Here is a 72,089-nt window from a genome sequence, read left to right as displayed (position 1 = left end):
TTGGTGTATGCCACACGTTGGATCATGTCAAAGGCTCTCAGTGAGTTGTTGCGTATCGTCAGACGAACATTGTGCAGAAGCCGCCGAGAACTCGCCGCCGCTGACCGCCGTAGTGAACGGGTAAATACCATTCAGCTACCGGGGGCGGACAGCAGAACACTGCGACATCCCCAGACATCCAGAACTGCTACTGAGTGGCTCCAGGAATATTTTTCTGATTTGAAACATTTCCCCTGGCCACCAAAAAATGTTCAAATGTGTGTGAAATCTTATGGGACTCGACTGCTAAGTTCATCAGTCCCTAAGCTTACACACTACTTAACCTAAATCATCCTAAGGACAAACACACACACACCCATGCCCGAGGGAGGACTCGAACCTCCGCCGGGACCAGTCCATGACTGCAGCGCCCTAGACCGCTCGGCTAATCCTGCGCGGCCCCTGGCCACCAAACTCCCCAGACATGAACATTATTGAACATATCTGGGATGACTTGGAACGCGCTGCTCAGAAGAAGTCTCTAGCCCCTCGTACCCTTACGGATTTACGGACAGCCCTGCAGGATTCAAGGTGTCAGTTCCCTCCAGCACTACTTCAGACATCAGTCGAGTCCATGCCACGGCGTGTTGCGGCACTTCTGCGTGCTCGCGGGGCCCTACACGATATTAGGGAGGTATACCAGTTTCTTTGGCTCTTCAGTGTATAATTCGTCGTTTACAGTTGTTGTCTTCGGAACGAACTCTTATCCGACTAAGTCCTCAATACCGAAAAAAAAAACAATGAGGATGTTTTTGATGTTCGATTTCCACTGATGTGCCTTTTTAGGGCGACGAAATTCTCTTGTGTTCAGTTGGGTACTCTGAATTTCGTCTAAGGGTCATACCCATAGACGCAAGTTTCATCTCCAGTTTCAATTTTGGACATGAAGTCCGGAAATGAATTGAGACGATCCTTCAATTCCTTGCAAACTGACACACGAATTTCCTTCTTTTGATTACTCAGAATTGTTGGAAAATTTTTTGCACTCACTCTGCCGATTTGGAAATTGTCAAAATAAAGGGTGTATCAAAAAGAATCATCCGATTTAAAAAAAAAAAAAACATCACTGTTATGTTATTTGAGATGTGTGCGTGAACAACGTGCTGTTGGAAACAGCAAACTCTACAATTTTACGTGGATCCCGCTAGGTAGCAGCAGTGTGCGCCCACTTCAGTTCTGGTAAAAATGGTGTCGGGACAACAGAAAGCGTTTTATGTTCTACGTTTTGCGCAGTGCGTGTCATAATAACTGTTCAGCGTCACTTTCGTAATAGGTGTGGTGTGGACCACAGAGTAAATGTCTCTGGAGTCAGCATTGCGTTCTGAGCATGTTGTCAACATTAAACCAGGATAGTCCCGTGTTTTCGGGACTTCGCTGTGCGTGTGTGTTTTTTCCGCAGAGTTTAAAGTTTATAATATCAAGAGTTTTTGTTGTGTTTTCACCGTTTGTTGATAGTGTAATAGCTAAGGTGAATTACTGTTGTTGCTACGGGTGCAAAGAAAAATATGTGAAAGGAGGGATAGTAACTTTTCATGGGTACTGTGTTTAAAAATTTCGAGGCGCATTATAATTAAGGCTTGATTCTGTAGACCTATTTTTTGTACGATTTAATGACTATATAATAGATATTACGGCTCGTACAAAAGCTTACAAACAATCGTTTCCTCTCGTAAATTTGCGAGTGGAACAGGAAAGGGAACGGTTAATTGTTTCAGCAAATACTATCCTCCATGCATTTATCGGTGACTTGTCGATTTAGTATATAGATTTGAAAGACGGAAGACAGATAAATTCAATAGAGTGGGAGTCTGTAATTTTCTTCGTATAATATGTGTGTCCAAACCGTTTTGTTTACTATAAAGTTACAGTAGACCATGTTATGTGTGTCTAGGATATGGAGAATGATTATGTGTGATTTATATTTTAGTTTCCCGAAGGATGAATAACGAGTAAAGATGTGGCTCCAGAAAATAAGGAGTAATTTTGTCCCCACAAAATATTCTGAAGTATGTTCAAAACACTTTGAAGAAGAATGTTTAGACAGAGAAAAATTTGGACGTGCGTCGCTGAAGGTAGATGCTATACCAACTATTTTTAATTTTCCACAGCACCTACTACCGATTTTTGCATTCAGCTTAAATACATTTTCTGCACAAATCAAATACAAAACACAATAGTGTAGCTAATCAAAGTACACATTCATCTTCTTTGGTGTATTTTGCCTTCAATTTATTTTCTTCAACATTTGTTTAAGAAGCGTAAAATATTAGTAAACATGTCCCCAAACTCTTTCAGTTGTGTCAGTTTCCACTGCCCTTAATGGTGTTATATGGGTTGACTGTTACATGACCAACTGTATTTGCTTTACAGTACATTTATTCTCCGATCGCCTTCTCCCCCCCCTCCCCTTCTTACTCAGTCTACTATTTATTTAATAAACTGGGAGCAAGTACGTAAAATGCGTTATATAAACACTTCAAAGTGTCAGCAGTAAGAAAAATTGTGCTTTAGGTCGCAAAAACGAGAAAATAAATACGCAGAAATAGCAGAAAAAAAAGGACGAATTAGCAGGGATATAAACGCTAATGTGTGGCAAATTCGGTGTTTTTGGGACACTTGCAAAAGTACTAACGTACTGTCAAGTCGTTTCGCAAGACTATCACTGCAAAAATGTACGTCAGGCTCTGTGATACTATAAAGTGCCGTATCATACCGAAAACTACCAAAAATCGTGAGCATCTGAACTGTGACACCTATCGCAAAGAAGCAGAGTGCAATATCACTTGCCCTTTAAAGTTACGTAGCTGGTTTATTCCAGATATCAAATGGATACTGTTAAAACGTCTGCGCAACATATATAAATAATCCACAACACGTACGAAAGGAATCTCTCTGTACTAGGGATGTACTGACATTCGAAATATACAGGGCGCTATACGGACAAACACACGACGTCCCGAGAACACGTGACCAGGCCGGCAGTGTATGATGACAACACAAAATCTGTTCTGCTCATTCCAGAGATATTTACTCTATGGTGTGGACCCTCCTACAGCACAGAGCATTAGACGATGGCACGAACAACTCCAAGAAGCAGGTTATTTGTGTAAAGGCAAATCGCCGGTCCGTCCCCGAGTGTCTGACACAGGCGTCGAACGCATCCGCCACAGTTTCACAAGGGGTCCGCAGAAATCCGTTCGCCGTGCAGCTCGACATCTCAGCATGCCCCCGATGTCCGTCTGGTGTGTGTTGCGTCGACGTTTCCACATGGAACCACACAAAATTCAGCTACTGCAAGCTCTTCGTGAAGATGACAAACAACAACGTGTAGAGTTATGCAATGTCATTCTTAACTAGATGGAGGACGACAGTTGTATTTCATGCTCAGTGTTTAGTGACGATGCAACATTCCAGTTAAATGGAAAGGTGAACCGTCATAATGTGAGAATATGGGGTACGGAACAACCACATGAAGTTGTACAACATGAGAGGGACTCTCAAAAATTTAATGCGTTTCGCGCAGATACACGGAAAAAGATGTATAGTCCATTTTTCTTTGCCAAGGTAACTGTTACAGCAAGCACGTACCTCGAAATGCTTGAGAACTTTCTTTTCCCACAGCTGGAGACTGATTCGAGGGACTTCATTTACCAACAGGATGGGGCATTGTCACATTGGCATGTGGAGGTGCGCGAATTTTTAAATCAAAGGATTGCTGAACGTTGGATCGGTCGCACTGCACCAAATAATTCAGCCTTACATTACTGGCCTCCAAGGTCACTGGGCCAGACTATGTGATTATTTCTTGTGGGGGTTTATAAAAGACTGTTCATGTGCCTCTGTTACCAACAAGAATGAATCAACTGGGACATGGCATAACAGCAGGTGTGGAAGCTGTAACTCAAGACATGCTCGCTGCAGTGTGCGAACAATTTGATTGAAACTTCCTGGCAGATTAAAACTGTGTGCCGGACCGAGACTCAAACTCGGGACCTTGCCTTGCGCGGGCAAGTGCTCTACCGACTGAGCTACCCAAGCACGACTCACGCACCGTCCTCGCAGCGCACCTATAGGAGACGCTAAGTTCTTCAGTAAGCTCTCGAATTGTTATTCGCTTTTCCAGAACGAGATTTTCACTCTGCAGCGGAGTATGCGCTGATACACTACTGCCCATTAAAATTGCTACACCACGAAGATGACGTGCAACAAACGCGAAATTTAACCGACAGGAAGTAGATGCTTTTCAGAGCATTCACACAACGTTGGCGCCGGTGGCGACACCTACAACGAGCTGACATGAGGAAAGTTTCCAACCGATTTCTCATACACAAACAGCAGGTAACCGGCGTTGCCTGGTGAAACGTTCTTGTGATGCCTCGTGTAAGCAGGAGAAATGCGTACCATCACGTTTCCGACTTTGATAAATGTCGGATTGTATGTAGCCTATCGCGATTGCGGTTTATCGTATCGCGACATTGCTGCTCGCGTTGGTCGGGATCCAATGACTTTTAGCAGAATATGGAATCGGTGGGTTCAGGAGGGTAATACGGAACGCCGTGCTGGATCCTAACGGCCTCGTATCACTAGCAGTCGAGATGACAGGCATTTTATCTGCATGGCTGTAACGCATCGTGCAGCCACGTCTCGATCCCTGAGTCAACGGATGGGGAGTTTTGCAAGAATACAACTATCTGCACGAACAGTTCGACGACGTTTTCAGCAGTATGGACTATCAGCTCGGAGACCATGGCTGCGGTTACCCTTGACGCTGCATCACAGACAGGAGCGCCTGCGATGGTGTACTCAATGACGAACCTGGGTGCACGAATGGCAAAACGTCATTTTTTCGGATGAATCCAGGTTCTGTTTACAGCATCATGATGGTCGCATCCGTGTTTGGCGACATCGCGGTGAACGCGCATTGGAAGTGTGTATTCATCATCGCCATACTGGCGTTATCACCCGGCTTGATGGTATGGGGTGCCATCGGTTGCACGTCTCGGTCACCTCTTGTTCGCACTGACGGCACTTTGAACAGTGGACGTTACATTTCAGATGTGTTACGACCCGTGGCTCTAGCCTTCATTCGATCCCTGCTAAACCCTACATTTCAGCAGGATAATGCACGACCGCATGTTGCAGGTCCTGTACGGGCCTTTCTGGATACAGAAAATTTTCGACTGCTGCCCTGGCCAGCACATTCTCCAGATCTCTCACCAACTGGAAACATCTGGTCAATGGTGGCCGAGCAACTGGCTCGTCATATACGCCATTCACTGGTCTTGATGAACTGTGGTATCGTGTTGAAGCTGCATGGGCAGCTGTACCTGTACACGCCATCCAAGCTCGCTTTCACTCAATGCCCAGGCGTGTCAAGGCCGTTATTACGGCCAGAGATGGTTTTTCTGGGTACTGATTTCTTAGAATCTATGCACCCAAATTGCGTGAAAATGTAATTACATGTTAGTTGTAGTATAATATATTTGTCCAATGAATACCCGTTTATCGTCTGCATTTCTTTTTGGTGTAACAATTTTAATGGCCAGTAGTGTATAAAACTTCCTGGCAGATTAAAACTGCAGCTTTAATTTCGCCAGTACCTCGTCTCCTACCTTCCAAACTTCACAGAAGCTCTCCTGCAAACATTGCAGAACTAGCACTCCTGGAAGAAACGATATTGCGGAGACATGGCTTAGCCACAGCCTGGGGGATGTTTCCAGAATGAGATTTTCACTTTGCATCGGAGTGTGCGCTGATATGAAACTTCTTGGCAGATTAAAACTGCAGTCGCAATGTACGAAGTGGTGTTGTGATGCTGGTCCTCAATATACCACATCCGAGTTAGCGCTCAGGTGTGGATCTGTCGCGGACTATATATAAGTAGCTATGTTTGGAGACGGATCCACTTCCAAACCCTGTCTGTTGCGCGACATATTGTGGATCCTCATTGGAAAACCGTTTCGGATATTACGCGTAGCGGATCCACATTCAGCGCTAACTCAGGTTTACTACGGGTTCTGAGAACCGTCTGCATATACACAGACATGCAAAAAACGGAGCAAACGCTCCCCGAATGTGGAGGTAACAGTCGAGTACAGTGGTATATTACGCCTCCCGATTAATGCATTGGGCTAGGTGTTGGCAGCTGTGTTAAAGTTACAGGCAATTTTAGAACACAGACCGAGCGGTTACATCGTGATCGCATGGACAGATCTGACATAAAATCGATAGAATTGCGAAAATTGTCTAGGGAATTTGTTATAAATTGATCGAATATACACCGAAATGAGGGAAAATTGAGGAAGTTCTTGTGTATGTTCTGGTTCGCGCCGAACAGTTTGTACATGGGATCAAGTATGCGCCAACAAGAGGAACGCGAGAAAACGTCGACATCGAAACGGAGGGGAATCAGGGAGATAGTCAATTTTTTCCCATAGAGTCAGTATTAGAGAAAGCTTTTGACAATGTTGACTGGAATACTAAAGGTGGCAGGGGTAAAATACAGGGAGCGAAAGGCTATTTACAATTTGTACAGAAACCAGATGACAGTTATAAGAGTCGAGGGGCATGAAAGGGAAGCAGTGGTTGGAAAGGGAGTGAGACAGGGTTGTAGCCTCTCCCCGATGTTTTTTAATCTGTATATTGAGCAAGCAATAAAGGAAACAAAACAAAAATTCGGAGCGGTATTAAAATCCATGGAGAAGAAATAAAAACTTTGAGGTTTGCCGATGACATCGTAATTCTGTAAGAGACAGCAAAGGACTTGGAAGAGCAGTTGAACGGAATGGACAGTGTCTTGAAAGGAGGATATAAGATGAACATCAACACAAGCAAAACCAGGATAATGGAATGTAGTCGAATGAAGTCGGGTGATGCTGAGGGAATTAGATTAGGAAATGAGACACTCAAAGTAGTAAAGGAGTTTTGCTATTTGGGGAGCAAAATAACTAATGATGGTCGAAGTAGAGAGGATATAAAATGTAGACTGGCAATGGCAAGGAAAGCGTTTCTGAAGAAGAGAAATTTGTTAACATCGAGTATAGATTTAAGTGTCAGGAAGTCGTTTCTGAAAGTATTTGTATGGAGTGTAGCCATGTATGGAAGTGAAACGTGGACGATAAATAGTTTGGACAAGAAGATAATAGAAGCTTTCGAAATGTGGTGCTACAGAAGAATGCTGAAGATTAGATGGGTAGATCACATAACTAATGAGGAGGTATTGAATATAATTGGGGAGAAGAGGAGTTTGTGGCACAACTTGACAAGAAGAAGGGACCGGTTGGTAGGACATGTTCTGAGGCATCAGGGGATCACAAGTTTAGCACTGGAGGACAGCGTGGAGGGTAAAAATCGTAGAGGGCGACCAAATAATGAATACACTAAGCAAATTCAGAAGGATGTAGGTTGCAGTGAGTACTGGGAGATGAAGAAGCTTGCACAGGATAGAGTAGCATGGAGAGCTGCATCAAACCAGTCTCGGGACTGAAGACCACAACAAGAACAACAACAGTATTATACTGTATGTCTATTGAGGTATCAATGATAAACGCGCCGGCCGGTGTGGCCGAGCGGTTCTAGGCGCTTCAGTATGGAACCGCGCGACCGCTACGGTGACAGGTTCGAATCCTGCCTCGGGCATGGATGTGTGTGATGTCGTTAGGTTAGTTAGGTTTAAATAGTTCTAAGTTCTAGGGGACTGATGACCTCAGATGTTGTCCCATAGTGCTCAGAGCCATTTGAACCATTTTTGATAAACGCGAGTTGACTACTGTATTTGGTGCTTTTGAGATCGTTTCACCTCTAACCTTACTTACACCTGCGTTATAGGAGAACAGAGAGTGGAGGGATTGATCAGATGAGAAAGAGCTGTAACGAGGTACGATTTAAAGGTTGACTAATTCATTCTAGTGAAGGAGAAGTTGGTGCAGGTCATTTTCTTCCCATTATTCTATCCAGATGCATGAGTCACGTGACATAGCCTGCGTTCTACTCGTATACAGTTACGTGTTCGGTATGTGGTTTAAAACTGTCTATTTGCGATCGTTAACGGTAAACCTCTCGCTCATCAGAGGACTTCCATCTTGACACAGTCCTCTAAACGAATTTTGATCCCCCTGTCGCATCTTGGGTGTAAAATCGAGACTTCAGGGTCATAACTAACTTAGGGGTAAGAGCTTGTGATGCGGTGCAATCCCTGTGTACACATTTGCCCGACTGATGTGCTGTTTACAGAGTTAGTGACGGAATGGCTTGCAATTTTCACATGGCGGACGCTGCTGCTATGTGTTTATCTGTTTCCTTGTGGGATGTATCCCCCGCTACTACCTATCATTTTATATATAGGCCTTATGCAGACATTGTATAATTTCTGAACCATGATCGGATGTGAACAGTGGACACTGTACGTCTCCGCAAAGCTACACTCCTCGAAATGGAAAAAAGAACACATTGACACCGGTGTGTCAGACCCACCATACTTGCTCCGGACACTGCGAGAGGGCTGTACAAGCAATGATCACACGCACGGCACAGCGGACACACCAGGAACCGCGATGTTGGCCATCGAACGGCGCTAGCTGCGCAGCATTTGTGCACCGCCGCCGTCAGTGTCAGCCAGTTTGCCGTGGCATACGGAGCTCCATCGCAGTCTTTAACACTGGTAGCATGCCGCGACAGCGTGGACGTGAACCGTATGTGCAGTTGACGGACTTTGAGCGAGGGCGTATAGTGGGCATGCGGGAGGCCGGGTGGACGTACCGCCGAATTGCTCAACACGTGGGGCGTGAGGTCTCCACAGTACATCGATGTTGTCGCCAGTGGTCGGCGGAAGGTGCACGTGCCCGTCGACCTGGGACCGGACCGCAGCGACGCACGGATGCACGCCAAGACCGTAGGATCCTACGCAGTGCCGTAGGGGACCGCACCGCCACTTCCCAGCAAATTAGGGACACTGTTGCTCCTGGGGTATCGGCGAGGACCATTCGCAACCGTCTCCATGAAGCTGGGCTACGGTCCCGCACACCGTTAGGCCGTCTTCCGCTCACGCCCCAACATCGTGCAGCCCGCCTCCAGTGGTGTCGCGACAGGCGTGAATGGAGGGACGAATGGAGACGTGTCGTCTTCAGCGATGAGAGTCGCTTCTGCCTTGGTGCCAATGATGGTCGTATGCGTGTTTGGCGCCGTGCAGGTGAGCGCCACAATCAGGACTGCATACGACCGAGGCACGCAGGGCCAACACCCGGCATCATGGTGTGGGGAGCGATCTCCTACACTGGCCGTACACCACTGGTGATCGTCGAGGGGACACTGAATAGTGCACGGTACATCCAAACCGTCATCGAACCCATCGTTCTACCATTCCTAGACCGGCAAGGGAACTTGCTGTTCCAACAGGACAATGCACGTCCGCATGTATCCCGTGCCACCCAACGTGCTCTAGTAGGTGTAAGTCAACTACCCTGGCCAGCAAGATCTCCGGATCTGTCCCCCATTGAGCATGTTTGGGACTGGATGAAGCGTCGTCTCACGCGGTCTGCACGTCCAGCACGAACGCTGGTCCAACAGAGGCGCCAGGTGGAAATGGCATGGCAAGCCGTTCCACAGGACTACATCCAGCATCTCTACGATCGTCTCCATGGGAGAATAGCAGTCTGCATTGCTGCGAAAGGTGGATATACACTGTACTAGTGCCGACATTGTGAATGCTCGTTTGCCTGTGCCTATGTGCCTGTGGTTCTGTCAGTGTGATCATGTGATGTATCTGACCCCAGGAATAGGTCAATAAAGTTTCCCCTTCCTGGAACAATGAATTCACGGTGTTCTTATTTCAATTTCCAGGAGTGTATATTGTGCTCGTATCATGCAAAGCGAATGTTTTTGAGCCACGGCAAAATCTGCTGTTTTGAAGAGCGTGCCGCAGCGCGTAGTGTGAAGCAGTCGCCCTCCTTTTCTGCTGGTGGCGCCGCTGTGGCAGTCGCAGCTTTGGTGTCTCCCTCTGGTGGGAAAAGGGAAAGGTTGCCTGTTCATGTGCATTGAAGGGACGCTATGACCTCGACAGTCAGGTTCTATAAAGCCCTCCAAATCCCCGAATGCCATGCGTTCCGCCTCGCCTTCCGCATCCGCCTTCCGTCCCCCACGCGCATCCTCTATGACCTCATCCCCTTCCCCCACCTTCTCCTTTTCCTTGAACACATCTACACACTATGTATTGTCCGCCGCCTTGATCCCCCTCACCCCCTGGTGTCTCCCTTCCTCTCCACCCCCAACCAGTTGCCGCACCTTTACCGTTGTGTCCCACCCTCTCTCCATCTCCGCACCCTCCATCTCCTTTCCCAACGCAACTTCCACCATTTACCCCTCTGCTCTGACATCTACCCTTCCTACCAACTCTAACCCCATCTTCCTGCCTCCTCCTCAGGGCTCCCTCTACTCCCCCTCCCTCCTCCTGGGAGGCTTCCCCCTCCTCTTCCCTCTCTTGTGCTCCCCTTCAGTGTCTCTGCACTCCCTCCTGCCCTGTCTTCCCTCTTCATCTCCCACCCCACGTGTCTCCTGCCTCTTCGTGAACCCACTGACGCCCCTCCTCTCTTCGTCCCGCTGCTTACCCTGCTGCCCCTTGCCCTCCCCTCCTTTTCCATCCTCTCTGCCCTTTCCCTCGGCAGGTCCCACCTGGCAGTTTTATTCTTCGTTGTGTGTGCTCCAAGTGGGTTTTAAGTATGTTTTTCCAGAGTGTTTTTACTACTGTGGCCGACTTTTAACCTGTGCATGTCCATTCAGTGTCTTCTCTGAGCTTTGAAGAATCGTCAACTGTGTTTTTTAACTTTCTGGTGACCTTTTTTTCAACTGTCCTCCATGAACGTCTCTGTGTTAGTCTATTTTTTACCTCCATTTTCTCCCATTATTCTGCTCTAAATTCCCCTTTATCGCCTTATGTATGTAACATTTTATTCTTACTTTAGTTGTCGTGTCACTCGGCTGAAGAGTGGCGGATTGTGCCGCTGACAGCCCTCCTCTGCCCATATGGGGCAGGGGAATCAAATCACAATAAAGAAAAAAAAAGACTTGGCAGTCAGTCAGTCTGTCAGTCGGAGTGAGTTTGAGGACAGTTTGTCAGTCTCGGCGAGTCGGTCAGTTGGTCAGCCGGGTCAGTTTGGGGCAGTCAGTGTCTGTCTGTCGTCCGGAGTGCTAGTATGTTTTAGGCCGCCGCTCTGCTCGAGTTTGTTCAGGCAATGGACATTGGCGATTGAATTGATCGGTAGGTCGGTCTCTCCCCGGAGCAGGGATGTTGGGTAGCCTGAGGGCATGTTTCCTCTGCAGGGGTTGGTCTGACCGAGTGATCGCTTAGTCAATGGTCTGCCGTCTGGAGTGCCAAGATGTCTGTCGTTCGGATCGACCTTTAAGGCCGGTTGGATCGATCGGTTGGTCGGTCGCGCACTGGGACACAAGATGCCTTGTCCGTCTTGAGCGTCGGCGCATGTGAGGTCGCCACGAGGCAGCCGAGTGGGCCGCGCTGTATAGAAAGGGATAGTGGCTTTGTGGCCGACACCAGAGCAACAGGCGTCAAAAAACGACATCGGTCTGGCCGGTGCGAGCTGCGACGCCGTGATACGGGAGATCGGCGCGCCTTCCTGCGTCCGTTGAAGCGGCTGGCAGCGGACGGTTCGGGAGAGCGTTTTGGGGGTGCTGCACCAGGTCTTCGGCAGAAATAGCAGTTTATTAGAAGTTAAGTGACTGGAGATATGTTGTTTCATTTACTTGTTAAATTCTACTTGTTTTCTTGGTCAGTCTCTCGTCCCCAGCTTGCTCGTCTGTCTTTCATCCGCATTTGTTAGGCAGTTAGTGTCTGTCTGTCTGTCGGTCCGCAGTACGTTAATAGCTGCGTCTGTCATGTTTGTCGGATTCGGTGTTAACGAATTTATAGAATCAAGGTGTAAAGGCCGATTTCCTGAAATATGGTTTTATCTTGCCTATCATCTTGCGAGGCGGTATATGTGTAATGTAGAGCATGTTGTACATTTTATGTAAGTCTGAATTTCATGGGTTTCATTTAAATAGTCATTTTTATAAAGTTGCCACCCTTCCACCGTAAGAGTCATTTTAAAAACAAACTGCACTTTCAATGGCAAATAATTTCTCAGTGTGAGTGTTTGCACCATTTCCATCCCTCTTACGGGGTGCATAGTTAATGTGTTTGTGTGAGTTGTTAAAATTTTGTACTTTAAAGTAATCTGGTGTGTTGCAGATTTGCACCAGTGTAGTCTTTTAGAGGTTGTTGTGAGCGGTCGTGACTACGGCCGTGTTGAAAGGGAGTGGCAAGGTTCTCAGCCCGAAGGCTCATACTGTCAATATTGTTCTTTCTGCCTCTAAATAAAATTGTAACTTGATATTTCGAGGGTGCTTTTCTGCTTATAAATTTTAAATCTGTTTTGAAAAGACTTTTATGAATAAAATTCCCATTTGTTAAAGGTAATTTCATTTTCATCGGTTACTCCCTGGCAACTACTTCCACGCTTCAATGTGTTAATGTTCTTGATGAATCCCTAGTAAATAAAGTAAATTCTTTAAGAAAAGATTCTGAAAGAAAATAAATTCACGGTTCAGTTTTACCATTCGATAAGATAGTTCAGCATAGAGAAACCGGGAAGAAGGATGTGTGTCTGATACGTCGGAAAAGTATCCGATATAACATTATAGCCAGTTTTTAAGTGCGAAACGTTGTAGTCTCAGGAGTGCGTGTGTTCATGTTCTCCCTCTTAGCAGTACCTTCCAGGTACAGATCCTAGACTCTAGAACAATAGAGTTGATAGCTTCGTTGATTTACGTAAAAATGCGTTGAGCGCCATCCGTCTGGGGCTTCATCGCGTATAAAAATCAATCCTTCGTTGTTCTTCTTAACTGTCTGCAATTATATGACCACACTTTTGAATCTGTTGCTAAAGTGCGCGTCATTTATGTTGGCGGCCGAGTTTAGGTTCGTTCTGCGCATCTGACGTCACAAAACACAGTCAGCCAATGAACAGAGAACGACGTTGCCAGAGCTCGACTACAGTGCAGAGCACGGACGAGTGCCTTCAGTTTTAGAAACGTTCAGTCATAAATAAAGTAATAGAATAAAAGCAATGTCTTGATAGCAGACTTTCTTTTACAGAAAGTTTGGAAAAAGCATTCTTTATACCAATTGCTTCATATTCTATTAATTAGTTAAACCAAACAAGCAATAAGACTCCTAATTCAGGGGATAGCAAGGAAAGGTGTTTGTATCAATCTCTCGAACCGCTTTTTCGCAATAAAGAACAGCGGTAATTGTTTATTTCCTATTGCACTTCGACGAAGCGTGAGTAGATCATAGTCATACCAACAGAATTTGTCAATATTTTGCGTGATGTGTTAACAATCCTCATGCCATTCCGTAGTCATACGAGCTGCGTTAGCGCAACGGGTAAGGTGTTACGCTCCTACGCTAAAGGTTATGAGTTCAAACCTTGTGCGGTGCTTAATATTTTCATTATTTAAAAACAATATCGAAGTGCCTTACTTTACGAATTATAATCGTTTGAATGCAATTTTTTTAAATTTCTAGTGCTTTGTCTCTTCATTAAACCTTTCGCTGCTGCAGACACGTGCTCGCCGCATTCCGCGCTGTGCGCGATTTTGTCATCACTGCACTGCTCGCCTGTGGAGACACATGGTGTTCCCACTGCTTTGACACTCTTATCATTCTATTCCACAAAAACTATTTGGCCCAAAAATTTGATTTTCACACATCTTCTTGACTGATACCTTCCCCCCATAAATGACTTAATTTTGTTTCGACGTTCAACGCAGTTATTGTGCAGCATTAAATGTAGTAAACCATTTTACGAAATTTTGAAGAGTTTGCAGAGGTAAATATAAAATTTACCCTATAACAATATCTCATTTAAGTACCACATAGGTGTCGTATGTAATATTGAGAAATATTCCGTCTTTCGCGACTGTAATAAAAGTTTTATTTACACCGGACGCGTTTGGCTTTATTTTAAAGCACTTCAATCAATGACAGGTATGGCACATACACAATGGTACTCATGTTCTCTTTCTTGTTTTTGTTCCACAGTTGCAGTTTTACCAATGGTACTGAAATAAATTCCTCTTCTGCAACTGTAATAAACTACTTATTTAGACCAGACGCGTTTCTCTCTTTTGAAGCATCTTCAGTGGACAGTATTTTGTCTCCTCCATTGCCAAGTCACCTTTCGCAGTTTTGTGCTGCGGTAACACAATATTCAACGTTTGTGTTGGCTGATCAGTGTTTTAGCAAATAAATGATGTTTGTGTGTGCCACACACAAAAATTATATTTGACAGAGCTCAGAGCACTTCACTGATAGACGGTATATTCAAGTCCTAATGTTTTTATAAGTCCACAGTTTTGTTTAATGTATTTTGTCTACTTCCTTTTGATTGATTGAAGTGCTTTAAAATAAAGCCAAACGTGCTCAGTGTAAATAAAACTTTTGTTACAGTCGTGAAAGACGGAATATTTCTCAATATTACATACGACACCTATGTGGTATTTAAACGAGATATTGTTATACAGTAAATTTTATATGAAATTTAGGTATCTTGGCCACATTTCATTCTCAACTTTGTGGCAACTAAAATAGACCATACGGAAAGTATACTCTATGGACTTTTACCTCTGCAAACTCTTCAAAATTTAATGCTGCATAATAACTGCGTTGAACATCAAAACAAAATTAAGTCATTTGTGGGGGGAAAAATGGTTCAAATGGCTCTGAGCACTATGGGACTTAACAGCTGTGTTCATCAGTCCCCTAGAACTTAGAACTACTTAAACCTAACTAACCTAACCTAAGGACATCACATACATCCATGCCCGAGGCAGGATTCGAACCTGCGACCGTAGCAGTCGCGCGGCTCCGGACTGCGCGCCTAGAACCGCGAGACCACCGCGGCCGGCTTGTGGGGGGAAGGTATCAGTCAAGAGGATGTGCGAAAATCTAATTTTTGGGCAAAATAGTTTTTGTGGAATCGAATGATAAGAGTGTCAAAGCAGTGGGAACACGATATGTCTGCACAGGCGAGCAGTGCAGTGACAAAATCGCGCACAACGCGGAATTCAGGGAGCACGTCTTTGTAGCAGCGAAAGGGTTAATGCGGCCGTGGTGGCTTCACTTCATGAACTGCGCGCTCCCCCCTAAACGTAAGCTAGCGAACTATGCCATACTATGGCGCTGCTTCTATTGGCGCGTGCGTCGTGTGCAACTGGCTACGCAGCAATCTCCCGCGTCTGGGCGGGCATGCGCGATCCGCCAAGATAAAAGAATTGAACTATATATGTCGATAAGTGGTGCTAAGCTCCTCGACATGGTCGCATCTCGAGAAATCTCTTGCACTTGGACGGGTTAGGACTTGGAAAGCTCAATTCATTCACGAGACGTGGAGTGTAGAGGTCTTCTTTTGGTCGGTTGCAGATTAATTCGCTAACTGTGCTGCAGGGCTGGTTGGTCAATGACAGTGTGAGGATGGTTCAAAAAATGGCTCTGAGCACTATGGGACTCAACATCTTAGGTCATAAGTCCCCTAGAACTTAGAACTACTTAAACCTAACTAACCTAAGGACATCACACACACACCCATGCCCGAGGCAGGATTCGAACCTGCGACCGTAGCAGTCCCGCGGTTCCGGACTGCAGCGCCAGAACCGCTAGACCACCGCGGCCGGCGTGAGGATGGTCTTTTACCCTACGATGGCGAGAATGCTCTGTGACTCCCATACGCTGAGAGATACATTGTAAATTAAACACTATGCTCAAGGTGATAGAAATATGTAGAGCGTTGTCTCGTATACTTCGATGATTTATGTGTTCGAGAATTAATAGTTAATAGACGTACTGCTCAGTCATCTATCGATGTTCGCAATGATATTCGCAACGTGGAGAGGGCATGGTTTAGCTATGATACTGAAATTGGGGAAACATGTTGTCACATCATTGGCCGGTGCTGAACTTAGTGTAAAGTTCTTCGCGCTATCAAGTCTGTTGCTTAATATTACAGTACATGGGCAGTGTCTTTTCTATCACGTCCGTACGTTTGTTACCACATAATGACTGAGTAACATCACTTGCTTGAGCTGGGGAAGAAGTTTTGTGGATGGGTGACAACTTCTGGGGGTTGCTTGCACGTGAACAGCGATCATGTACATGAGTGTAAAATTAGGAATAACTCGAAATGGAATGCGTAGCCATAATCTATTTGGGGAGCAAAATAACTGATGATGGTCGAAGTAGAGAGGATATAAAATGTAGGCTGGCAATGGCAAGGAAAGCGTTTCTGAAGAAGAGAAATTTGTTAACATCCAGTATTGATTTAAGTGTCAGGAAGTCATTTCTGAAAGTATTCGTATGGAGTGTAGCCATGTATGGAAGTGAAACATGGACGATAAATAGTTTGGACAAGAAGAGAATAGAAGCTTTCGAAATGTGGTGCTACAGAAGAATGCTGAAGATTAGATGGGTAGATCGCATAACTAATGAGGAAGTATTGAATAGGATTGGGGAGAAGAGAAGTTTGTGGCACAACTTGACCAGAAGAAGGGATCGGTTGGTAGGACATGTTCTGAGGCATCAAGGGATCACCAATGTAGTATTGGAGGGCAGCGTGGAGGGTAAAAATCGTAGAGGGAGACCAAGAGATGAATACACTAAGCAGATTCAGAAGGATGTAGGTTGCAGTAGGTACTGGGAGATGAAAAAGCTTGCACAGGATAGAGTAGCATGGAGAGCTGCATCAAACCAGTCTCAGGACTGAAGACCACAACAACAAACAACAACAGCCATAATCTATTCCGCCACTGTGACATATCAGTTTAAATGTAGATGTCTTCAGTCACTTTCGGACGGCAGTTTGGAAACTCCCCACAACGCTGCCAAACTCTTCTAGTTTCCTTATATTGTAAGTGTGTTTTATTTCAAAATCATACGGTGTTCTGCTATCCGCCATAAGAATATGATATACACCGTGTGATGTCTAGTTTTCTGTGAGAGGTCGTTGATCAGAGAGTCTTAATGTCAGTTTAGAATCTGTAACAGACCTCGAAGTAGTGGCGGAAAACGAAATGTTTGGCAATGTACAAAAGCGTGTTAGAAAACAGTGTTTGAATCAGGATCAGAGGGAGTGTCTCATACGATAATTCCCTTAGAGTATAGGTGCTGAAAATTAAAGTGGTCTCTGAGGTGTTCGTATATTTAATATGATCACGTACACATAGACAGCTGCAGTTTGAGGTATCGGACTTGGTGAACCGTTAGGAATGCCTGGATGGCTGCACGCTACACTATTCTGGGGAAGTATTGTGAAATCTCTTTCTTCGCGCCGGAGGCCACCGTAGCTATGCGTCATTGCGCCCGCATCGCCGCCTAGGTGAGTAAATAGGATTAGCTTTTATAGTTCGTAATTTTTCTATGTTGGGGTGAGTATAGAATAACGAAGATAGCATATTTGGGATCTGTAGTACTTGTGTCTACACTACGGGCCATTAAAATTGCTACACCAAGAAGAAATGCAGACGATAAACGGGTATTCATTGGACAAATATATTATACTAGAACTGACATGTGATTACATGTTCACACAATTGGGTACATAGATCCAGAGAAATCAGTACCCAGAACAACCACCTCTGGCCGTAATAACGGCCTTGATACGCCTGGACATTGAGTAAAACAGAGCTTGGATGGCGTGTACAGGTACAGCTGCCCATGCAGCTTCAACACGATGCCACAGTTCATCAAGAGTAGTAACTAGCGCATTGTGACGAGCCAGTTGCTCGGCCACCATTGACCAGACATTATACTGCTGTAACCTCCCAACATTAAAAAATATAATTATAACATTGACATTTAGTGTAACCTCCCAACAGAGAAATTCCGTAACCTATCAATAATAAAAATGTGTGACTAATCTCTCAATAAAATTGTGGCTCACTTATAACCTTTTAATAATTGACTGTGAATTTAAACTGGTAAATTTGGACGTCAACAGTGCTGCGTCATGGCCCTGAAAGATCATTCTGAGTAAATTGAAATTCTTACCTCAATAACATCGCCGGATGACGCACGTATATATATATCTGCTCCTATAAGAAATTTTTCTGGCACAGCCCTGTGCAATGCTGCCCAATAGATTTGTCATGTATAAAAAGAAACAACTGATTTTTCTTTACAATATCGGGATGACCATAGATTGGAGAAATTACTAAATTCTTTAAATTGAGATGAATGATTGTCAAAAGTTAATTTTTATAAGAAAGATTATTATTAAGAGATTTTTTTAAAACATTTACATGGGACTTGATTTAACAATAGTACACATGCGCGAGGCTGCTTTCAGCTTATACTACATCGGTCAGGCACCGCCATCGCTCCACACAACTGGCCCAGCCAACTCGATACACACGACTGCTAGCAACAACTTACTCCTACTGCCACACAGTTCCTACTGCAGTCATCACTGCTCTCTGGTCTGAGACTCTCTTATAGCTTACATATCGCAGGCAGCGCGTGAGCAATCCATCGAAATTACATCTGCTCGAGTGCGCTAGCAACAAATTCCTTAATCATGGACCTCTTACACAAAAAACAAGTAATATGTACACTACTGGTCATTAAAATTGCTACACCAAGAAGATATGCAGATGATAAACGGGTATTCATTGGACAAATATATTATACTAGAACTGACATGTGATTATATTTTCACACAATTTGGGAGGATATATCCTGAGAAATCAGTACCCAGAACAACCACCTCTGGCCGTAATAGCGGCCTGGATACGCCTGGGCATTGAGTCAAACAGAGCTTCGATGGCGTCTACAGGTACAGCTACCCACGCAGCTTCAACACGATACCACAGTTCATCAAGAGTAGTGACTGGCGTATTGTGACGAGCCAGTTGCTTGGTCACCATTGACCAGACGTTTTCAGTTGGTGAGAGATCTGGAGAATGTGCTGGCCAGTGCAGCAGTCGAACATTTTCTGTAGCCAGAAAGGCCCGTACAGGACCTGCAACATGCGGTCGTGCATTATCCTGCTGAAATGTAGGGTTTAGCAGGGATCGAATGAAGGCTAGAGCCACGGGTCGTAACACATCTGAAATGTAACGTCCACTGTTCAAAGTGCCGACAATGCGAACAAGAGGTGACCGAAAAGTATAACCAGTGGCACCCCATACCATCATGCCGGGTGATACGCCAGTATGGCGATGACGAATACACGCTTCCAGTGTGCGTTCACCGCGATGTCGCCAAACACGGATGCGACCATCATGATGCTGTAAACAGAACCTGGATTCATCCGAAAAAATGACGTTTTGCCATTCGTGCACCCAGGTCCGTCATTGAGTACACCATCGCAGGCGCTCCTGCCTGTGATGCAGCGTCAAGGGTAACCGCAGCCATGGTCTCTGAGCTGATAGTCCATGCTGCTGCAAACGTCGTCGAACTGTTCGTGCAGATGGTTGTTGTCTTGCAAACGTCCTGATCTGTTGACTCAGGGATCGAGACGTGGCTGCACGATCGGTTACAGCCGTGCGGATAAGATGCCTGTCACCTCGATTGCTATTGATACGAGGCCGTTGGAATCAAACACGGCGTTCCGTATTACCCTCCTGAACCCACCGATTCCATATTCTGCTAACAGTCATTGGATATCGACCAATGTCGCGATACGATAAACCGCAATCGCGATAGGCTAGAATCCGACATTTATCAAAGTCGGAAACGTGATGGTCTGCATTTCTCCTCCTTACACGAGGCATCACAACAACGTTTCACCAGGCAACGCCGGTCACCTGCTGTTTGTGTATGAGAAATCGGTTGGAAACTTTCCTCATGTCAGCACGTTGTAGGTGTCTCCACCGGCGCCAACCTTGTGTGAATGCTCTGAAAAGCTAATCATTTGCATATCACAGCATCTTCTTCCTGTCGGTTAAATTTCGCGTCTGTAGCATGTCATCTTCGTGATGTAGCAATTTTAATGTTCAGTAGTGTAGTTTGGGTACGTACTACATAGCGCGCATTTCCACTGAATGCTCAAAACACGGTCCTGTTGCAGTAACTCAGCTCGATCTGTTTCTCCACGGGTTGCAGAAGGTGTCGGATATGTCTTTCTCCGACTTAAATTGGAACTAGCACTTTTGGAAAGTTGTAGAAATGGGTGCGACTGCAAAATGTGTAGCGTGTGATTAAAAGGAGGTTGTAATTTTATTGTAGCAGACAGCTTCGGGGATGGTGACCTGTTTAGAGATATGAGAGTGCGTGAAATATGATTGACTTGTGGGAGTGAGCCTGTGCAAGTATGTGTTTGAAAGAACGTAATTTCTAATATATAGCGTAAGGCTAGAGATCTTAGAATTTTGTGTATATTTTTCTTCTTAGGACTTTAATCAGCACATCATCTACTTGAAACGTCCTCTTTGAACAATTTATACACGACTGTCCTTAAACTGATACACAATATTTTTTTTTTTAGCGCCACGCAATCTGACTTTCAAAAATCCCTACAAAAGAATGGCCCTGACTAACATTAAACTATACCTTTCACAAATCACTTACCTCACAAAAATCTTCGCTACTCAAGCTACTGCAACACAGCGAGCGCCACTACTGCCAGCTAAATAAAAGATTCAAACTATGGAAGGCACTAACTACTGATAGGGATAGTTAGCAAATGAAAGATATTAGTAGAGAACAAACAATGTATTTACCTTGATATCATCATATATAAATATAGCAGTTCATGACAAATTACAAATCTCCGCCATCTCTCTCCCCACATCCACCACTGCTGGCGGCTCACCTCCAACTGCGCAACGCTACGCGCTGTTCACAGCCAGCTGCCTAACACTACAATGGCGAGTATTACAACAATGCAAAGCAGCCACAGACTGCACACAGCACAGCCAGTGATTTTCATACAGAGGTGGCGTTACCAATAAGAAAACCTAAACAGCCTACTTACATAGCCCCCATGCTCCCCACAAAAAAATTTTAGAAATTTTTTTGGGCATTGGCCAATACATATTTGTTAAAAATTTTTTTCACAATTACAATAACAAAGATATCAAATGCACACACTTATTGATACAATGTTGGTCAAAAGCTAAAATTTTCTCGCAGTCCATAAAGATAGTCCTGATCATTCATCATAATAGTAATTACAGGTTTTTTTTTCACAAAGTCTCATTAGTAAAAGAAATTGCACACAGAAGTAGTGGAATTCCATGCAGTCTTGAAGAAGTAGTGTTGTCCTTCCAACGGAAAGACAGTGCTGACTCTTGACATGCTGACAGGTAATGGGCCACAATGGAGCAAACCCACAGCAGAGTCATTCGAAGTTTTGAAGAATATTGGTAGGTAGGTCATCACAGAGCAGACCCACTGTAGTCCTGGTAGAGATTACGGTATTGGTGGGCCACCAGAGGTGCAGACCCACTGCAGTCCTTGTAGAAATAATGGTATTGATGGATCATCAAAGATGTAGACCCACTGTAGTCCTTGTAGAGATAATGGTATTGGTGGGCCACCAGAGGTGCAGACCCACTGTAGTCCTTGTAGAGATGGCCAGCAGCCATCTGTTGCGATTGTGCAGGTGCACATTCACCATCGAAGAGTCTTGTGGAGAATATAGCAAGTCCATAAACCACCACTTGTGCACTCACAAAGTTTTTGGAATTGTCCTTAGAACCAGCAATGCTGTTATCCAGTCCCTTGCTGAATTAGTAACACACGTGCAAACACTAACAGTCCCAACTTCTCACATATTGTCCATATACTATGACCAACAGAAATGTGTGCAGTGAAATGTAACTAACAAGTTAATAATATCATGAACTGGTGACAATTACAATTTTATAACATAAGAATACAATTACAAAGGTACAAAATACATCATTAAAAACATAATTATACAGATAACATTTGTAGTACAGGCTTTACAAAAGAATAGAAATAGACATATACATCAGTGTTACAGGAATTATGACACAAGTAAATACATAAAGATCACAAGAACTTTTGAAACATCAACTTCACACATGAGCATTAAACAGAACGGATTTAATAATGTATAACATCTTTACAAAGTAAATAACATATTATTAATGCCAATTATATTCGAGGATAACAGTATTCCTCATCATAGTGAATGTAGCTTAATATTAAAAGAAGAAAAAATTCTATGAAACTACACAGAGACAGGAAGAAAACAAATACACAAGGGTACACAAACATATAGTGGGATAACACAAAAGGGAAAGGACAGGGTTTGTTTTACTGCAGTATTTTGCATGGAGATCTCCCTTTGTTCATCATTATTCCCAAAAAGTCCTATCTAAGCCTGCCTTCTGTATTTTGTTCACATCCTCTGTCAATAATAGTTTTTCTCCACTGTACAGTATCCTATTTCTTATAAATTTATAATAGTTAGTTTCTTATATAGTCTACCCCCTCTTAAGCTAACTTAAATCTACTGAGATCAGATTCTAAACTAAGGGACAAGGCAATGCAGCAGCACATAAAACAATTAATATAAACAGCAATAAAAAAACGGAAAATCGCAAAGCAAGCTACAGTAAATCTAAATTACCAAGCAATTCAACATTACAACTAATATGAGGCAATGCGCAGTAACAAGAAAAATAAATGAGTAGTAAAACTGGCTTAGCAGAGTAACACAAAGTCAAATTCAGTAACACTATGCCTGGCAAACAGCAGCTTATATCTAAACATGACATAGCTCAAGCAGAAAAAATAGTACACTAAAGATAACAATGCAGATAAGGGAAATGTATAATCACATCTTAATGTCTAAGTAATTAAAGTGGTGCACCACAACAACTTATTGTAAAAAAAATATTACCATGTACTTGAAAAGAAAATTATGTGTCCAGTTACTGTTACTAGTCCCTTCTTATTGTTCTTTCCTTTCCAAGTGCTCCTTTTTTTAAAGAATGTGGATTACAAAATTATCATTTAATAGATCTGTTGACAGAAAGTGTTCACATTAGCAAATGCATCTAAGTTTATTTTATAAAACTAATGCTGTAACACAGCTGGAAAACAGGTATCAAATGAAATAAGCAATTACGCAAACCAAAGCATACAAATATCATTCAATAGTCATGTGACATTTCATAAGTCAGTAGCTCTCAACTCTCGTAGAAAGACACTTGTCGTTATCAGGTTTGCAGATGTAAGAATAGATAATGGCCTCCCCTTTTTTTTTTCTACCTGTGCCGCTGAAAGGCTAATGGCTTTTTTTTCGGGCGGCTGTCGCCCAGGTGGGTGCCCGCGACGTATTACGTGCAGGTGGTCACTTAACTTTCTTACGGAAATATTTACGACAGCAGTTTCCGCTACAGTGACAGTCTCACATAAAAATATTTCACAGGTCAAGAATTAGCGTTGCAAATCTGTAGAAAGAAAATCCTATAAATATAAGTGTCCAAATAAAATATTCGTCAGCATTGTGATACAGTCACGCATTTACGCACATTTCATAACTCTTAAAGCACGATTATTGGTTTCCAACATACTTCTTATTCCTCATATACGGTAGCATCATCTTAATGATCATAAACATATGTCAACAGCATAGTACACATCGTCGTCGTAATAATAACATCATAACACCTCAGTCAAATCTCAAAAACGTCGTAGCTTTCTGCAATAATTTCAAAACCTAAAAAAAATTCTCTGCTCATTTCAATAGTGTCATCTACCTCAAACGTACTTTAACATCATGCTCCCTTACCAAATACATCATTCAAAGCTCTCATAGTATCACAATGATTCCGAAAAAATATGAGCATTTCACAAACTACAGACAAAATAGAATTTCATAAGTGTGAAGTTGTCCAACTGTGTAATTGTGTAAACATCTGTCACTGATGTAATAAAAAAAGTTTATCTCTCAGTTACATGATCAGATAGCTGTATAATTTGTGTGTTAGAGAAATATGGTACTGATGTGTAAAGTTGTATAAGCAAATACCATATTAGCTAGGGTTCCTTGTGGTTGCCACACACATGGTACACAAAGTAGGCGTGTACCCCCTGAGGATTAATGTAATTATACCCTCAGGTGTTACAGATTACAGCAATGGAATGAAATGTATCACGGAAAACTTTCTTTGTAATTCAAAAATCTTTAAAAATAAATGTTTCAAGTACAAAATTAATCACTCAAACACATGTACTGTAGCGCTAAATGTGCGTCTTGCTGTAAGATAATCTCTGTGAAAGTGTCGTAGTTATTGTCCTCTGAAAGCTAAGTTCTGCAGAAGTCAATGTACTTACCTCATGATAGACAAAAGTGAAATGCTTTATGTATAGATATCTTAGTTATTACGCTTATTGTTGTGATGATGAAAGTACTGTGCTGTAACGTATTGTTGTGCTACGGAAAAGGCAATCTCATTGTAGCTATACCACAAAAGTTACTACTAAAACATGTTTTACTTTGCAGAATAAAACAGAAAAACTGTGCAGATATAAAACAAATACACCGCAAAAGCAACAGTGTAAATTATGTCACACATTAGTAGTGTCGTAATAAAACCGTGTAGTTGTCACTTAAACTAACCACTGTGTCGTCTGGTATCTCACAGAAAGTACATTAAACCCAGAATATATTTTCAAGTAAACCAAAATGTTGCATTAAAATCTCATTAACAGTACCAGTATGTGTCCTAAGTATGTAAGCCTGATAGTCGTTACGTAATCGTGCAACTAACAAGCAAGAATGTACAAATACAACACTGTGTCGTCTGTTCACTATAACAATGCATTCGTAATTTCTGTTTAAAAATGTTCCCTAGGTTCTAGACTGGATATTTAACTTCAAACATTGTTGCATGTTAACAGTTTCTTAAGTCTGACAAAGCATACTAGAAATGTGAAGTGAAAAGTTTTATGGCAAAGACAAAGTTAAAAAGCAGATTATCTTTCAATAAATGGTTTTACATGTGAAATGTGGTGTAAACCTTTACTCTTCCTAGTACGCAGACTTTCAACTTCAAAGCAATTATCATGTTGTTTACATCGGTAAAGAATGCTAAATCTTTTCTCAAGGCTAGCGTCTTTGTTATTTTTCCCTGAGCCAGCGGCCGCACGCAGCTGCCTGCTGTGCGAGTCATTGTCTGTCTCTTTGTTGGCGCGCATCGTTATTGGGATTTGGAGACCTAACTTCTACAAATTCACTGTGACGAGAGGGCTCTGCCCTGTTTAAATCCCGCCAGTTCTGATGCAATTCAGGTCTGTCGTTACGATCATATCGTCTGTCGTCACGTCGGTAGATGCCATAGTTTCTTTCTTGTCGGTCACGTGGTGGAGAATTTCTCCGTGAATCGAAACTGCGCGCTGGACCGTTGCGTCTAAAGTTATTCTGTCTCCCCTGATAATATTTATTTTGGTTCCCATATTGTCTGTTTCTCTGATTGTCTCTGTGATAGTCATTACCGCGGAGAGGTGATCTTTCCCTGTAATTATTACTACTCTGCCAACGGTTGTCGTACGGGTGGTGTCTATTTTGGTCACGATTTGCGTTGTAAGAATAGACCAGTCGTGTCCGGTTATTGTTTCTGTCGTCACGGAATTGTGACGGATGTGACCTGTAATTGTTGTGTCCTTGTTTTCGCGTTCCGCGATTATCAGTGTCAATTTCTAGTTCTTGTAACAGTCCCTGAAAAGCTTCAATGTCGTCTTTGCAACGTCCTGCTAAAATAATATGCCGTAAATGTTCAGGTAATTTGATTAAGCAAATGCGGATGAGTTCTGAGGGGCTGTATGGGTTTGACAGGTACTGATTCTTGTGCAACATGTCTTCAAAATATTTCACAAGACTGGAGAATTCAGATTGTTCGAAATGTTTCATCATTATGATACCATGTTTTACTCGGTCTTGTGTGGCTTGAGACCAATATGCTGAGTGGAAGGCATGGTAAAATTCTCCTTCACTGTGGCAATCGTGAATGACCGATCGCATTCTTACAGCTGGTTCATTCTCTAAGTAGCCACACATAAATTCTAATCTGTGTTCCAACGACCAGTTGGGAGGAAAACAATGAGAGAATTGATGGAGCCATGCTTGTGGATGAATGTTGTTGCCATAATTCTTAAATGTTTTGAATTTACGTGTAGTAATGAACAGCTTATAGTCAAAATCATCATGTCGGCGAGTCGCATATCGGTCATTGTTAGGTCGTGTCGGCCGTTCCATCTCAAAATTCGGTGCACATTGCCAATTTCTTTCATAACTTCCGAAATGCCCTGTGTTATTATTTTGCGGCTTTTCCGTGTTTCTAAGTCCCTCTTCCCGTGTTGGAGCGCGAGTGTCCTCTGAAATACGTAATTCTTGTATTACCTGTGTCAGCTGATCTTGTACTTCCCGGATTTCTCTTTGGTGTTGTGTATTAATTTGATTCTGATTTTGTTTGAATTTTCTTATTTGTTCATACTCTTCTGTGTCAGTGAAGGCTACGGGTCTTGTGTCATTCAGATCATCATCTACCTTTGTAGATAAGTTAGTGACCTGATCCGAAAGTTCGGCTACTTTCTCCGATAGTGTACTTATTTCTTCAGTGTCTTTTTCTGAACCGAGTTTCAGAGTATCTACTGTGTCCTTAAAGTTTTCCTGAGTTTTTGCAAGTTGCGTAACCGAATCGGTAGATGCAACTAAGTCAAATTTAGCTTGCAAGGTCTCATGATTTTCATGAACAATAATTTGCAGTTCTTTTATGGCTGCTTCGTGATTCTGTAATGCATTTTCATGCCGCGAAAAAATAGGTTGAAAATGCTCACAAATTTGTGTTTTTACGTCATTACAGACTTCTTGACATTTCGATTCAATGTTATGTAACTCAGTAGTTAAATCTTCACGTGTTTGTTCAAGTGTTTGTTCCAATGAGTCTAACTTTTTAAGATTTTGTTCCACTGTGTCTAACTTTTGAAGCTTTTGCTGTGTTTGTCTCTGATTTTGTTCCATTGTGTCTAACTGTTGCTGTGTTTGTCTCTGATGTTGTTCCATTGTGTCTAAGTTTTCAAGCTTTTGTCCCATTTGTTGCATTAATTGTAATAACAATGCACTGGTGTCTGAAATATGTTCCTCAGTGCTTTTCGGCAGTGAAGTTGCACCGGCAACCTTCACATTTTGACAAGTGGAAAATGTGTCTTGACTCATTTGAGAAAACGGTGGGAACCCAAAACCTGAGTCTGCAGTATTTGCAATATTGTGTTCTGTCATTCCCGATTCCTGAGGCGAGCTGTTGCCGACCAATCGATCGATAACGCTTCTCTGTTCACTACCTGTTTCACTGTCTACACCATTGTTTGCCGCCCGCTCCATTTCCCTATGCGCAATTACCAAATTACTACTTTGAACATTAGTTAATTCATTACTCTGCGGCGCTAACACACTGCTTTCGTCTTCACTGTCATTTCTCAGTTTACTTTGGAGCCTAGTATTACGTTTTTCACACGCCATTATTGTCACAGTATTTCACACGATAACACAGAAAAGCGCCATTTGAAGAGCAAAATAAAATAACATAGCAATGGAAATAATGTCTACTTAATTGCCAGCGCAGCTGCGAAATACTTGGTGCAAATCTACATGCATGCCACAACTGTTTTACTGTACAACAATGAAAAACTACAACTACAAAGGAAATTCTCTCTATAATTACGCGCTAGCAGTAAACAATAGCTACACTAATTACACAAACTACAAGAAAAAAATCAGAAGATTCCAGTGAGGTATCCTCGGCTAAGGGTCGCCATATGAAACGTCCTCTTTGAACAATTTATACACGACTGTCCTTAAATTGAAACACAATATTTTTTTTTTAGCGCCACGCAATCTGACTTTCAAAAATCCCTACAAAAGAATGGCCCTGACTAACATTAAACTATACCCTTCACAAATCACTTACCTCACAAAAATCTTCGCTACTAAAGCTACTGCAATACAGCGAGCGCCACTACTGCCAGCTAAATAAAAGATTCAAACTATGGAAGGCACTAACTACTGATAGGGATAGTTAGCAAATGAAAGATATTAGTAGAGAACAAACAATGTATTTACCTTGATATCATCATATATAAATATAGCAGTTCATGACAAATTACAAATCTCCGCCATCTCTCTCCCCACATCCACCACTGCTGGCGGCTCACCTCTCACTGCGCAACGCTACGCGCTGTTCACAGCCAGCTGCCTAACACTACAATGGCGAGTATTACAACAATGCAAAGCAGCCACAGACTGCACACAGCACAGCCAGTGATTTTCATACAGAGGTGGCGTTACCAATAAAAAAACCTAAACAGCTACTTACATACTACTACCGTCTGTCATCGCGTGTAACTCAGCAGACATATCGCGGAACCTCTGATACGGTCTCGAGACAGAATGCGTTGCAAAAACTTATGAATTATGTTGTTGGGTGCTGTGTGATGGAGTCGCAAATAGCGTTTGCATACTACGTTCCTTAGCCCAATGACTTTCAAAGTTCATTGAATTTATCGCGAGGTTGCATCATTGGCTGTTAATACACACTTTTCTACGATCAAGGTCATGGTATTTGTCCGGAAAACACCGCCTCATTCAGAGGTAGTGGAGTACTTCGATTCGTAAAGCGGTTATAGGTTTTAACATGGATACTTCGGTGCACCTGAAGAACGAAGAGCGCTTGTGAGAGTAACATGCAGTAGTTGTTGGGACCATGATTTTTTCTTTAACATCTACTGGATGACGTCCATGATACGGTGGTATGACTCGGAGGAAGAATATAAGAGACATGCACACCCATCGTTCACTTTCGGTCAGTATTATTTGGTGTTGTATGCATCCAGTTATTGAGGAGGTAATATTATACTTACGAGGGAACCTCCCCATCGCACCCCCGTCAGATTTAGTTATAAGTTACCACAGTGGATAGGCCTTGAAAAACTAAACACAGATCAGTCGAGAAAACAGGAAGAAGTTGCGTGGAACTGAAAAAAATAAGCAAAATATACACTCCTGGAAATGGAAAAAAGAACACATTGACACCGGTGTGTCAGACCCACCATACTTGCTCCGGACACTGCGAGAGGGCTGTACAAGCAATGATCACACGCACGGCACAGCGGACACACCAGGAACCGCGGTGTTGGCCGTCGAATGGCGCTAGCTGCGCAGCATTTGTGCACCGCCGCCGTCAGTGTTAGCCAGTTTGCCGTGGCATACGGAGCTCCATCGCAGTCTTTAACACTGGTAGCATGCCGCGACAGCGTGGACGTGAACCGTATGTGCAGTTGACGGACTTTGAGCGAGGGCGTATAGTGGGCATGCGGGAGGCCGGGTGGACGTACCGCCGAATTGCTCAACACGTGGGGCGTGAGGTCTCCACAGTACATCGATGTTGTCGCCAGTGGTCGGCGGAAGGTGCACGTGCCCGTCGACCTGGGACCGGACCGCAGCGACGCACGGATGCACGCCAAGACCGTAGGATCCTACGCAGTGCCGTAGGGGACCGCACCGCCACGTCCCAGCAAATTAGGGACACTGTTGCTCCTGGGGTATCGGAGAGAACCATTCGCAACCGTCTCCATGAAGCTGGGCTACGGTCCCGCACACCGTTAGGCCGTCTTCCGCTCACGCCCCAACATCGTGCAGCCCGCCTCCAGTGGTGTCGCGACAGGCGTGAATGGAGGGACGAATGGAGACGTGTCGTCTTCAGCGATGAGAGTCGCTTCTGCCTTGGTGCCAATGATGGTCGTATGCGTGTTTGGCGCCGTGCAGGTGAGCGCCACAATCAGGACTGCATACGACCGAGGCACACAGGGCCAACACCCGGCATCATGATGTGGGGAGCGATCTCCTACACTGGCCGTACACCACTGGTGATCGTCGAGGGGACACTGAATAGTGCACGGTACATCCAAACCGTCATCGAACCCATCGTTCTACCATTCCTAGACCGGCAAGGGAACTCGCTGTTCCAACAGGACAATGCACGTCCGCATGTATCCCGTGCCACCCAGCGTGCTCTAGAAGGTGTAAGTCAACTACCCTGGCCAGCAAGATCTCCGGATCTGTCCCCCATTGAGCATGTTTGGGACTGGATGAAGCGTCGTCTCACGCGGTCTGCACGTCCAGCACGAACGCTGGTCCAACTGAGGCGCCAGGTGGAAATGGCATGGCAAGCCGTTCCACAGGACTACATCCAGCATCTCTACGATCGTCTCCATGGGAGAATAGCAGCCTGCATTGCTGCGAAAGGTGGATATACACTGTACTAGTGCCGACATTGTGCATGCTCTGTTGCCTGTGTCTATGTGCCTGTGGTTCTGTCAGTGTGATCATGTGATGTATCTGACCCAAGGAATGTGTCAATAAAGTTTCCCCTTCCTGGGACAATGAATTTACGGTGTTCTTATTTCAATTTCCAGGAGTGTACAAACTGAGTAGTCCATGTGCGATATAAGCAACATCAAGGAAAGCGTGAGCTCTGGAGCGCAGTGATCTCGTGGTCAGCGTGAGCAGCTGCAAAACGAGATGTCCTTGATTCAAATCTTCCGTCGAGCGAATTTTTTTTTTATTTTCGCAAAGTTATGATCTTTCCGTTCGTTCATTGACGTCTCTGTTCACTGTAATAAGTTTAATGTCTGTGTTTTGCCACCACACCGCAAAACGGTGCGATTAGTAGACGAAAGGACGTTCCTCTCCAATGAGAACCGAAAACATTTCATCTCAAGTTCATAAGTCAACCGATTCCTGCACAGGAAAACACGTGTGATACGAGGGCAGTTCAATAAGTAATGCAACACATTTTTTTTCTGAAACAGGGGTTGTTTTATTCAGCATTGAAATACACCAGGTTATTCCCCAATCTTTTAGCTACACAACACTATTTTTCAACGTAATGTCCATTCAATGCTACGGCCTTACGCCACCTTGAAATGAGGGCCTGTAGCCTGCACGGTACCATTCCACTGGTCGATGTCGGAGCCAACGTCGTACTGCATCAATAACTTCTTCATCATCCGCGTAGTGCCTCCCACGGATTGCGTCCTTCATTGGGCCAAACATATGGAAATCCGACGGTGCGAGATCGGGGCTGTAGGGTGCATGAGGAGGAACAGTCCACTGAAGTTTTGTGAGCTCCTCTCGGGTGCGAAGACTTGTGTGAGGTCTTGCGTTGTCATGAAGAAGGAGAAGTTCGTTCAGATTTTTGTGCCTACAAACACGCTGAAGTCGTTTCTTCAATTTCTGAAGAGTAGCACAATACACTTCAGAGTTGATCGTTTGACCATGGGGAAGGACATCGAACAGAATAACCCCATCAGCGTCCCAGAAAACTGTAACCATGACTTTACCGGCTGAGGGTATGGCTTTAAACTTTTTCTTGGTAGGGGAGTGGGTGTGGCGCCACTCCATTGATTGCCGTTTTGTTTCAGGTTCGAAATGATGAACCCATGTTTCATCGCCTGTAACAATCTTTGACAAGAAATTGTCACCCTCAGCCACACGACGAGCAAGCAATTCCGCACAGATGGTTCTCCTTTGCTCTTTATGGTGTTCGGTTAGACAACGAGGGACCCAGCGGGGACAAACCTTTGAATATCCCAACTGGTGAACAATTGTGACAGCACTACCAACAGAGATGTCAAGTTGAGCACTGAGTTGTTTGATGATGATCCGTCGATCATCTCGAACGAGTGTGTTCGCACGCTCCGCCATTGCAGGAGTCACAGCTGTGCACGGCCGGCCCGCACGCGGGAGATCAGACAGTCTTGCTTGACCTTGCGGCGATGATGACACACGCTTTGCCCAACGACTCACCGTGCTTTTGTCCACTGCCAGATCACCGTAGACATTCTGCAAGCGCCTATGAATATCTGAGATGCCCTGGTTTTCCGTCAAAGGAAACTCGATCACTGCCCGTTGTTTGCAACGCACATCCGTTACAGACGCCATTTTAACAGCTCCGTACAGCGCTGCCACCTGTCGGAAGTCAATGAAACTATACGAGACGAAGCGGGAATGTTTGAAAATATTCCACAAGAAATTTCCGGTTTTTTCAACCCGAAATTGGCCGAGAAAAAAAATGTGTTGCATTACTTATTGAACTGCCCTCGTATATTCTATACGACACTGGTGACAGATAATAACTGTCTGAAAATATAAAGTTAAACTCTTCACTCCAGGGACTTGAACCCAGGACCACTTGTTCCACAGCTGCTCACGCTAACCACGGGGTTCCTGAGCTTACATTTTCCTTGATGTTGCTTATCTTGCACACGGACTACTCAGTTTGTATATTTTGCTTTTTTTTCATAGTTCCACACAACTTCTTCCTGTTTTCTCGATTGATCTGTGTTCAGTTTTTCAAGGCCTATCCACTGTGCCAACGTATAACTAAACCTGAGGGGGGTGCGATGGGGAGGTTCCCTCGTAAGTATTAGTGCTGGGTGTGTGATATGTTCGCATTTGAGCATCAGGTTTATAAAGTATGTGTGTTTGTGTAAAAGAAATATCTATGTGCTGTTGTAGGGAGGGTATGGATTTGACTTGGAGTACTGTGATAGCGAAGGGAAGAGTATGTCTAGTCGTAAGGAAGGTACAAGTATTCCCAGAGCTACAGCAGTCAGCAGAGTGTATTTCCGATACTTCAGTCATTGCCAAATACCGTTCAGTTGAGACTGTGATCGTAAGACTTAGTTGTAAGTATGATGATAGAAGATATATGTGAGGGGTTTTCTGGAATGTGTCCACGTATGCAAAGTCTGTGGTGGTATTGCTTCGCGTTCCCCTGTTAATGGTAGCAGTATTCTGAATGCAGAGGTCTGTTGGAGTGTAGGAATGTATCAGTGTTAAAACTTTGAACATAGCTGCTAAGTTTCAGTGACCGTGTCAGAATTATATTAGGACAAATAAGCCCGCGGTCACAAATATTAGGTCAAAATTGACCAGGTTTCGATGCTACTATGAGCCTCTTCTTCAGAATTAAACTAACTGTTGTAAAACGTATTAGGTATATAATACGTTAATAAAATTAAAGTTTGTACTGACTGGAAAGAGATGCAGTAGTTACAAGTCACATTTAAAAAAAATCTAAGCCGGAAAGGCGACGTCATGAATAGTTGTAAATAAGATGGCGAGCCGCTAAGGGCTGCTCGTACTTGAGTGAACAAACCTTTCCGGCTTAGATCTTTTTTAAAATATGCCTTTTAAGAACTGCATCTCTTTCCAGTCAGTACAAACTTTAATTTTATTAATGTATTATATACCTAATATGTTGTAGAACAGTTTAATTCTGAGGACGACGCTCATAGTAGCGTCGAAACCTGGTCAATTTTGACTTAATATTTGTGACCGAGGGATTGTTTGTTCTAATATAGTATCAGTATTAACTTTACCATCTTCTAGACGACCGAATAGCGAACTAATACTTAGTACGTGCTGGGTGGCTTTCGTGATCACGTGTAACTTTGAGAGGATTGTGCGTTTGCGGTGGAGTGGTATTCCTTCCCACGTAAATTGTTCAGTCGACTGCTTCTGCATATTTGGTACCTTTAGTTAGTTGAGGGAAGATCGATTGTGGTGTGATGGACACACGTTTGCCTCTTCTCTAGGCATGGGGAAAACCTTGGTTGGTTTGTAAACAATATTAATCATCTGGAATCAGTTACATCACCGACTTCGGTATTCGAGAGTGCAAATATCAGTTTACTCTACTTGTTTCTAGTTAGTCAATGGTTTACAGCACGCTGCACATCGCTAAAGTTTGGTGTTTGTGGAGAAATAATTTACAGCGAATATCTTGTGCATTATGTTACGTTAGCTGTGTGCTTGATATCGAGAATATTGTATAATATTATGGCGAAAATACGGGTGTTCTTGTAATCGACAAGTCTGGAGATGTCTGTAGAAATGCGAGCAAGAAAGCAGAAACAGTGACGCGTTTGTGCCGAGGGGAAACGAGCCTGATTTTGCACATCAGTTCTGAGAGTGACTTCGGTTCGCTGTTATGAAGGGGGTGATTTGGTATGGTGGGGGATATTAATTGCGTGTTCACTAGATAGAGACAGCACTCGGTGATATATGCCCTGGCTGGAGATCGGTTTGACGCTCCAATATTTTCGCGAGTATCATATGTATTTGACGACCTGTAGACAACTTTGCGATGTTTAGTTGTGAGTGCAAAATGCTGTAAAATGGTTTATTACCACTGAGTGTAGCGTCTGTAGAAAGAAAGAACAGGTTGAGGGTGTATAGATTGAGGGAACTGTAGGTGCAATTTAACAATCCTTGCGAAAAATGTTCAAATGTGTGTGAAATCTTATGGGACTTAACTGCTAAGGTCATCAGTCCCTAAGCTGACACACTACTTAACCTAAATTAAAGGACAAACACACACACGCCCGAGGGAGGAGTCGAACCTCCGCCGGGACCAGCCGCACAGTCCATGACTGCCGCGCCTCAGACCGCTCGGCTAATCCCGCGCGGCAGTCCTTGCTAAATAATGATAGTAAGCCCCAGAAACAAAAGGTGGATGGTGCTTCGATATCGATGGCGTTAGTAATTTGACTGGTAAATTCGACAAGAGTCAATGAAAATGCTCGATTGATTGTGGTGGCATATAGGAGCGGTGAGAACATTTGCATATGTTATTTCCGGGAGGAAGACTGGATTCAGCGATATTTTGATAAACAGGTTCTTTTAGGGTAGGAATTTTGGCGCATACAAGCTGAGGCAACAAGAAAGCGAGTGTTAACTATTTCTGTGCCACTATAAAATTACGGAGAGCTGGACTTGCCTGCTATTTCTTTTTTTCACAAGGACATGTGACGTACGAATAACATTGAGAATGTTTTAGATGGTGATGTGTCTGTCACGCTTGGGCGGTTACATGAGGTTCAACGCGTGTGTCAGCACGCTCTGTGCTATTCAGCCTTCACTGGCAAAGGCAAGTGGCGCCTGGTGATGCATCGAATATGAGACTGGCATGAACGCACTTTGGAATGCTATGACAGTAAAACCGTGACTGTATACAGGGTGAAAAGTATTTAAACCGACCAACTCTGGGAGGTTGTAGGGGACATCAAAACAAATATTTTTCCCTAATGTCATTTTCTCCTATGAGGAGTATTTAAACCGGTAGAGGAAGATTTCTCTGGTCGCAAATTAATTAAACCAACAAACACTTCTCCATTTTTTTATGACCAAGAGACAACACATTAACACAACCGAATTTCAGTTGAATTAGATTTTCAAAAATGCCTCCATTGACACGTAACCAAAGGTTACACCGTCGGATCATGTTCTGTATGACACGGGCAAAAACCCCAGGAGTATCCTGAATTGTTCCTGCTGCTGCTGCTATCCGGTCAGCCAGATACTCTTCTGATGCAACAGGAGTTGCGTAAACAAGGTTGCGCGTCTCTCCCCACACAAAAAAGTCCAGTGGGGACATATCTGGGGATCGAGCAGGCCACGATACAGGACCACCTCTGCCAATCCACGTTTCTGGGAACCGTCGGTCCAGGAATCGACGCACACGACGAGTGAAATGTGCCGGCGCCCCGTCATGTTGGAACCACATGCGTTGTCTTGTAGGAAGCGGTACGTCTTCCAGCAATTCTGGCAATGCTCTTGCGAGAAAATTGTAATAGTGCCTGCCATTTAATGGCCTAGATAGCAGATACGGCCCAATTAAACAGTCCCCAACAACACCGACGCACACATTAATGAAGAACCGCACTGATTGAAGGATCCCGCTCCACATGCTGCAAGACAGCCTCCTCAAATTGCAGCGTTCTTACCGTGCGACGGCGGCCCTGTCCAGGTAATCTGCTAAATGACCCGGTCTCACGCAGACGTTGGTACACAGCAGCAAAGGTCGTATGATGCGGGATACGGCGATTAGGATATTGTTGTCGATAAACCCGCTGTGCAGCTCGTCCGTTGTGGTGCGCTACGTAGTACGCACCAACCAAATCGGTGTACTCACTCCAGGTGTATCGCTCCATTAGTAAACAGAGACAGTGCACTACTACACTGGTGGATAGCAGTTGCCTACAACTGAAGAGCGTAATACGCCCTCTAACAACTGAAGATCGTAATAAGGCCTCTAACAACTGACGAGCGTAATACGGCCTCCACCGGTTTAAATAATCCTCATAGGAAAAAATGACATTAGGGAAAAATATTTGTTTTGATGTCCCCTACAACCTCCCAGAGTTTGTCGGCTTAAATACTTTTCACACTGTAGAGACATGCAACTTTCACCGGTGTTCGACGACACCGGCTCAGGGACTGTGACAGACCGTGCGGGATCCGATCTGCAGCTGCCTCACTTTGCGGGGGTTGTGGCGCACCTGGTCCTAAATGGAGGTCTGTGAGTGCTTTGACAGCTGATGGCCACGTGCGATCGTGTCATCATGGGTGTCTAGTGGATAGGAATTTCTCAGGTGTTACGTATGAATGGGGGTGCCGCCACCTCATGCTTGCGGAAGCCGAGCAGGGGCCTGTGCGCGGTTTGACATCTGTCTGATGCGTCACTTACCGCTACCTCCTGGGTACTCTACTGGACAGGGGGCGGTGGACTGCGCTTGCGTGCGTTGATTGCATTATTTCGTGAGCGGCTCTGCATGCCGTGCTATGCGCTATTTGGGCAGTTGACGAGTACTGAGCGTCTCTACACATCAGTGTGAGGAATTATTTAGGAGCAGTTGGCTATTGTGTACTGAAATTACGAGTTGGTTGCGTGTCTGTGGGCTGTGCAACATGGCCTCAGGCACATCAGGATGGAAGTTTTGTATGAGTGTGATAGATATACTCTATCGTTAAATAACTTGATTCAAAATAAATAGAGTGTAGTCAATCCTTCCACTCCCCAGCAGCCTGGAGCAGGCTGCGTCGTCTTGCCACCATTTTCCCTAACCATCTTGTTTTACGTCAGGAAACGGACGACAGCGTCCTCTGCTGGTGGTACTGAGTACTAGACCTCGTGGAGAACACAGTGTTTGCCGCCATCATAGATAACTGTACTTGTGTCATCAGCTGGTGTCACGGTGGCGTCGTCTGGCGGCGACGAAATGTACTAAGCCAGTCGGGGTCTGGAGCTCGTGGTGAAGCCACTAGGTGGCGCCATCCTCTGACGTCACTACAGCGTCCTCTAGTGGCATCGATATGAACTAAGTCAGTTGGGCTATGGACTCAGTGGCGAATACACTTGGTGGTGGTGCTGCGTCTAATTGTTTAAACGACGACTGATGTATGACTTAGACAGTTGACGATTAGCAAGCAGAGTGTTTTAGACAGATTATTATTTTGACAATTTAGGAGTTGTTTGGCTATCTGGACGTAAATGTATTGCATTATTCACCAGTGGTTCGCATGTCTGTAGGCTGTGCAATGCGTTATTTTTGACGGTTTACAATTAGGAAGTGTGTGTGTAGAGCATTATACTTAAACTATGTAGGAGTAGTTTGCATGTCTGTATGCTGTGGGACATGTCAGAGCGTGTGTTGTGTGACACATATACTCCATCCCTAAATAAATTGCTCCCAGATAAATCAAGTACGTTCCTTCCTCTCTCCATCAGCCTAGTGCGGGCTGCGTCCTTTTACCAGTAACCCCTAGGAAGAGGTGGCGCCCTGGAGGCTTATGTTAGTCAGGGTGATCTTCGTTTGCAACAATTTTATTAGGTTGGTGGCGAAAGCCAAAGTGACCTTTCTTTACTGCCAGAATTCAAATTCGGCGCCGGTTCCTATGAAGAGGGGGCAATCTGGATCTTGAAAAGTAGTTGAAACTATAGTTCAATTCTTTTATCTTGGCGGTCCGCGCATGCCCGCCCAGACGCGGGAGATTGCCGCGTTGTCAGTTGCCCACACCAAGCAAGCTTACGTTTAGGGGGGAGCGCACAGTTTATGAAGTAAAGCCACCACGGCCGCATTAACCCTTTCACTGCTACAGAGATGTGCTCCCGCATTTTGTCATCACTGCACTGCTCGCCTGTGGCAGACACATGCTGTTCCGACTCTTTGACACACTTATCATTCGATTTCACAAAAACTATTTGGCCCAAAAATTTGATTTTTACACATCTTCTTGACTGATATCTTCCCCCCATAAATGACTTAATTTTGTTTCGATGTTCGACGCAGTTATTGTGCAGCATTAAATGTAGTAAACCATTGCACGAAATTTTGAAGACTTTGCAGAGGTAAAAGTCCATAGCGTATACTTTCCGTATCGTTGATTTCAGTTGCCACTAGAAATTTCAAAAAATTACATTCAAACGAATAAAATTCGTGAAGTATTGTTTTTAAATAAAGAAAATGTTAAGCACTGAACAAGGTTTGAACTACGGATCCTTTTGCTTAGCAGCCAAACACTTTAACCATTATGCTAACGCAGCTCGTCACTATTTATAGTTCCTGTAGGACTTTAACCGAGGACGCTAGATACCGACAAACACTGTTGATATGACTATGAATTACTCACGTTTCGTCGAAGTACAATAGGAAACAAACAATTACCACTGTTCTTGATTGCGAAAAGGTGGTTAGTGAGAATGATACAAACACCTTTCCTTGCTATCGCCTGAATTAGGAGGCTTATTGCTTGTTTGGTTTAATTAAATAATGGAATACGAAGCAATTGGTATAAAGACCGCTTCTTCCAAACTTTCTACAAAAGAAATTCTGCTATCAAGACATTACTTTCATTCAATTACTTTATTTATGACTGAACGTTTCTAAAACTGAAGACACTCGTCCGTGCTCTGTACTGCAGTCGAGGTCTGGCAACGCCTTCCTCTGTTCATTGGCTGACTGTGTTTTGTGACGTCAAATGCGCAGAACGAACATAAACTCAGCTGCCGTCATAAATGACGCGCACTTTAGGTAGTTGAAAGACTAGTGAACGCCTTTTCTTACCTGTATGAACAAAGCCAGTTGGGCTCTGGAGCTCATGGTGGACACATGTGCTTGAAATTGCTTAAATAATAAATACAAGACCATTTTTCCCGCCATTTTCTTTGCTTAGTAGAGACAACTGAGGTGTGACACATTATCCTGCAGGAATGTGAACTTCGCTCCATTTTTCTGGGCAAGGGGTGCATGGCACTTTCCCACCAAAATTCAAACTTCCCGCCAAAATACGCCATCTTGGATAATGGTACTTGCGTCATCAGCTGAAGTCATCGCCGCCATCTTGAATATCGTTATGGCCACCATCTAGAGTGACCTACTTTGGGGTGATGTCATCTTGGGGGGTGTCTGTGGCGTCACGGCCGTCATCTTGGATGACCTCATGCGCTGTTGCCAAGTCTACACGACGCCATCTTGGATGACGTCATCGCCGCCATCTTGGATGCATGTTGCAACAATAGAATGTGGGGCGACACATAGGTTGCTCTACTACTAATTGCTACGAGTCACAATAGAAGGTGACCTTATTTAATACAGGATCAGTTTCAGGCTTGTGCTCATTTTCAGGTGGTTTATATTTATGTACATATTTCGATGTTTAAGCGACGTGTCTCTTATAATATTATAGTGCTTACACATAACTGATGTACCCATATCGTTTTTACATTACATTTATTACATGTTAACCGAATGTTAGTCACCATGCTAATTACTGGAGCATTCATATTGTGTCTTTGATAAAGTAGTGGCACTTTAAATGCTAGTAACGTCAGAAACACATGCTCCCACAACATCCTACATGTTTACATTGGAAAACAAAGGTTATGGTCAAAGAGGTAAAGAGATGTTACACATACATATGTATAACAAATGCTACAAATTATGAAAGTGAATTTGTTACATTATAGTGGAACCACACTGTCATTTATAGTATACAGTATGGTTCCTGGAAAATTACAAAGTGTCATCGGCAAACTAGAAAGTTTTTATTTCTTCTACCTGAACTTTAATTCCCGCTACAAATTTCTCTTGGTTTCTTTTACAGCCTGCTCAGTGGGCAGACATGATAACAAGGGAGATACGGCACAACCCAGCCTCACTACTTTCTCAACCTCTGATTCCTTTTCATTTACTTCCATAGGAATAACTGCGGTACGGTTTCCGTACAAGCTGAAGGTAACCTTTCGCTCGCTGTATGTTATCCCTCGACAATGTGAAATGGTGCAAAATCTGAAAAAAATGGGGGTAAGCTATAGGGAGAGACGGATCAAATTCAATATGTACAACAGGCAAGAGGGAATAGTAAGAGTGGACAACCAAGAACCAAGTGTTCGTATTGAAAAGAGTGTAAGACAAGTGGTTAAGACAAGTGGTTCCAACATGACGGGGCGCCGGCACATTTCAGCCGTCGTGCGCGTCGATTCCTGGACCCACGGTTCCCAGAAACGGGGATTGGCAGAGGTGGTCCTGTACCGTGGCCTGCTCTCTGGACTTTTTTGTGTGGGGAGAGATACGCAACCTTGTTTACGCAACTCCTGTTGCATCAGAAGAGGATCTGGTTGCTCGGATAGTAGCAGCAGCAGGAACAATTCAGGATACTCCCGGGGTTTTTGCCCGTGTCAGACAGAACATGATCCGACGGTGTAACCTTTGTTTACGTGTCGATGGAGGCATTTTTGAAAATCTACTGTAATTGAAATTGGGTTGTGTTAATGTGTTGTCTCTTGGTCATAAAAAAATGGAAAAGTGTTTGTTGGTTTAATTAATTTGCCGCGAGAGAAATCTTCCTCTAACGGTTTAAATACTCCTCATAGGAAAAAATAACATTAAAGGAAAAATATTTGTTTTGATGTCCTCTACAACCTCCCAGAGTTTGTCGGTTTAAATACTTTTCACCCTGTACATTAACCACGACAGCACGTGATCCCATTACAAACTTACCCGTTTCGGAAATGCTTCCAGCCTTGGCCAGAAAGCCAATGCTCGTGCCAATTCGGGAGGACGACGGTTCAAACCCGCGTCCGGCCATCCTGATTTAGGTTTTCACTGATTTCCTCAAGTCGCTTCAGGCACATGCCGGGATGGTTCCTTTGACAGGGTACGGACGACTACCTTCCGTAATTCGATGTGACCGATGACCCCGCTGTCTGGTCCCCTATCCGCAAATCAACCAACCAACCGACGATCGTGGCCTTTTGGACGACACATAAATCGCTTCCTTTTCCGCATTACGACAACGACTGCAATGTTTTCCACGTCCCCCTCCCCCCGACGTGTTTTATGTGCCCTACACTGCTAGTGCTGCCACCTGCTCTCTGTAAGTGGTCATTGCACGTTGACGTCGAACTTAGGCGGTGGTCACCTTAATGTCACGGGACCGAGTATTTGGCAGTGACATACATATCATGCGAAAGTTACTTTGATCTTTAATTTTTGCGCATCATTGTGAAACGTCCCATTTTGAAAAATTATATACGTGACTGGGCTTAAACTGACACACAATATTTTTAGCGCAACGCAATCTGACTTTCAATAATCCCTACAAATGAATGGCCCTGCCTAACATTAACCTATACCTTTCACAAATCACGTACCTCACAAAAATCTTCGTTACCCGAACTACTGCAATACAGCGAGCGCCAGTACTGCCAGCTAAATAAAAGATTCAAACTACGGAAGGCACTAACTACTGATAGGCATAGTTAGCAAATGAAAGATTTTAATAGAGAACAAACAATGTATTTACCTTCATAGTGTTGAAAAGTCATAATATACATAGCAGTTCCTGACATCCAGTCTTACAAATTTCAAAACTCCGCCATCTCTCTCCCCACATCCACCACTGCTGGCGGCTCACCTCCAACTGCGCAACGCTACGCGCTGTTCACATCCAGCTGCCCAATACTACAATGGCAGACAACAATGCAAACTAGCCACAGACTGCACACAGCACAGCCAGTGATTTTCATACAGAGCGCTACGTAACGTTGCCAATAAGAAAACATAAACAGCCTACTTACAATTGTATATATTTGTTACCATGTGAGTCATTTGTATGATATTTTCCTCATTACAGATATTAAGTTATAGGAATAGCGAAAGGATACGTCCACATTAATAGAATAATTATAACAGAGTTCTTCCGGTGTTCTACCTTCCTAAGGTCATTAAAATGCATTTTCTTCACTGGTAACAAATGTTTTAATGTGTCTCACGCTAAAACCATCACCATAACATGCTACTATATATGCAGCTTCACTGCACTTACTTTGCCGTGAAGATCAGCCGAACTCTCTTTAATTCTTTTCTGGGTGACTAACAAGGGGGCGCCACGACGTTTGGAACGCGGATTTACTGCAATCTTCGTACAATCGTAATAGTCCATGAGGACAACAAAATGTGTAAGCGTTATGGAGAAAATCTCAAGATAATTTCGGTCGTCGAGTATATATCTGTGCGTGGCCATTTTAACCATGAAGCGGATGCAGCCTAGTGGTGCCGGCACGGTAGCTCAGCGTGTTCGGTCAGAGGGTTAGCTGCCCTTTATAATAATAATAATAATAATAATAATAATAAACGTGTTTGGCGTTCAAGCCGCTGGATCGAGTTCTGTTCGTCCGTTTTTTTTAAAGCAGTAGCGCGTACTTCTCAAGCGTTGTTGAGAAAATGGCAAGATAATTTTGGTCGTCAATATATATATATATATATATATACCTCTGCGTGGTCATTTTTACCATGAAGCTGCGGCAGCCGAGTGGTTAGCGTTCAAGCACTGTGGTCGCTGGATCGAGTCCTGTTCCTCAGTTTCTTTTTTATTTATTTTCAACACAGTCATTTTCTTTACTATTTATATTACAGTTGATGTAATGGGAAAATACGTGTAATCGGATGAACTTCTATTAAATTTACAATGTTATTTGGCAGTCTACTAATTTTTACCATCACAAACAATGTAATATTCGTAACTATCGACTAGTAAACGACCAAGTCCATAAAGTGATACAGAAAATGTATGCTTGTCCGAGATTTGAGAAATAACTTATATCTGGAAGGAGCCCGAAATGACTTGTTACCTCCAAGTTTTGACCGGCACAGACGGCTTTCGAAAGATGTACAATTAATCGTCGCTTTCGACTTCACGAGTATAAGTTGCAGGATGGTATTTTTCGTAAAAACATGGAAAACATCAAGTGAAACGGCACCAGCTCCATTGAATAAATGCTATGTTTCCACATATGCAAGGTCTTTTGACGTTTTCTGTGGAAAAACAAACCTTGGTAACATTTTCAAAAACTTCTCTTTCAGACAATAGTTTGGAAGCAAACCATGCATAACGCAGTATTTCCTTAAAATTCGACGGTGATAACTGGTTATGCAGTATCGAGTGTATTTTAATAGCGTCTTCCGAGAAGCAATTTCTCGTTCTCTTTCGATTAAATACGAAGTTTTGAGGACACGGACAAGCATACATTTTGAGCATCACTTTATGCGTTTGGTCGTTTGCTAGTCGATAGTGATGAATATTATATTATTTGTGATAATAAAAATCTGTAGACTGCCAAATAACATTGTAAATTTAATAGAAGTTCGTCCGATTACACGTATTTTCCCATTATATCTACTGTAATATAAACAGTAAAGAAAATGACTGTGTTGAAAATAAATAAAAAAGAAACTGAGGAACAGGACTCGGCCGGCCGGAATGGTCGAGCGGTTCTAGGCGCTACAGTCTAGAACCACGCGACCGCTACGGTGGCAGGTTCGAATCCTGCTTCTGGCATGGATGTGTGTGATGTCCTTAGTTTACTTAGGTTTATGTAGTTGTAAGTTCTAGGGGACTGAAGTTAAGTCCCGTAGTGCTCAGAGCCATTTGAACCATTTGAACAGGACTCGATCCAGCGACCACGGTGCTTGAACGCTAACCACTCGGCTGTCGCAGCTTCATGGTAAAAATGGTCACGCAGATATATATATATATATATATATATATATATATATACACTCCTGGAAATTGAAATAAGAACACCGTGAATTCATTGTCCCAGGAAGGGGAAACTTTATTGACACATTCCTGGGGTCAGATACATCACATGATCACACTGACAGAACCACAGGCACACAGACACAGGCAACAGAGCATGCACAATGTCGGCACTAGTACAGTGTATATCCACCTTTCGCAGCAATGCAGGCTGCTATTCTCCCATGGAGACGATCGTAGAGATGCTGGATGTAGTCCTGTGGAACGGCTTGCCACGCCATTTCCACCTGGCGCCTCAGTTGGACCAGCGTTCGTGCTGGACGTGCAGACCGCGTGAGACGATGCTTATTCCAGTCCCAAACATGCTCAATGGGGGACAGATCCGGAGATCTTGCTGGCCAGGGTAGTTGACTTACACCTTCTAGAGCACGTTGGGTCACACTGGATACATGCGGACGTGCATTGTCCTGTTGGAACAGCAAGTTCCCTTGCCGGTCTAGGAATGGTAGAACGATGGGTTCGATGACAGTTTGGATGTACCGTGCACTATTCAGTGTCCCTTCGACGATCACCAGTGGTGTACGGCCAGTGTAGGAGATCGCTCCCCACACCATGATGCCGGGTGTTGGCCCTGTGTGCCTCGGTCGTATGCAATCCTGATTGTGGCGCTCACCTGCACGGCGCCAAACACGCATACGACCATCATTGGCACCAAGGCAGAAGCGACTCTCATCGCTGAAGACGACACGTCTCCATTCGTCCCTCCATTCACGCCTGTCGCGACACCACTGGAGGCGGGCTGCACGATGTTGGGGCGTGAGCGGAAGACGGCCTAACGGTGTGCGGGACCGTAGCCCAGCTTCATGGAGACGGTTGCGAATGGTCCTCGCCGATACCCCAGGAGCAACAGTGTCCCTAATTTGCTGGGAAGTGGCGGTGCGGTCCCCTACGGCACTGCGTAGGATCCTACGGTCTTGGCGTGCATCCGTGCGTCGCTGCGGTCCGGTCCCAGGTCGACGGGCACGTGCACCTTCCGCCGACCACTGGTGACAACATCGATGTACTGTGGAGACCTCACGCCCCACGTGTTGAGCAATTCGGCGGTACGTCCATCCGGCCTCCCGCATGCCCACTATACGCCCTCGCTCAAAGTCCGTCAACTGCACATACGGTTCACGTCCACGCTGTCGCGGCATGCTACCAGTGTTAAAGACTGCGATGGAGCTTCGTATGCCACGGCAAACTGGCTGACACTGACGGCGGCGGTGCACAAATGCTGCGCAGCTAGCGCCATTCGACGGCCAACACCGCGGTTCCTGGTGTGTCCGCTGTGCCGTGCGTGTGATCATTGCTTGTACAGCCCTCTCGCAGTGTCCGGAGCAAGTATGGTGGGTCTGACACACCGGTGTCAATGTGTTCTTTTTTCCATTTCCAGGAGTGTATATATATTGACGACCAAAATTATCTTGGGATTTTCTCAGTAACGCTTGAGAAGTACGCGCTACTGCTTACACATTTTGTTGTCCTCATGGAGTACTACGAGTGTACGAAGTTTGCAGTAAATCCGCGTTGCAAACGTCGTGCCCTCCCCTTGTAAGCCTAGTGGGTAGGATCTTGAGGGGTCAATTTGTTTACACTGTATTTCAGAGTTCGCCCTTGCTTTGAAACAGGGTCTTAGCGATATTTAGCGTGTACAACCTGTGGGCAACGTGGAGATCAAAGGGAGGAGCTCAGGTAATAAAAGAGTTCACATTGTGGATTAGAATAACCGACCGCGAAATCCGCATAGCGCCACACTGATCTTAGGTTTGCAGCGGGATCTTCAAGTGATGCTGACGCAATATTTCGACGCTCCACCTGGCTGTCATCTTCAGTTCGACGAGATTCAGCAACAGCAGCGTCTCACCTGAAGATGACGACGAGGTGGACTGTCCAATAATGTAACAACTTCGCTTGAAGATCCGTCTACGAACCCGAGAATAGTGTGACGGTTTCAGACTGCTGCACTCCCTATTCGACAGATGGTTTACGTACATTGGGAAAGGGGCGGTCCTACGACTCTTCTACGTGTCGGCCGAGTCTGATGAAACCGTCCAGTGTACCACAGCCTTCCTGCAGCAGACGTTCCGCCAACTCACGCCCGTTGCATCAGGCAGTTCCAGTGAATCAGCAAGGACGCTGCAAGAGCTCTCTTGTCAGAATCTGCCTGCTGAGCTGCGGAACGCACAAACAATGGCAGAAACCGCACGCCCAAAACGAGACTCATACGAGGTGGGGGAGCGACAATAAGGAGAGATAACGTCTAATTCCTCGCGAGGAGCGGGGCCTAGCATTGTTTGCAGTGCGTCAGAGAGGAAACAACAGGCCACGAATAGTCGTCCACCTCTATCATGTGTTCCTCCGCCTGCACGGCGTGGCTCTGTCGAGGAACTCACACGAGTGTGTATATATGGAGGGGTAGGCGAAACAAAGTATTGAGCCGCAATTTTGTGAGGTTAACATGGACATTTGTTTATTTGGTGGTAGCTTTTAAGGATTTTTATTGGGAAACATTTTTGACATTCTCAAGGTAGCAGGGATAACATTTTCTTTTCTTTTTATTGGTCATTAGTTGTCTGACTGGTTTGATGCGGCCCGCCATGAATTCCTCTCCTGTGGCAACCTCTTCATCTCAGTGTAGTACTTGCAACCTACCTCCTCAATTATTTGCTGGATGTATTCCAATTTAATGACCTTGATACGCCTGGGCATTGAGTCAAACAGAGCTTGGATGGCGCGTACAGGTACAGCTGCCCATGCAGCTTCAACACGATTCCACAGTTCATCAAGAGTAGTGACTGGCGTATTGTGACGAGCCAGCTGCTCGGGCACCATTGACCAGACGTTTTCAATTTGTGAGAGATCTGGAGAATGTGCTGCCCAGTGTTGTGTCTAGACAAGACAGCCTAGACACAATGAGAGGAAGCTAAAAGGCACGCGCTAAGCTAAAGCTGGATGGCGTGAGGTCTGAAACAGGATACGTAATGAATGCTATAAAGAAAAGTACGTAGCTTCTGGAATACTTAACTTTAATCCATCCTTTTGGTCCGACATGTACTAATGGACCGCGGCCGATTTAAAGCTACCACCTAGCAAGTGTGGTGTCTGGCGGTGACACCACATTCCTCCCCCACAAATCGGCGAACGGTCGTGTTATAAGGCTTCCGCCCGCCGTGGGGAGGACCCCATGTTGACGTATGCGATGAGGTGGGGAGCCTAACAACAGGCGAGGCTGTGCCACCCGCACCCGGCCATTCGGTCTGAGGGGATCTAGGAAACGCCTGAAAACCTAGTCCAGGGTGCACGTCAACATGCGGTGTATGCGCCCTTAAAGTGACAGGAGGGGCCGAAGGGTCGACCTCCATTGCGTCGGGGTACCCGACGCGCGAAGACGCCATGTGGTCCGGAGCGGGCAAGAGTTCCATGGCGGAGGACGGCTGGTCACGGGAAGCGATCGGCGGCGCGTGACCCAGGGAGGCGCTAGGCGGCTGCAGCGAAGCGTCCACTGTGGGCGGCGCCGGCTGGAGGACAGGCGTCGGCGGCGGAGGCGGCAGCGGCGCGCCGCCATGGGGCAAAATGGAAGGCAGCGTCGGTAACACCTGGGGATGAGGCGAGCCAGTAGATGGGTCCCCAGGGCGCTGACCGGACGGCACCGTCGCTGAAAGCAGACGGGGAGCGGCAGAACCCGTGCGACGACAGAGGCGCAGCTGATTGAGATGCCGACGCACCTCACCAGAGGCCCCCAAAACCAAATACATCGCGCGGCCGAGGCAGCGAAGAATGCGCCCTGCGAGCCAACGCCGTGAACCGCGAAAGTTGCGATAGAATACAACGTCGCCTGGAGCAAAAGCAGGAGTCTGCCGCTGCACAGGAACCTGATGTGGCGGATGCAGCAAAGACATCAAGGTTCGATGAGGACGACCGTGGAGCAACTCAGCCGACGAGCGACCATCTCGGGGCTGAGAGCGATACGATGACAAAAAGAGCAACAAGGCGTCCTCCCGAGAATGCGACTCTTTCAACTTCAACATCTGTGACTTGAAAGTCCGGACCAATCGTTCAGCGGCACCGTTTGACTGAGGCGAAAACGGCGCGGATGTCAGATGTTGAATACCATTGGCCTTGCAGAAAGACTGAAATTCTGCAGACATGAATTGTGGGCCATTGTCGGAAACAATAGTGTGTTGAAGACCTTCAATGCAAAAGATAGCAGACAAAATTTCTTCATAGGACAGAGTTGCTACGTCGCGTCGGGGAAATAATTTCACTATCACACGGTACGTTTGCACCCCTACACACGCCAATAAATGAGGCTGCCGCTCGTTACCTTGAATTCTGTAGGCGGCGAGATGAAGTCCAAACTGGCGTGACCACTCCGTCCATGTTTCCACGTCTGCTTGAAAATTACGGAATGGTGGTGCAACTGCATGTTGTGGCTGCGGTAGCGATGAAGCGGCGGCGGCCGCATCGGTTTGCAGTGCACGTTGACCCTGGACGAGCTGTCCAAGGGCATCCAATAACGCCTGCGTCTGCTGATTCTGCAAGCGATAAAATTCGGACAGTACATCTGGCGAAGCCATGACACAATTAAATTAGAGCAATACGAACGCGAAATCCTCTTTTAAGCCTCGTCGCCAAAAATGTTGTGTCTAGGCAAGACAGCCTAGACACAATGAGAGGAAGCCGAAAGGCACGCGCTAAGCTAAAGCTGGATGGCGTGAGGTCTGAAACAGGATATGTAATGAATGCTATAAAGAAAAGTATGTAGCTTCTGGAATACTTAACTTTAATCCATCCTTTTGGTACATCTGGAGATTGTGGCGATACAAGTGAGACTCTTTAGATACATGCAATGTTACTAATGGCGCCTTGCTAGGTCGTAGCCATTGACTTAGCAGAAGGCTATTCTAACTATCTGCTCTGCAAATGAGCGAGGCTTTGTCAGTGTGCATCGCTAGCTACGCCGTCCGTACAACTGGGGCGAGTGCTAGTCCGTATCTCGTGACCTGCCTTGTGGTGACGCTCGGTCTGCGATCACACAGTGGCGACACGCGGGTCCGACATGTACTAATGGACCGCGGCCGATTTAAAGCTACCACCTAGCAAGTGTGGTGTCTGGCGGTGACACCACACCCAGGGCAGCAGTCGAACATTTTCTGTATCCAGAAAGACACGTACAGGACCTGCAACATGCGGTCGTGCATTATCCTGCTGAAATGTAGGGTTTCGCAGGGATCGAATGAAGGGTAGAGAAGGTCGTAACACATCTGAAATGTAACGATCACTGTTCAAAGTGCCGTCAATGCGAACAAGAGGTGAACGAGATGTGTAACCAATGGCACCCCATACCATCACGCCGGGTGATACGCCAGTATGGCGATGACGAATACAGGCTTCCAATGTACGTTCACCGCTATGTCGCCAAACATGGATGCGACCATCAAAGATTCCCTAAAGAGAACCTGGATCCATCCGCAAAAATGCCGTTTTGCTATTCGTACGCCCATCGCAGGCGCTCCTGTCTGTGATACAGCGTCAAGGGTAACCGCAGCCGTGGTCTCCGAGCTGATAGTCCATGCTGCTGCAAACGTCGTCGAACTGTTCGTACAGATGGTTGTTGTCTGTTGACTCAGGGATCGAGACGTGGCTGCACGATCCGTTACAGCCATGCGGATATGATGCCTGTCATCTCGACTGCTAGTGATACGAGGCCGTTGGGACCCAGCACGGCGTTCCGTATTACCCTCCTGAACCCGCCGATTCCATATTCTGCTAACACTCAATGGATGTCGACCAACGCGAGCAGCAATCTCACGATACGATAAACCGAAATCGCGATAGGCTACAATCCGACCTTTATCAAAGTCGGAAACGTGATGTTACGCATTTCTCCTCCTTACACGAGGCACCACAACAACTTTTCATCTGGCAACGCCGGTCAACTGCTGTTTGTGTATGAGAAATCGGTTGGAAACTTTCCTCATGTCAGCACGTTGTAGGTGTCGCCACCGGCGCCAACCTTGTGTGAATGCTCTGAAAAGCTAATGATTTGCATATCACAGCATCTTCTTGCTGTCGGTTAAATTTCGCCTCTGTAGCACGTCATCTTCGTGGTGTGGCAATTTTAATGGCCAGTAGTGTATATATGGGCGAATATAGGCGCAACTGTTGAGCAACAGACTGGCCAGATGAAACAAGTGTTCCCAACGACCTATCAGCGAATGTTGCTGCGGATGGGTGTTCACAGCAGGCTCCCGCTTCTGGCACCGATGCTGGATGCTGTTCATCTGCGACGAAGTCTGGAATTTGCACGCCAGTACGGCAACTCAACGTCCACTGAATGGCGACAGGTTTCCTTTTCAGAAGAATCAAGTTTTATGCTCCGCTGGACAGAGGCTGTTTGCGCGTACGGCGTGAAATGTCTGAAAGCAAATCACCTTTTAGGCGTTTCGGCTTGTGGATTGTTCTCTGGGCATTTCCTTGGTGACCTAGTCTTTCTGCAGTTCGGTTTTCCTCTACACGATGGCATCTTCCAGCAGGACAATGCAACGTGCCACACAGCTCGCAGTATACGTGCACCAGGATGTGTTTGGGGTACTGCTCTGGCCATCAGACTCAACGGACTTAATTCCAGTCGAGATTCTGTGGGACCACCTCGATCGCGCTCTTCGCTCCATGGAGCCTCCACCGAGAAACCTTGCGCATCTGGTCACGGCACTGGAATGGCCACGGCTCCAAAGTCCTGTCGTTACTTTCCAGGACCTCACTGACTCTCTTCCTGCACGTCTCGCAGCAGTTCGCCCTGAAAAGGTGGTTATTCAAGCTTTTGACAGCTGATCGCATTAAGGTGACTGGACAATGTAGTATAGCTAGAATGAACTTGGACCATACATAGAAAGATCTGCTGCAGTAACCATTGAGACGAACCGAAAAGACAATGAGTACACGATGGTCTCTGGACATAACATGAGGCAAGGTGTGGTTCTTGATAGGGCGTTTGACCACCACAGGCGACAACGTGCTCGCATGCTGCCCACAAGGTTGGTAAAGAGTTCTTGTGGTAGGACGTTCCATTCTTCATTTAGTGCAGTACCCAATTGCTGGATGGTTGTTTGATGCATATGGACGTACTGCAATATCTCTCCCTGATACATCTCGCATGTGCTCGATGAGATTTAGGTCGGGGGGGGGGAGGGGGGGGGGGGGAGAACGGGCAATCCAGTCCACCTGCCGAATATCATCTCGTTCTTTGAGTTCCTCCATGTCAGCGGTTCAATGAGGTCGCGCATTCTCTCTCATACAAATTTAAGCCAGGGCCGACAGAGTCCCTAAAAAGCACTGAGTGAAGGAGTACAGTGTTACAGTAACGTTGACCAGTGAGTGTACCATGTTCAAAGTTTTGCACCCATGCGGTATCATGCCTCCCCAACTGCACAACATCTGGACCACCATAACGATCATATTGGACAGTGTTCGTAGGTGTTCCCTCCTCTCGTCATATGAGGGGACATCCAGGATTGTCGTATACGATGGCTTCGGCGACCCAGGGGCGTATTGACCTCCAAATCTTTGAAGACGGTTCACTAACAGGTCAACGTTATTTTGACACCGTACTCCTACTTCAAGTGCGGCTTTTCAGGGGTACTTTGTAAGCTGCCAGGCAAATCCAACACCTTCCATGAAAACCCTGACAGGATAGCAAATCCGGCAGTATGTCACATAGCTCCAAATAAATCCTGACATTAAATTAACCAAAGTAATACGATCAATGAGTGAGCAAATGGAATACCACAGACTAACACAAGAACGCCTAAATGCATGTCATACCTTCCCACCGTGAAACAGACGCAGTTCCAAGGGAAGAAATGGGAACAGAAGCTGAGAGCAGAACCTTGTAGGCTAGAAGACCCTACGAAAAGGGACGGACACCCACATCGCCGGCCGATCGCCAAGAGCAGCCCCCAGCCCATGTTAAAAGATAGAGCCCTCCAGAAGAACAGTATAGATCTTATGATAACACTAATACAGCCACACCAGCTGCAAGTTTTAGCGTGAGACTATACGCGTCTCTGTTACATAGCAAACATTAAAAACATTGCCCCACCACGAAAAGTATAACGTTTCTCATTGGATAGACAGAATTTTTGTAGGTGGAGCATAACATCGAGAGCCTGATTGGTCAGTTGAAAACACAGCCAGATACCTTTTTCTTAAACCCACTTCAGTAAAATTGTAGTAAAGAGAAGTTGGGGAGCTGCTACCGAGGCGGCGAGGTGTATGGAGCTGTGCCGCCCGCCGCCCCCTGATGCTGCCTAAACACCGACAAGGTAAAGAACGCACGCGATGCCGCATAAGAGAGCATAACACTTCACTCTGAACTGCAGAAGTCTCATCTGTTACATCCCCTTTTATGCATAATACTAGTATCGATCGTCAATTAAAGCTCATGGTATTCACATTTACTACTTGAAGTTAAAATCTGAAACGCGATGATTTTTCTGTTATATAATTATTGAGAAGCCATATAAGCCACTGTAATTTACGACAAGTTAAATAAGTAATTAAAGATAATTGAGGGTCACTGTAGACCATTTTTGATAGTTTTCTCTTTTGTGAAACTTAATTTAAACGTAGATTATAGATGTGATATGGCATAAGTCATCCTTCGATCCATTATAGAACTTGGAAACCCATTCAGGGAATGTTCGTTCACATTTTTGTTGAACGTATTTGTTTTTTATTATCCTGTATTAAAATACACTACTGGAAATTGAAATAAACACACCGTGAATTCATTGTCCCAGGAAGGGGAAACTTTATTGACACATTCCTGGGGTCAGATACATCACATGATCACACTGACAGAACCACAGGCACATAGACACAGGCAACAGAGCATGCACAATGTCAGCACTAGTACAGTGTATATCCACCTTTCGCAGCAATGCAAGCTGCTATTCTCCCATGGAGACGATCGTAGAGATGCTGGATGTAGTCCCGTGGAACGGCTTGCCATGCCATTTCCACCTGGCGCCTCAGTTGGATCAGCGTTCGTGCTGGACGTGCAGACCGCGTGAGACGACGCTTCATCCAGTCCCAAACATGCTCAATGGGGGACAGATCCGAGGTCTTGCTGGCCAGGGTAGTTGACTTACACCTTCTAGAGCACGTTGGGTGGCACGGGATACATGCGGACGTGCATTGTCCTGTTGGAACAGCAAGTTCCCTTGCCGGTCTAGGAATGGTAGAACGATGGGTTCGATGACGGTTTGGATGTACCGTGCACTATTCAGTGTCCCTTCGACGATCACCAGTGGTGTACGGCCAGTGTAGGAGATCGCTCCCCACACCATGATGCCGGGTGTTGGCCCTGTGTGCCTCGGTCGTATGCAGTCCTGATTGTGGCGCTCACCTGCACGGCGCCAAACACGCATACGACCATCATTGGCACCAAGGCAGAAGCGACTCTCATCGCTGAAGACGACACGTCTCCATTCGTCCCTCCATTCACGCCTGTCGCTACACCACTTGAGGCGGGCTGCACGATGTTGGGGCGTGAGCGGAAGACGGCCAAACGGTGTGCGGGACCGTAGCCCAGCTTCATGGAGACGGTTGCGAATGGTCCTCGCCGATACCCCAGGAGCAACAGTGTCCCTAATTTGCTGGGAAGTGGCGGTGCGGTCCCCTACGGCACTGCGTAGGATCCTACGGTCTTGGAGTGCATCCGTGCGTCGCTGCGGTCCGGTCCCAGGTCGACGGGCATGTGCACCTTCCGCCGACCACTGGCGACAACATCGATGTACTGTGGAGACCTCACGCCCCACGTGTTGAGCAATTCGGCGGTACGTCCACCCGGCCTCCCGCATGCCCACTATACGCCCTCGCTCAAAGTCCGTCAACTGCACATACGGTTCACGTCCACGCTGTCGCGGCATGCTACCAGTGTTAAAGACTGCGATGGAGCTCCGTATGCCACGGCAAACTGGCTGACACTGACGGCGGCGGTGCACAAATGCTGCGCAGCTAGCGCCATTCGACGGCCAACACCGCGGTTCCTGGTGTGTCCGCTGTGCCGTGCGTGTGATCATTGCTTGTACAGCCCTCTCGCAGTGTTCGGAGCAAGTATGGTGGGTCTGACACACCGGTGTCAATGTGTTCTTTTTTCCATTTCCAGGAGTGTATTTCCTTTCATCAATAGCGCAATTTATAAGCAATGTTTTGTGAGTAGAATAAAAATTCCAACGGTAAACTTAACTGCTTTTTCGACGTTATTTTACCAGCTAACTAAAAATAGCAAAGTCTTGAACCCCTTCCACTAAATTTAGTTAGTATTAAGATTCTTTTACAGGGACTGCAGTGGAGCTGACGCTGAAATCATGAAGTATTTGATTATATCATCGCCAGTCTCACTGAACTCTTCTGAACTTTACACGTCATGTGTGGTCTGGCGTCTCGTTACCAGCAACAGGTCTCAGGTTCAAACTAGTCAGTTCCCCAAAAACACGCCCAGAGCGTCGTTGCACGAAAGTAGTAGGGAGACACGACTTAGAACAAACAGACACCACGCATAATGTTAGAACTTTCGGACCTGACTTCATTTTTACGGACCTCAATGCGATACCGCATCGAACTACGGAGCTCTTGGCACGAGAGCGTATTCATTGAATGGACTGGTCTGCTTGTTTCCCCGATTTACGAGGGTTGGAACTTTAATAGTGGCAACTATTTATTTACAGCTATTTATTTACAACTCGTACAAAATAGATATGCGTTTCAAAGTTTTACTGACTCGAATCTCCAGTGGGAGGGGCCTTAAAACGCGGCCACTCCGCGCGGCCCTTTAGAAATAGAGTTTAACTGACGAGGGCTTAAGTCAGGAGAGTGCAGTAGGTGGTGTGGCACTTAGCAGCCCCATCAGTCAGACAATCAGTAACAGCTCGCACTGTACGTGCTTGGGCATTGTCCTGCAAAATGATGGGCAGGTCCTGCAGAAAGGGTCCTATCTCTAAGCTGGTCGTAGGCTGTGTTCCAAAAATGTACAGCATAGAGACAGAAGTGATGACACTTTCTGCAGGACCTGCCCATCATTTTGCAGGACAATGCTCAAGAACGTACAGTGCAAGCTGTTACTGATTGTCTGACTGATGGGGCTACTAAGTGCTATATCACCTACTGCACTCCCCTGACTTAAGCCCTCGTGAGTTCAACTCGATTCCTAAACTGATGAAAACACTTCACGATATTCGCTTCAGAACTCGTACAAATTCGTCGGGCAATAGACCGCGCCACTCGAACTGTCAACACGACTGGCACAGCTAAGAGTATCCTACAACTTCTGGGAACGGGTTATACACAATGCTTGTAACTACTCTGAAGGTCAGTGAAAGTCTGAAACATCTTGTATGAGCTGTAAATAAATAGTTGCCACTGTTGAAGTTCCAACCGTCGTATGTGGCACTCAGCACGTGGGGGATGCGTTGCGGACACTCTAAGTAGGCTGTTTAGGTTTTTATGTTGGTAACGTCACCTAGCGCTCTGTATGAAAATCACTGACTGTGCTGTGTGCAATCTGGGGCTGGTTTGCGTTGTTGGAATTTGCTATTGTAGTGTTGGGCAGTTGGCTGTTAACAGCGTGTAGCCTTGCGCAGTTGGAGGTCAGCCGCCAGCAGTGGTGGATGTGGGGAGAGAGATGGCGGAGTTTTGAGAACGGATGATTTGGACGTGTGTCCACCAGAGACAGTAAATTTGTAAGACTGGATGTCATGAACTTATATATATATATATATATATATATATATATATATATATATATAATGACTTTTGAACACTATTAAGGTAAATACATTGTTTGTTCTCTATCAAAATCTTTCATTTGCTAGCTATGCCTATCAGTAGTTAGTGCCTTCAGTAGTTATAATCTTTTATTCAGCTGGCAGTATTGGCGCACGCTGTATTGCAGTAGTTTGAGTCACGAAGATTTTTGTGAGGTAAGTCATTCATGAAAGGTATAGGTTATTGTTAGTCACGGCCAGTCTTTTGTAGGGATTTTTGAAAGTCAGTTTCCGTTGCGCTAAAAATATTGTGTGTCAGTTTAGTGATGATCAGAATAGGCTGTTTGAAAATCAAATAACGTAAGAGGTTTCCGAGCACAGTAATTCACTAATTCTTCTAAGGGGACGTTTCATATGGTCTTACTAATTTACTGTCTCCGATGGACACACGTCCAGATCATCCGCTCTCAAAACTCCGCCATCTCACTCCCCACATCCACCACTGCTGGCGGCTCACCTCCAACTGCGCAACGCTACGTGCTGTTAACAACCAACTGCACAACACTACAATAGAGAATATTTCAACATTGCCAACCAGTCACAGACTGCACACAGCACAGTCAGTGATTTTCATACAGAGCGCTACGTGGCGTTACCAACATAAAAACCTAAAGAGCCTGCTTACAACACGTATTTCGTCACGTTCACGTGCCATTCACCAGCTATGAAACGCGCTGGTGGAGGTTGGGAAGGCCATACCTCAAGAACTTCTTATAAACCTTGCAGCCAGCACGTGATCCCGTTGTAGAGCGTGCCTTGCCGACCCTAGTAACAACGTTGTCCTCCATTTTTTAGATCCAGGGGTCATCATGAATCTTGGTGGCTACAGTGAAATTACTGTCTTCGAATAATACTGTTATTAGTTTTCTATTTCAGCTTCTCTCTTTAGGATACTGTAGCAATTCTCTCCATGTATGGTCCAAGTTTCGTCGAGCTATCTTATCTAGCAGTGACGCATCACGCGCAAGTTACTTTCGTCCTCAAGCTCTGCACACCAGTGTATATAGCTGAACGCAGTTATTCATCTACACTGAAGAGCCAAAGAAACTGACTAGAACACCTACCTAAAATCGTGTAGGGACTCCGCGAGCACGGAGAAGTGCCGCCACTCGATGTGTCATCGACTCGACCAGTGTCTGTAGTAGTATATTAAAAAACTAAAAACCCGCCTTGATTGCGAAAAAGGCAGCTAGTGTTAAGTGTTAACCCAGGTTTAGGCGTAGATAACTACACCTTCTTCAGAACAACAATAAAACTCGCAAGTGGCTGCTTTCCCAATCAGGAGTATACAAAATTACATGCGGGGATTGTCCAAAATTTTACATCGGGCGAACGGGTTGAGCTATGGGTCTCAGGTATAAAGAGCAGAAATGCAGATCTTTAAGCATCTGCAAAATGTTAAAGACAACATCCTCAATGACCAACTCCTACTAACAAATAGAAATTTTTTTGAAGGTTTCACGCCTTTACTTTGCGCTTCATTCTTGTAAATCTGATGATCTGGCGATTTTCACATGCGCGAGCTGATTGGCGACCGCGGTTCGTCAAGCTGTTCATCTTCTTTCTTTTTATCGGTGGTTTTAGCCCGTCGAACACCTCACATTTTTTCTTATATCTTTATTGCCACGACGTCTTTTACGTCCCCTCAGCCCCCCCCCCCCCCTTCCCAGGCTAACTATTGGCTTTAGGTATAGTTTTTAAGAGTTCGTCCTGTTGCCATAGGTAGCTTCATATGTAAGTTTCTTTCCTAGCATAAGCAACCTGTGCGGTTATATTTAGGTTTCATCTCCTATTTAGCTCATCTCTTGTTCTATCCATTTCATTTTTTGATGTAAGTCGATCCGCGGTTGGGAATATGTGGGCTATTTAGCCCCAACCCGTGTAAAACTTTCTCGTATTCGTATGCGCATGCGCATTCAAGTAACTTCCCTTGTCGTGCGCATGTGCATACATAGCGGGTCAGGCTTGTAAGTGAGCGACCGCTTGTAGCTGCAGTTATGGCGGGTCCTGGCCCACCGAACATAGGCCGGTCTGAGGTGGAGCGTACACTATTAAGTTACAAAGTGGTTTTGACTTTGTACATATGTACTGTTTGTGTTTTCCTTCTCTTTGTCGTTTATAAATCTATAGCTATGGTGTTCTTTTAATCATTGAAAAAGGTCTTCTTAGGCACTTGTGGGTTTTATTGTTGTTCTGAAGAAGGTGTAGTTATCTACGCCGTAACCTGGGTTAACACTAGGTGCCTTTTTCGCAATCGAGGCGGGTTTTTAGTTTTTTAATATGTTAACCAACGATTGCTGACGCACTGCGATGTTGAAGGTTCTTGAGGTCTGTAGTAGTGCTGGAGCGAATTCACACCATGAATTATTCAGGGCTGCCCGTAAATCCGTAAGAGTACGAGGAGAGAGACATTCTTCTGAACAGCATATTGCAAGGCTTCCGAGATATGCTCAATAATGTTCATCTCTGAGGAGTCTGGTGGGCAGCGGACGTGTTTACACTCGGTAGAGTCTTTCTGGAGCCACTCTGTAGCAATTCTGGAAGTGTGGGGTGTCGCATTGTCCTGCTGGAATTGCCCAAGTCGACAAGTACATCGAAATGCGCAGTGGACATGAATGAATGCAGATGATAAGACAGGATGCTTATGCACGTGTCACCTGTCAGTCGTATCTACGCGTATCGGGGGTCCCATATCTCTCCAACTGCACGGGACCCACTCCATTACAGAGTCACCACCAGCTTGAACAGTCCCCTGGTTACATGCAGGATCCATGCATTCGTGCAGTTGTCTGTATACCTCTACACGTCCATCCGCTCGATACAATTTGAAACGAGACTGGTATGGCCAGGCAAAATTTTTTCAGTTATTAACAGTCTAATGTCTGTGTTGACGGACCCAGGCGAGACGTAAAGCTTTGTGTCGTGCAGCCATTAAGAGTACACGCGTGGGCAGTCGGCTCCGAAAGCCCATATCTATCATGTTTCGTTGAATGGCTCGCACGCTGACATGCGATGGCCCGCCAGTGAAATCTGCAGCAATTTGCGGAAGGTCTGTCACGTTCAACGATTCTCTTCAGTCATCGTTGGTGCCGTTCTTGCAGGATCATTTTCCGGCTTCAGCGATCTCGGAGATTTGATGTTTTACCCGATTCCTGACATTCACGGTACACTCGTGAAACGATCGTACTGGAAAATGTCCACTTCATCGCTACCTCGGAGATGCTGAGCTCCATCGCTTGTGCGCCGACTATAACTCCCCGTTCAAAGTGACTTCAATGTTGATAACCTGCCATTGTAGCAGCAGTAACCGATCTACCAAATGCGCCAGACACTTGTTGTCGCCTCATAAACAAAGTAAGAGCCTACGGAATATCAGGCCAGCTGCGTGGCTGGATTGAAGAGTTTTTAGCAAACAGAACACAGCATGTTGTTCTCAATGGAGAGACGTCTACAGACGTTAAAGTAACCTCTGGCGTGCCACACGGGAGTGTTATGGGACCATTGCTTTTCACTATATGTATAAATGACCTAGTAGATAGTGTCGGAAGTTCCATGCGGCTTTACGCGGATGATGCTGTAGTATACAGAGAAGTTGCAGCATTAGAAAATTGTAGCGAAATGCAGGAAGATCTGCAGCGGATAGGCACTTGGTGCAGGGAGTGGTAACTGACCCTTAACATAGACACATGTAATGTATTGCGAATACATAGAAAGAAGGATCCTTTATTGTATGATTATATGATAGCGGAACAAACACTGGTAGCAGTTACTACTGTAAAATATCTGGGAGTATGGATACGGAACGATTTGAAGTGGAATGATCATATAAAATTAATTGTTGGTAAGGCGGGTACCAGGTTGAGATTCATTGGGAGAGTCCTTAGAAAATGTAGTCCATCAACAAAGGAGGTGACTTACAAAACACTCGTTCGGCCTATACTTGAGTATTGCTCATCAGTGTGGGATCCGTACCAGGTCGGGTTGACAGAGGAGATAGAGGAGATCCAAAGAAGAGCGGCGCGTTTCGTCACAGGGTTATTTGGTAAGCGTGATAGCGTTACGGAGATGTTTAGCAAACTCAAGTGGCAGACTCTTCAAGAGAGGCGCTCTGCATCGCGGTGTAGCTTGCTGTCCAGGTTTCGGGAGGGTGCGTTTCTGGATGAGGTATCGAATATATTGCTTCCCCTTACTTATAACTCCCGAGGAGATCACGAATGTAAAATCATAGAGATTCGAGCGCGCACGGAGGCTTTCCGGCAGTCGTTCTTCCCGCGAAACTTACGCGAGTGGAACAGGAAAGGGAGGTAATGACAGTGGGACGTAAAGTGCCCTCCGCCACACACCGTTGGGTGGCTTGCGGAGTATAAATGTAGATGTACATGTATATAGGCGCTGCCGACCGCAGCGCCGTATTCTGCTTCTTTACATATCTCTGTATTTGAATACGCATCCCTATACCAGTTTCTTTGGCACTTGTGTCTATTTGTGCTATCGCACTTTCGTGGAGCACATTAATCCGCCAGTAGTATTGTGCAACCGCTGGGGCATGCCACAGTCGCCTGTCCAGATGCGGAAGTCCTGTACCATAGCTTCTAGCTGGCGCCCGTATTGCGATCAACTGCTCGATTTCCCTTGGTGGACAACAATATAATATTTTATCACTTCCAACTAAAGACATGCCTCTCACCCACTTTTTTGCGGCTTCCTTACAAAACTAGGGCGCTCGTTCTGCAACTTAATTTCCTACCATGGCCTGGTCTCACGGTCTGTTCCTCGTTTGGAAATCTACACTATTGGCCATTAAAATTGCTACACCACGAAGATGACGTGCTACAAAATTTAACCGACTGGAAGAAGATGCTGTGATATGCAAATGATTAGCTTTTCAGAGCATTTACACAAGGTTGGCGCGGGTGGAGAAACCTACAACTTGCTGACGTGAGGAAAGTTTCCAACCGATTTCTGATACACAAACAACAGTTGACCGGCGTTGCCTGGTGAAACGTCGTTGTGGTGCCTCATGTAAGGAGGAGAAATGGGTACCATCACGTTTCCGACTTTGATAAAGGTCGAATTGTAGCCTATCGCGATTGCGGTTTATCGTATCGCGACATTACTGCTCGCGTTGGTCGAGATCCAATGACTGTTAGCAGAAAATGGAATCGGTGGGTTCAGGAGGGTAATATGGAGCGCCCTGCTGGATCCCAACGGCCTCGCATCACTAGCAGTCGAGATGACAGGCATCCGCATGGCTGTAACGGATCGTGCAGCCACGTCTCGATCCCTGAGTCAACAGATGGGGACGTTTGCAAGACAACAACCATCTGCACGAAAAGTTTGACGACGTTTGCAGCAGCATGGACTATCAGCTCGGAGACCATGGCTGCGGTAACCCTTGACGCTGCATCAAAGACCGGAGCGCCTGCGATGGTTTACTCAACGACGAACCTGGGTGCAGGAATGGCAAAACTTCATTTTTTCGGATAGCTCCAGGTTCTGTTTACAGCATCATGATGGTCACATCCGTGTTTGGCGACATCGCGGTGAATGCACATTGGAAGCGTGTATTCGTCATCGCCATACTGGCGTATCACCCGGCGTGATGGTATGGGGTGTCATTGGTTACACGTCTCGGTCACCTCTTGTTCACATTGACGGCACTTTGAATAGTGGACATTACATTTCAGATGTTTTATGACCCGTGGATCTGCCCTTCATTCGATCCCATCGAAACCCTACATTTCAGCAGGATAATGCATGACCGCATGTTGCAGGTTCTGTATGGGCCTGGATACAGAAAAAGGTCGACTGCTGCCCTGCCCAGCACATTCTCCAGATCTCTCACCAATTGAAAACGTCTGGTCAATGGTGGCCGAGCAACTGGCTCGTCACAATACGTCAGTCACTACTCTTGATGAACTGTGGTATCGTGTTGAAGCTGCATGGGCAGCTGTACCTGTACACGCCATTCAAGATCTGTCTGACTCAATGCCCAGGCGTATCAAGGCCGTTGTTACGGCCAGAGGTGGTTTTTCTGGGTACTAATTTATCAGGATCTATGTGCCCAAAGTTCGTGCAAATGTAATCACATGTCAGTTCTAGTATAATATATTTGTCCAATGAATACCCGTTTATCATCTGCATATCTTCTTGGTGTAGCAATTTTAATGGCCAGTAGTGTACTTCCTTTCGAAGGGGGGGAGAAAGTGCCAGTCCGACCAGCGAAGGCTCTTTCCAGAAAAACCCCTATGGAATGCGCTTCCCTAGTGTTCACCGGAAGTTCTCCCCGCCAGCCCGGTGCCGTAGCTGGCTATGCAGGCCCCAGGCAACTCCTGCGATCCCGTTACAAGAGTCTCCCAAGTTCCGCCGCCGGTAAGGCCTATTACGAAGTCACAGCAATCTCAGATTCTTTGCTGATGACGCTTTTGTGTACGGAACAGCGTCGTCGTTAAGTGACTGTATTTGCTTATTCTCATTCGTTTTATGACGGATAGTATTGTTTTTTGGGGTGACTCTTCTGATTCTAGAAGGGCATTTTTGGCTCACAAACGGGCGACTCGAGCAGTATGTGGTGTAAGTTCGCGAACGTCTTGTCGATCTCCTTTCTGTAGTCGGGGAATTCTGACATTGGCCTCATAATAAATGCCTTCTTTAATGCCGTTTGTTGTTAACAATATCAGCTTATTCCCAAGAGTTAGCAGCTTTCACTCAGTTAATATTGGACAGATATCCAGTCTGTATTTGGAACGCACCTCTTTGACTCTTGTGTAGAAAAGCGTGCAGCATTCTGATGCATCCATCTTCAATACGCTGCCGCAAGAACTCAAAGATTTCAGCAGTAATTCTCGCACTTTCAAGTCGAAACTCAAGAGTTTCTCTTGGTTCACTTCTATTTTGTCGAGGAACTCGTGGGAAAATTAAAAAAATTACGCTAATTCCTGTGTTACGTTTGTGATTATGTTTATTCAAACTTACGGTCTGTCTTCTGCATAGGATTCGTATACGTTTCATTTAGTCTATTATTACTCTTCTCTTATAATTTCATGTACTGCCTCGTTCCATGACCATTGCGGCTTGCTCCTCAATTTGGCGATACAGAACATGACATACAAGATAAAAATAAAATATAAAAGTACAATACGCCTTAGACAGGTATATCCCGAGAAAAAATTCGGAGTAGGTATTAAAATCCATGGAGAAGAAATAAAAACTTTAAGGTTCGCCGATGCCATTATAATTCTGTCAGAGACAGCAAAGTACTTGGAAGAGCAGTTGAACGGAATGGACAGTGTCTTGAAGGGAGGATATAAGATGAACATCAACATAAGCAAAACGAGGATTATGGAATGTAGTCGAATTAAGTCGGGTGATGCTGTGGGAATTAGATTAGGTAATGAGACACTTAAAGTAGTAAAGGAGTTTTGCTATTTGGGGAGCAAAATAACTGATAATGGTCGAAGTAGAGAGGATATAAAATGTAGACTGGTAATGGTAAGGAAAGCGTTTCTGAAGAAGAGAAATTTGTTAACATCGAGTATAGATTTAAGTGTCAGGAAGTCATTTCTGAAAGTATTTGTATGGAGTGTAGCCATGTATGGAAGTGAAACATGGACGATAAATAGTTTGGACAGTAAGAGAATAGAAGCTTTCGAAATGTGGTGCTGCAGAAGAATGCTGAAGATTAGATGGGTAGATCACATAACTAATGAGGACGTATTGAATAGGACTGTGGAGGAGTTTGTGGTACAACTTGACTAGGAGAAGGGATCGGTTGGTAGGACATGTTCTGAGGCATCAAGGGATCACCAATTTAGTATTGGAGGGCTGCGTGGAGGGTAAAAATCGTAGAGGGAGACCAAGAGATGAATACACTAAACAGATTCAGAAGGTTGTAGGCTGCAGTACGTAGTGGGAGATGAATAAGCTTTCACAGGATAGAGTAGCATGGAGAGCTGCATCAAACCAGTCTCAGGACTGAAGACCACAACAACATTCCGAACAAGGCTGTGAGGGATGGGAAAGGCACGCCGTGGTTCAACATACTTGTTTTGGGACCCTCAGACGTTCAATAATATTGTCAAATCATCAATATATTAATCCTCTGAGAACGTGTATTGACGTATTGTCAACACTAGAAACATTGACGAGCAGTACTGAAGGCCCTAAAAGTATTCTCAATATTTGTCAATACATACTGAACGTACGAAGTGAACTATTGCCGGTTTCACAGTATTCTCCAGTCGGATGCTGACAGAACTTCGCGAACCAGCTACGCGGCGTGCACAGTTTGTGTTTTCAATTCGCCTTTGAGAGTATCGTATCTCAGATTCACTTTTTCAAGTGGTCTTCTAACGCAAAAAATTGTAGTAGACGTATGCGAGGGTAGTCACTGTAGTATGATCAACGGACGATTATGTGACAGTGCCTACCTTTTTTATTAAAGGGTTTGGCGAGTGATAGACCGTTTAGAACATAAGACAAAGGTACAGTCTCTTTCTTTTTATCTTTTTTGAACTTCTTTGTTTTGGCTGACGTCCTGACTCTGTTCGTCTGACATCTCCCTCCCAGGTTCTGAATTCCGTTGCTGGACAGGAAATATTACAGTACTGATCAGCAGCCTGGAACTTTCCATGTCTTGTACGGTGTCTTCTACAACGTTAAGTTTTCTCAAGTCCTTCCTTGTGTCTACCAGCCATCCCCTTGTGTTTTTTGTCTTTAATTTGGGAATGAAATTAAAAAGAGTTCTTCATTAGCTTATTGTCATTCACTCTAAATATAACCATAAACTATAATCTCCTCTTTCTTATTGTGTATGTGATTGTTTCTACGTTTCGTTACAGATCTTCCTCTTCGTCCATTTGTTATCTGTATTCTTTTGGATTCTAAAATTTTTCTGAGTATTTTCCTTTCTTTCTTTTCCGGTTCTTCTTGTTCACCTCTTTTACTCCGTGGTTGGCATTCAGATATGTAAAGTTCTTCCGGTTTAATGACTATCGCGTAGTGTTTAATTTTCGCCTAGAATGATACTGATCTTTTATTATTGGTGTATTGGGTGATTTTGTATGCTAATTACATTTTCGTCGATTTTCCTTACTTGTTGTGTTATTTAACCCAGTTGATTGTATCTATTCTCCCAAATACTTAAACTTATGTTTCCGTATTGTGTATATTTTTCTGTGTTGTGTTTATGTTCAATGCATTCCGTTTTCTCATATCACATTTCTAATCCGGTTTTAGGTGCAATTTCGTGAACTGTTGCTATCATTACATCTTTTTTTCCTAAGAAATTACTGCAACATCATTAGTAAAAGCGAGACATTTCACTTGAAATCTTCCTCTTCCTTGCCCTAGATGGAATCCTTCGATGTTTTTTCTCTCGTAGTTCTTTATACCACTCTCTCGTGACCTTGTCTAAGACCAGATTCAAGAGAATCGGTGAGAACTCACAGAAGTGAATAGAAGCATCTGAGATGTGGTGCTACATAGGAATGTTGAAAGTTAGATGGACTGAGAAGGTAGCGAAGGAGGAGGTTCTCTGAATAATCGGTGGACAAAGAAACTAATGGGAAACGCTGACAAGAGGAAGGGAAGTGTGATAGGATAACTGTTAAGACACGAGGGCATAACTTCCGTTGTACTAGAGGAAGCTGTAGAGGGTAAAAACTGTAGAGGAAGACACAGATTGGAATACATCCAGCAGATAATTGAGGACGTACGTAGCAAGAGCTACGCTCAGAGGAAAAGCTAAATACAGGCAAGGAATTAGTGGTGGGGCGCATCAGACAAGTTAGATGAATAAAAAAATCAACATTAATAACTTGTCGTACGATGCAAGACTCACCGGGAAATAATTTATGGAATCTTGCAGGCCTATGGTTCTGATCTGTTCAGTAAATTAGCGTGCGACCAGTCGCTGCATTCTGCTGCTTGCAAGTTATAGCTACTACAATTAGAATAAACGCTCTCTTGTGGATGTTCGACATCTTAGTAAAACCGCGTTGTCAGCTGATGACTTTTTATCAGTACTATTGATAGTGTCAAGTAGTTTCAAAAAAAATTGTTCAAATGGCTATGAGCACTATGCGACTCAACTTCTGAGATCATTAGTCGCCTAGAACTTAGAACTAATTAAACCTAACTAACCTAAGGACATCACACACATCCATGCCCGAGGCAGGATTCGAACCGGCGACCGTAGCAGTCGCACGGTTCCGGACTGCGCGCCTAGAACCGCTAGACCACCGCGGCCGGCCACAAGTAGTTTCAATATACTGAACGTTTGACAGCCTTTAGAAGTCTGTTCGGAAAGCAGAGCTTTGCTGCAGACTTACACGTAGCCAAAGCCTCGTAGACAAGCAAAAACGGAACGGAGTCAAATTTATCGTCAGTTTCGTGACGCACTGAACCGACTCGAAAGTACAATTCTGTCTGCTGATCTCATAGAAAATCCTGAGAAGATTTGGTCTTTTATTGAATCAGTGAAAGGCACTGTGTAACAATAATGGCATCGAAACGGAGAGTAGTTTCTCCTTTAACTCGTCGCATAAATGCATAAATAACAGCTATCTAAATAAGTGTCTGGCGACCAGAAACTCCACTGAAGGTATATAACCAAGGAAAGAGGTGACTGGACATGATCGGGTGTCTATACGATTCTGCATAAAGTAGTGAAAGAAGTTGCCCCTCTTGTATCAGCAGTGTACGGTGGGTTGCTGAAGGGACGAAGCATTCGTAGTAATTGGGAAAATCCGCACGTGCTTCCCGATTTCACGAAGGGTCATCGAATGTCTGAGAAAACTATAGGCTTATACCGCCGACGTCAAACTCTTATAGCGATTTGGAACACGTTTTCTGCTCGCCTGATACGACATTTCTGGTGACCAAAAATCGCCTCTCTACGAATCAACACGGATTCCGCAAACAACGACCGTGTGAAACGCAGCTCGTTGTCATTCTTCACAAGACGGTCAAACCAGCACGTGCCGACATCGAGGATGATGCTGTGTTGGTTCACTCAAATAAGGCGTTCGGCATAGTTCCCATCTACCGCCTAATGAGTAAAAGGCGAGCGTATGGATTATCAACGCAGCCGTGCGATTAGACTGAAGAGCTTGTAACAAATAGAAGTCATTTTAATTGTGAGTAATCTTCAGACGTAAGTGTTTATGACCACACACCACGAAGGAATTATTCTAACGGGACGGAAATCAGTAGATGTGATGTACATGTACACACACATAAATTGCAAGAAGGCTTATTGTTTTATCGTAAAATTGAGAAGGATGAGTGGAAGATATGCCTTCCCTCAAGGTGTATTGATTCCGTATTGTTGTTCACGCGTGCGAGATGGGGACATTTCGGATCTCACAAGTGTGTAATTAAATTACAACAACTGTGTTTCTATCCAAATTAACTGAAAAGAGCTCAAGAAATACTCAAGAGGTGTAGGATATGTCAAAAGGCAAAGCCGATCAATTATTGTGTTTAAGACGTGTTGCATCCGATAATACCTAGGAAACCTCAAAGCATCATAGCATGTGATACGTATGGGCCATTTCCAGTAGCCAGAGGAAATTTTAAATATGTATTTGCGATGTATGATCTTTTCACTAATATGGATTACGATCAACTAACGTGAAACCTATGTTAAGAAGGATCATAGATGATTATTTAGTTAAAGTGGTGAAACCTGCAATGCTAATTTCTGATAATGCATCGTATTTTCGAAGTAAAGAGTGGCGCGAAACAATGAAGACATGGGGAATTCCGCATGTATTCAATGCCCGCTTTAATCCGTCAGGGAACCCCATAGAAAGAGTCTTCCGAAAATTGAACAGATTCATAAGAACATATGTGCGTAACCAACATCATAGATGGACGGAATTAATCGGAAAATTTGTAGAAATGTATGATGGGTTACCACATATGTAAACCGGTTATTCACCTAATGAGATTTTATTTAACACGCAACATAGTAATGAGTGCTTGGTAAGTTACCATGTTTACGTAATACGACAAAGGACCGTGATAAGGCTATACATAAAGTATATTTAAGATTACAACATAAAGCTAATCTTCGAAAAAGTCAATTCGATAAGAAGTTAGGTTTAGAAGTTAGCTATAAAGTTGGTGATTGTGTGTTACTAAAGAATCATCCCAAATCTTCAAAGAGAAAGAAATTAAATAGAAAATGGTATAGCCTTTATAAACGACCATTTATTCAAGAGAAAGAGCTTCACAAATTGTCCAAGTCAATAATAAGTTGGTCCACCTCTGACCCTTAGCCAAGCAGTTATTCGGCTTGACACTGAGTGACAGAGTTGTTACATATCGTCTTGAGGGTTATCGCGCCAAACTATGTCCAATTGGTGCGTTAGATCGTCAAAATCCCGAGCTGGTTGGAGGGCACTACCCACAATGCTCCAAATGTTTTCAATTGGGGAGTGATCCAGCGACCTTGATGGCCATGGTAGGTTTGGCAAGGACTTAAGACAAGCAGTAGAGTTTCTCGCCGTGTGAGGAAGGGTATTGCCTTGCTAAAACCCGGCCGCTTGGGCCGAGCGCTTCTAGGCGCTTCAGCCTGGAACCACACTGCTGCTGCGGTCGCAGGTTCGAATCCTGCCTCGGGCATGGATGTGCGTGATGTTCTTAGGTTAGTTACGTTTAAGTAGTTCTAAGTCTAGGGAACTGATGACCTCAGATGTTAAGTCCCATAGAGCATAGAGTCATTTGAAAAAAAAAAAAAAAAAGGTTGAAATGGCTCTGAGCACTATGGGACTTAACATCTACGGTCATCAGTCCTCTAGAACTTAGAACTACTTAAACCTAACTAACCTAAGGACATCACACAACACCCAGTCATTTAATCCATTTGAATCTTGCTAGTGCGGGGGATTGGAACCAAAGTGGTCCTTCTATGAAATGAAATGGTACCTCAGACCACCACTCCTGGTTGTCGGGCAGTATGGCGGATGACAGTCACGCTGTTATCCCACTGCCGCCCGGGGCGCCACCAGACACAATTTCGCTGGAATCTCATTAACTGGAGTAGAAATGCCTTCAGTGATGAGTGCCGCTTCGAATTGAGGCCCGATGACCACAAAAGAAGTGTCTGGAGATGCACTGGGCAGTGGTGGGATAAAAACCTGACTGTCATCTGTCATATGGCCCGAAGAGATTGGACAAGGACACAGGTCATTTCAAGAAGGGACGTCGAACAGTTTTGCAGAACTATAGACCTATATCTCTAACGTCGATCAGTTGTAGAATTTTGGAACACGTATTATGTTCGAATATAATGACTTTTCTGGAGACTAGAAATCTACTCTGTGGGAATCACCATGGGTTTCGAAAAAGGCGGCAGTGTGAAACCCAGCTCACGTTATTCGTCCACGAGACTCAAAGGGCCATAGATACGGGTTCCCAGGTAGATGCTGTTTCTTGACTTCCGCAAGGCATTTGATACAGTTCCCCAAAGTCGTTTAATCAACAAAGTAACAGCATATGGACTATCTGACCAATTGTGTGATTGGATTGAACAGTTCCTAGATAACGGAATGCAGCATGTCATTCTCAATAGAGAGAAGTCTTCCGAAGTAAGAGTGATTTCAGGTTCGGCGCAGGGGAGTGTCGTAGGACCGTTGCTGCTCACAATATACATAAATGACCTTGTGGATAACATCGGAAGTTCACTGAGCCTTTTTGCGGATGATACTGTGGTATATCGAGAGGTTGTAACAATGGAAAATTGTGCTGAAATGCAGGAGGATCTGCAGCGAATTGAGGGATGGTGCAGGGAATGGCAACTGAATCTCAATGTAGACATGTGTAATGTGCTGCGAATACATAGAAAGAAACTTCCCATTTCGTTTAGCTACAATATAGCAGGTCAGCAACTGGAAGCAGTTAATTCCATAAATATTCTGGCAGTAGGCATTACGAATGATTTAAAACGGTATGAACATATAAAGCTAATCGTCGGTAAAGCAAATGCCACACTGAGATTCATTGGAAGAATCCTAAGGAAATGCAATCTGAAAACAAAGGAAGTAGGTTACAGTACGCTTGTTCGCCCACTGCTTGAATACTGCTCAGCAGTGTGGGATCCGTACCAGATAGAGTTGATAGAAGAGATAGAGAAAATCCAATGGAGAGCAGCGCACTTCGTTACAGGATCATTTAGTAATCGCGAAAGCGTTACGGAGATGATAGATAAACTCCAGTGGAAGACTCTGCAGGAGAGACGCTCAGTAGCTCGGTACGGGCTTTTGTTAAAGTTTCGAGAACATACCTTCACCGAGGAGTGAAATCAGAGAGATTAGAGCCCACACAGAGGCATACCGACAATCCTTGTTTCCACGAACAATACGAGACTGGAATAGAAGGGAGAACCGATAGAGGTACTCAAGGTACCGTCTGCCACACACCGTCAGGTGGCTTGCGGAGTATGGATGTAGATGTAGAACCACAAATAATAGTCTGGGGTACAATTTCATTTCAAAACCGTACCCCCAATGGTTGTCATCCGCCGTACCCTTACAACACAGTGGTATTTCGACGACATTCTACGCCTTGTCTTTTTGCCCTTCAAGGCAAGCCATACTGGGTGTACATTTAGCAGGTTAATGTTCGCCCGCAGGCGGTGAGAGTTTCCACTGCTTGTCTTCATTCTTGCCAAACCCTATCTTGGCCAGAAAGGTAGCCAGATCTCTCCCCAACTGAGAATATTTGGATAGTTATGGGCAGGGCCCTCCAACCAGCTCGGGCTTTTGACAGTCTATCGCGTCAAATGGACAGAATTTGGCACGTTACCCCTCAAGAGGACATCCAACAAGTCTGCGGCAGAGTATGCCCCTCCTGGTTGGTATAATTCAACTCATGCCAAACAGGTAGATGTAGCTCTCAACGAAACCTACAGAATTATGGCAGGCTGCTTGAAATCGACTACAGTCGAATGGCTTTACCATCTGTGGTGTGCATACTGTAAGACCTTACGTACACACACCATCAGATTATTTGACTTGTCGCTCTAATGAAACAGGCGAGTGTCAGCAATATGTCTCGTGGTCTTATCGTGGCGTGTTTATCTTCTGCCGTTAGGTCAGACGATAGAAAGGCCACTTGCACGCTTAGAGTAGCAGATTGACGGTGACCAACTTTAAACAGAACTTGATTAATTTTCACACACATTTATTAAAATAATAAAAAGCATAAACAATATGTAACTTGATTCTGGATGCTGTTTACAATTGAAAAAATAAAGTTCCTTTGGTCTTGGTACGTTAATCTTACTCTCACATATCTCTGATACTTGACAAAGTGTCTATTCATTTATCTTCATGGCTATGAACAGGAATATGGTAATCTTATTAGGCGCAGACTGAAACTTGACTATAGACTGGTACAGACTAATGTAGATTGGTACAGCCTGGTGCAGACTGATGCAGACTAATGCAGACTGACTAATCAGAGGTCTGTACACTCGTTATAATACCTTGCGCATTCAGGTATCACTGCGCGAGTGTGATCTGTGAGGAGAAAAAGTTCTACGTTAGTAGCAATCTCATTGGCTGCGTTACATATTAATACGCGGATCGGCGGAAGCAGAATTTGGTCCGTCTCTAAGGCAGCGCCATCTCGTAGTGGGGAGACGGAAGAGCACTGCGCCTGCGCTGTTGTGGTTAGCGGGGCGCGCTCTAGTGGGAAAGTTGTGTACACGCTGACTACGCGGAACTATGTACGCAACACCATCTCGCTGGTTCAAATGCCTCTGACCACTATGGGACTTAACATCTGTGGTCATCAGTCCTCTAGAACTTAGAACTACACTCCTGGAAATGGAAAAAAGAACACATTGACACCGGTGTGTCAGACACACCATACTTGCTCCGGACACTGCGAGAGGGCTGTACAAGCAATGATCACACGCACGGCACAGCGGACACACCAGGAACTGCGGTGTTGGCCGTCGAATGGCGCTAGCTGCGCAGCATTTGTGCACCGCCGCCGTCAGTGTCAGCCAGTTTGCCGTTGCATACGGAGCTCCATCGCAGTCTTTAACACTGGTAGCATGCCGCGACAGCGTGGACGTGAACCGTATGTGCAGTTGACGGACTTTGAGCGAGGGCGTATAGTGGGCATGCGGGAGGCCGGGTGGACGTACCGCCGAATTGCTCAACACGTGGGGCGTGAGGTCTCCACAGTACATCGATGTTGTCGC

Source organism: Schistocerca serialis, chromosome 10 (genome assembly GCF_023864345.2).
Source record: "Schistocerca serialis cubense isolate TAMUIC-IGC-003099 chromosome 10, iqSchSeri2.2, whole genome shotgun sequence".
NCBI lineage: Eukaryota > Metazoa > Arthropoda > Insecta > Orthoptera > Acrididae > Schistocerca > Schistocerca serialis.
This window is presented reverse-complemented; position numbering follows the sequence as displayed.